This window comes from Oncorhynchus keta, chromosome 31 (assembly GCF_023373465.1).
Source record: "Oncorhynchus keta strain PuntledgeMale-10-30-2019 chromosome 31, Oket_V2, whole genome shotgun sequence".
Classification (NCBI taxonomy): domain Eukaryota; kingdom Metazoa; phylum Chordata; class Actinopteri; order Salmoniformes; family Salmonidae; genus Oncorhynchus; species Oncorhynchus keta.
Genome location: NC_068451.1, coordinates 14,289,396 through 14,360,476, shown reverse-complemented (window position 1 = coordinate 14,360,476; position 71,081 = coordinate 14,289,396). Strand labels below are relative to the sequence as shown.

Sequence of the window (71,081 nt, the reverse complement as noted above, 5' to 3'; positions counted from 1 at the left end):
TAAATTTGAAATGTATAATATCTGAAAATGTATCTAACAAGACTTTCTTACCCGTATACATGGATGAACGCTTCTCCCTCTCTGTCACCATTGCCATGGTTGCCCTTAGTTTGAAAATGTAATCCGGAGACATGTGTTTTATACAACAGCTTTCTGTGTTCTCTTTTCAACTCCCGCTGCATATTTGCAATCAAACGCTAGAATTTTCTCCTTCTCCATAGCAATCATACTCTGCCACCACCGGGCATTCAACGTCTTCCGTGACAACAACATTGTTGATCGCTGTTTCTGAAGACTCTACAATGTCTGGTTCAATTAAAATGTTTTTATCTAAATCAGGGATTTCCTCATTGTCTGATTCATAGAGTCTGAGTCAGAGAGAGTCAGCATGGCACGATCGTCCTCCAGACAGTGGAGAGCAGTAGCAATACTTCTGCAGTTCTTTATGATGTCTTTCAAAAAAGCTGTGGTAGAAATGATTACCTACACATACTGAGCAGCTCATGTTATAGATAGAAGCATGCTACATGGCAGACCAATCCGAACTCATCTCTCTATAAGAGCTCAGGGCCAGACCCAGATGCAGACACGGGAGGCAGATGGTTTGAGTGTTTGATATTTATTAGTTCCAAAAAGGGTAGGCAAGAGAATAGTTATGGACAGGCAAAGGGTCAAAACCAGATCAGAGTCCAGAAGGTACAGGGTGGCAGGCAGGCTCGAGATCAGGGCAGGCAGACTGGTCAGGCAGGCGGGTATAGAGTCCAGAAAACAGGCAAGGGCCAAAACCAGGTGGACTAGCAAAAGAGAGAATAGCAAAAGCAGGAGCATGGGAAAAACACGCTGGTTGACTTGAAACAGACAAGATGAACTGGCACAGAGAGACAGGAAACACAGGGATAAATACACTGGGGAAAATAATCTACACCTAGAGGGGGTGGAGACAATCACAAGGACAGGTGTAACAGATCAGGGCGCCACACTCTTGGCATGTCCTGCCCATCCATTATCTCAGCCAATCATGGCTAGCGGGAAGGTTCCTGTCTTTTCCCATGTCTAAACCAACTAGGCTCGTAATTTATTCATATTTACAGATGGCAAACAAGTTTGTTATTAAGGCACATGAAAGTTCATTGTTCCAGAAGGCATTTCTGCCCAAAAACACATTTTGATAAAAAATTCAAATGATCATGTTCAAATGCCTCTACTGTGAAGTAGTGACATGCGACATACTCCTAGTTTCCTGAAACTAGTCACATTTGTGCTCCCATACACTTTTGGTCATAAGCACGCTTATTTGCACATAAACACAGATGTATTATAATAGAAAGAGAGAATACCATTGCTGCTGAGTAAATTATACCCCAGATTGTGTCCAAGATAAACAGTGTCTGTATGTTTCTTCCATCAAAAGCATAACAAACAAACCTAACAAGCCTCCTTCTCGTCAAGGCTCTGTGGTCTTTGCTGACTGCATTATCGCCGAGTAGCGATAAGGCAGTTAGAGCAACTCAAAACAAAAGCTGTTATTCTGTACATTGCACCCGCAAGTCTGTTTACTCAGGAAAAGCTCTGTTGAAAACACAAACCTATCAAAAAACACATAACAGCTCCAGTGACTCAACAAAGCTACAGTATGTCGATACATTTTACTCCACGTGAACTGTATTCTTTAAATTTCAAGGTTCCTCCTTGACTCTACTCAAATTCAACAAATGAAGTGTAGACCCCCAAATATTGACACAACCCAATGTTAATTTCAGAGCTACTGACCAATATGCCACGACGTTAAAATGGAGACATGGAACAGTTTTGCAATTGCAACCATTTGGCAACCTAAACTAGGGAAAGTTCATGAATTTGTCAAAAGTGACAGATTTTTTGCCTCCTTTTCTATTTTCTCACTTAGCCCCTCTTGCACCCCACTTACCCTGAAGAGCCTACTCTAATGATATGTAGGACGAGAGCAAATATGCCTCTCTTCTTTGTACTAAGGATAGTTAAGCCCACGCAAACACTTGTAGGGACAAACACACAGTCACATGCTTTAAATAACACAGAAACATATTATATTTGTTTACCTTCCACTGTACTGTTTTCTGTGTCTGGCTTAGAGTAAAGCAACACAATTTTAATAAAATATCAGATTGTAAGTACATAGCTGCAACCAATATATTTATTTTTCATTTGAGCAGGGGAGTGTGACTCTTTCGAACGTTTTTTTTTATTATCAGTCAAGATTTCAGATTAAATTGTAGTTAGTTTGGGAACAACAATCTGTCCTATCTTCCTTTTTAGAAAACTGAAAAAGAAAGAGATTGGATTTTGTTGCTATACAGATCAGCAATAACAGCTGTTGTTGTGTTCCAATTCAAGTCTCCGTCACAACGTGTTGAGGAGAAAACCTTTCTGTCACCCATGTCTGCCAACCACCACTGCTCAGTGAATTTTTTTTTTTTCAAAACCATAATTGCGCAAAGTTATAGAAAATTGAATGTGATTGTGGTCGATTGCAAGAGTGGTGTACTGAGAGAGAAGCAAGTGTTTGTATTTGCTCATCAGAGTGTAACACTTTGTACTGGTAGACAGCAGCTGTTGTGTGACAGAAAGACAATGAACTGACTTAGAACCAGAGCATGCCATTTATGCCACTGAAACCACTTTATGGTCTTAACTCAGTTAGGCTGCATGGACTGCTGTTGTGTGTGTGTGTGTGTGTGTGTGTGTGTGTGTGTGTGTGTGTGTGTGTGTGTGTGTGTGTGTGTGTGTGTGTGTGTGTGTGTGTGTGTGTGTGTGTGTGTGTGTGTGTGTGTGTGTGTGTGTGTGTGTGTGTTTCATTTTTTTTCTGAATGAGGGCAGAAATAGGGGAATAGGGTGAGAAATGATGAACGAGAGGATATAATAAATTGGGAGGGAAAGATAATGGAAAGATTGTGAAAGCATATGAACACAATGGAAAGGAAACTGGAATAGAATGTCTGAAAAGATGAAAGCAGAAGGAATGACACTAGATAGAAATATTACATTTCACCATCTATAGGAATGCGTTATACACTGAGTGTAGAAAACATTAAGAATACCTTCCTAATATTGAGTTGCACCCCCCACACACACTTTTCCCCTCAGAACTGCCTCAATATGTTGGGGCATGGACTCTAAAAGGTGTCGAAAACATTCCACAGGGATGCTGGCCCATGTTGACTCCAATGCTTCCCACAGTTGTATCAAGTTGAGGTTGACCGATTAATTATTATTATTTCAAGTTTTCATAACAATCGGTAATCAGCATTTTTGGACGCCGATTACATTGCACTCCACGAGGAGACTGCGTGGCAGGCTGACCACCTGTTACGCGAGTGCAGCAAGGAGCCAAGGTAAGTTGCTAGCTAGCATGAAACGTATCTTATAAAAAACAATCAATTTGAACATAATCACTAGTTAACTACACATGGTTGATGATATTACTAGTTTAACTAGCTTGTCCTGCGTGGCAAATAATCAATGTAGTGCCTGTACATTTATCATCGAATCACAGACTACTTCGCCAAACGGGTGATGATTTAACAAGCGCATTGGCAAAAAAAGCACTGTTGTTGCACCAATGGAGACATACCTATAAACATCAATGCCTTTCTTAAAATCATTACACATCTATATATTTTTTTTAACCTGCATATTTAGTTCAAAGAAATTAATGTTAGCAGGCAATATTAGCTAGGGAAATTGTGTCACTTCTCTTGCACTCTGTGCAACAGAGTCAGGGTATATGTAGCAGTTTGGGCTGCCTGGCTCGTTGCGAACTGTGTGAAGACCATTTCTTCCTAACAAAGACCGTAATTAATTTGCCAGAATTTTAAATAATTATGACAACATTGAAGGTTGTGCAATGTAGCAGCAATATTTAGACTTATGGATGCCACCCGTTCAATAAAATGCGGAACGGTTCCCTATTTCACTGAATTAATAAACGTTTTGTTTTCGAAATTATAGTTTCCAGATTTGACCATATTAATGACCTAAGGCTCGTATTCCTGTGTGTTTATTATATTATAATTAAGTCAATGATTTGATATTTGATAGAGCAGTCTGACTGAGCGGTGGTAGGCAGCAGCAGGCTCTTAAGCATTCATTCAAACAGCACTTTCCTGCGTTTGCCAGCAGCTCTTCGCAATGCTTGAAGCACCGCTCTGTTTACGACGTCAAGCCTATCAACTCCCGAGATTAGACTGGCAAAACTATAGTGCCTATAAGAACATCCAATGGTTAAATGTATATGAAATACAAATGGTATAGAGAGAAATAGTCCTATAATTCCTATAATAACTACAACCTTAAACTTAACTGGGAATATTGAAGACATGTTAAAAGGAACCACCAGCTTTCATATGTTCTCATGTTCTGAGCAAGGAACTTAAAAGTTAGCTTTTTTACATGGCACATATTTTACTTTTACTTTCTTCTCCAACACTGTGTTTTTGCGTTATTTAAACCAAATTGAACATGTTTCATTATTTATTTGAGACTAAATAGATTTTTATTTATGTATTATATTAAGTTAAAATAAGTGTTCATTCAGTATTGTTGAAATTGTCATTATTACAAATATAGATATAAAAATCGTCAGATTAATCGGTATCGGCTTTTTTGGTCTTCCAATAATCGGTATCGGCATTGAAAAATCATAAGTGGTTGACCTCTAGTGTCAAGTTGGCTGGATGTCTTTTGGGTGGTGGACCATTCTTGATACACATGGAAAACTGTTGAACATGAAAAACCCAGCAGTGTTGCAGTTCTTGACAAACCGGTGCTCCTAGCAACTACTACCATACCCCTTTCAAAGGCACTTAAATATTTTGTCTTGCCCATTCCCCCTCTTAATAGCACACATACACAATCCATGTCTCAATTGTTTCAAGTCTTAAAAATATAAATATTTTTTTACCTGTCTCCTCCTCTTCATCTACACTGATTGAAGTGGATTCAACTAGTGACATCAATAAGGGATTCACCTGGTCAGTCTATGTCATGGAAAGAGCGTAATGTTTTGTACACTCCCCCTTCCTCTAGAAATCATGGACCGGGTGGCTCTGGGTGAGTGGCCGTGCCTGCGGCCTGCTGTCAACCCTCAGATCCACAGCCAGGAACTGGGCCAACTCATGCAGCGCTGCTGGGCAGAGGAGCCCACCGAGAGGCCCGAGTTCAACCACATCAAACTGCTGCTACGCAAACAGAACAGGTGGGTGTAGGGGGGTGGAAGTGGGGAGAGTGTGTTGCATGATTCCATTAATGTCTGTGCGTCTCCACTCCAAAAAAAAGAGTATGACTACAGTACCAGTCAAAAGTTTGGACACCTACTCATTCAAGGGTTTTTCTTTATTTTTACTATTTTCTATATTGTAGAAAAATAGCGAAGACATCAAAACTGTGAAATAACATATGGAATCATGTAGTAAAAATATAGTGTTAAACAAATCAGAATATATTTTATATTCTTCAAAGTATGCACCCTTTCCCTTGATGACAGCTTTGCACACTTTGGCATTCTCTCAACTAGCTTAATGAAAAATGCTTTTCCAACAGTCTTGAAGGAGTTCCCACATATGCTGAGCACTTGTTGGCTGCTTTTCCTTCACTCTGCGGTCCAACTCATCCCAAACCATCTCAATTGGGTTGAGGTCAGGTAATTGTGGTGGCCAGGTCATCTGATGCAGCACTCATCACTCTCCTTCTTGGTCAAATAGCCCTTACACAGCCTGGAGGTGTTGGGTCATTGTACTGTTGAAAAACAAATGATAGTCCCACAAAGCGCAAACCAGATGGGATGGCGTATCGCTGCAGAATGCTGTGATAACCATGCTGGTTAAGTGTGCCTTGAATTCTAAATAAATCACTTACACTGTCACCAGCAAAGCACCCCCACACCATTACACCTCCTCCTCCATGTTTCACGGTGGGAACCACACATGCGGAGATCATCCGTTCACCTACTCTGCATCTCACAAAGAAACTGCGGTTGGAACCAAAAATCTCAAATTTGGACTCATCAGACCAAAGGAAAGATTTCCACCCGTCTACTGTCCATTGCTCGTGTTTCTTGGCCCAAGTAAGTCTCTTCTTATTATTGGTGTACTTTAGTAGTGGTTTCTTTGCAGCAATTCTACCATGAAGGCCTGATTCACGCAGTCTCCTCTGAATAGTTGATGTTGTGATGTGTCTGTTACGTGAACTCTGACGCATTTATTTGGGAAGCAATATCTGAGGTGCAGTTAACTCTAATGAACTTATCCTCTGCAGCAGAGGATAACTCTGGGTCTTCTTTTCCTGTGGCGGTCCTCATGAGAGTCAGTTTCAGTAATAGTGCTTGATGGTTTTTGCGACTGCACTTCAAGAAACTTTAAAAGTTCTTAACATTTTCCTGATTGACTGACCTTCATGTCTTAAAGTAATGATGGACTGTTGTTTCTCTTTGCTTATTTGAGCTGTTCTTGCCATAATATGGACTTGGTCTTTTACCAAATAGGGCTATCTTCTGTATACCACCCCTACCTTGTCACAACATAACTGATTGGCTCAATTGCATTAAGAAGGAAAGAAATTCCACAAATTCCCAAACTTTTAACAAGGCACACCTGTTACTTGAAATGCATTCCAGGTGACTACATCATGAAGCTGGTTGAGAGAATGCAGAGAGTGTGCAAAGCTGTCATTGAGGCAAAGGGTGGCTACTTTGAAGAATCTCAAATCTCAAATATATTTTGATATGTTTAACACCTTTTTGGTTACTAGATGATTCCATATGTGTTATTTCATAGTTTTGATGCCTTCGCTATTATTCTACAATGTAGACAATAGTAAAAATAAAGAAAAACCCTTGAATGAGTAGGTGTGTCCAAACTTTTGACTGGTATTGTATATATGTCTGTGTGTGCGTGTGTGTAGGGAGTGCAGCACTAACATCCTGGATAACCTGCTGTCCCGTATGGAGCAGTATGCTAACAACCTGGAGGAGCTGGTGGAGGAGAGAACCCAGGCCTACCATGAAGAGAAACGCAAGGCTGAGGCCCTGCTCTACCAGATACTACCACAGTGAGTCTCTGCTATACACACACACACACACACACACACACACACAAACACACACACAGTGAGGCAATGCGATACACACACACAGTGCGTAATGTTACTGTCTGTACCTGCAGTTCAGTGGCTGAGCAGCTAAAGAGAGGGGAGACGGTACAAGCTGAGGCCTTTGATTCAGTCACCATCTACTTCAGTGACATTGTAGGCTTCACAGCCATATCAGCTGAGAGCACACCTATGCAGGTGAGAGAGCACGATCACATTGTGACACTACTCCCACAGGTGTGACAAGTTACAAAGATAGACTTTACAAGGGAGGCCATAGTCAAACCAAACAATTCCTATTCTGCTCTAAAAAATGTTTGCCTCTTTAGGTTGTGACCCTGCTCAATGACCTCTACACCTGTTTTGATGCCATCATTGACAACTTTGATGTTTACAAGGTAACATTATATTTCTCATCAATGTGCAGATGAAGGAAAGGAAAAGAGGAGGTGATGCCTCTATGAGATCCGCCATTAGGACACACTGACCTCCCTGCCCCTGCTGTTTCTGTGGCGCCCCCAGGTGGAGACCATTGGTGATGCCTACATGGTGGTGTCCGGCCTGCCGGTGAGGAACGGGAAGCTACACGGCCGAGAGATTGCCCGCATGGCCCTGGCTCTGCTCAACGCCGTACGCACCTTCAAAATCCAACACCGGCCTGACCAGCAGCTCAAACTACGCATTGGCATCCACAGCGGTGAGCGGCACGCGATGGTCACATACTAGCAGACTCAGTGATGATATACCAATTTCAGTTGTGTGATTGACCAATTCACTCCACTCTATATTCAGGCCCTGTGTGTGCAGGAGTGGTGGGGCTGAAGATGCCACGGTACTGTCTGTTTGGAGACACAGTCAACACCTCTTCACGACTGGAGTCCAATGGTGAAGGTAAGCCACAGAGTAGTCATACAACATGTGGGTTTTAAATCAGTTCCACAGATCTGCTGGTCTTCATATCTCTGTGGTAGTTAATTGACTAATTAATGATTGCCCTCCTCACCTTCTCCCTCACAGCGCTGAAGATCCATGTGTCTGCGGCCACACGTGACGTCCTGCAGGAGTTCAACTGCTTCCAGCTGGAGCTGAGAGGAGACGTGGAGATGAAGGGGAAGGGGAAAATGACCACCTACTGGCTACTGGGAGAGAGCAAGAACAACGAGTCAACGAGCTAAGGGGACGAGCCAAGGGAAGGAGGGAGGAAGGTCATGAATGAAGAAGTGGTGGAGGCAAACTTGAGCAAATAATGGGAACCACTAATTTGACGTGCTGGAGCAAGTAATCAAATGAAGAGGCCTGGTGAATGAATGAGGTGGGGGGGTAGATGAGGAAGAGGACAAGGAAGGAGGATGTGGAGAACTTTCTTCACTTCAGCCCTCCTGCACTCGAACATCTAGATTTTAAGGACATATAGAAAACTACATGTTCTGAGAGTGTATGTGTGTGTGTGTGTGTGTGATGTTCTGTGTATACGTTTTTCCAGTTTTATTTCCGTGTTGGAGGTTTTGGATGCAACACTGATGGTATTTTAGATTGGTTCAAAAATTGGTTCACAAACAAACCTTTACAGGAGGTTGTGGATATTCCCACCTGGTGGTCACATTATGTAACTGTTTTTTGAATTCATATCTTTTATGAGTACACAGTATCCCACTGGGCACAGACGTCAGCTCAACATCTAGTTGTGATCTAAATTTGGTTGAGTTGTCAACTAATGTGAATTCAATGTGAAATAAACAATAAATATCACTATGTCATTGGATTTAGGTTAAGAGTTGGGTGAAAAAAATACAAAATGCCCTTACGTTGATTACTTTTTTACAAATCCAATCAGTTTTCCATGTTTCCAACATCATCACATATATTTTCGGGGTTGAAATGACATAGAAATTACGTTCAAACTTCTTTTACCCAGTGGGATTTATAATTAGATTAATTTCCACTGTAGCCTTTGTGATTATGTATCGCCAAACCCCAACCACAATAACTGAGCCTACTCTGGAGTTAAAATGACTTGTTTGATATGTGTGTGTGCGTGTGTCTAATGTCTCATCAGTGTATATGATTTGTCAGTTTACAGTCATATTACGGTCTTATTATTTTGTATAATACAGATGTTGTTTATTTCTCAATAGATTACTTTTCTATTGCCTAAAGGGCAATTCACAGAAATGCACTTAAGATAAAGTCAAGCATTCCACTTCTTCGGCACCATAGACAGTTTCATTATTTTCACTGAAGTGTACGATTGCCTATGAATCTGTCTAATAAGATTCAATTTAATGCATTATTGTTGCCAGCAGCATACCATCCTGCATCCCACTGCTGGCTTACTTCTGATTCTAAGCAGGGTTGGTCCTGGTCAGTTCCTGGATGGATGCTGCTGGAAGTGGTGTTGGATGCTGCTGGAAGTGGTGTTGGAGGGCCAGTAGGAGGCACTCTATCCTCTGGTCTAAAAAAATATCCCAATGCCCCAGGGCAGTGATTGGGGACACTAGCCTGTGTTGGGTGCCGTCTTTTGGCTGGGATGTTAAACAGGTGTCCTGACTCTCTGAGGTCATTAAAGATCCATTGGCACTTATTGTAAGAGTAGGGTGTTAACCCCGGTGTCCTGGCTAGATTCCCAATCTGGCCCTCAAACCATCACGGTCACCTAATAATCCCCAGTTTACAATTGGCTCAATAATCCCCCTCCTCTGCCATGTAACTTGTCTCCAGGTCGTTGCTGCAAATGAGAACATGTTCTCAGTCAACTTACCTGGTAAAATAATGGATAAATAGTGAAAACATACAGCTGAGCTTACATCATACACATATGCCATGGCTGTCTCAGTCACCAGATCTCGACCCAATTTAATACTTATTGGATATTCTGGTGCGTTTTCCACCACCATCAACAAAATACCAAATGATGGAATTTCTCGTGGAAGAATGGTGCCGCACTTGTAGAATTTATGCTACTTTATGCTAAGGTAAATTGAAGCTGTTCTGGCTCAAAGCCCTATTAAGCAACTTTATGTTGGTGTTTCCTTTGTTTTGTTAGTTACCTGTATTCAACAATAATTGAAGACAGGTAACCATTTTCTGCTGGAAAGACAGACTCTTGACAGAGGATAGTTTTATGAAAATTGTGGATGGACAGCTGGACACACACTGGCTCTTGATTTCTGAATGGATTTGTCTGAACTGCTACTCTGAAAACACCCTGAAATAAAAATTAAGAGGTCACCAGGGAACTTTTAGAAAGGGTTCACACTGAGATCCTCTATAACTTTGCAATAACTAACCGCGTCAAAAGGACTAAATGAATTCTGGGGTAGATATGTTTAAAGGACTAAATTAATTCTGGGGTAGATATGTATAAAGGACTAAATGAATTCTGGGGTTGATGTGTATAAAGGACTAAATGAATTCTGGGGTAGATATGTTTAAAGGACTAAATGAATTCTGGTGTTGATGTGTATAAAGGACTAAATTAATTCTGGGGTTGATGTGTATAAAGGACTAAATTAATTCTGATGTAGTTGTGTATAAAGGACTAAATTAATTCTGAGGTAGATGTGTATAAAGGACCAAATTAATTCTGGGGTAGATATGTATAAAGGACTAAATGAATTATGGGGTAGATATGTATAAAGGACTAAATTAATTCTGGGGTTGATGTGTATAAAAGGACTAAATTAATTCTGAGGTAGATAATAATAATAATAATAATAATAAATAATAATATATGCCATTTAGCTGACGCTTTTATCCAAAGCGACTTACAGTCATGTGTGCATACATTCTACGTATCTAAGATGTGTATGAAGTTCCATATTTTGGTTTGGTGTTCACGGTAACCTTTTGAGTTTGAGAGTCATGGAGAATGGTATTGTTTTTTGCATCTCAAGCCAACAGTGTTCATCATCTGTTGAGAAGTGTTGAACAGATCAATACTGTCTGTAAGACCTCATAAATCAGCCTGTCGACATGTATTTTTATCTCGCGTTTTTGGTTTGAATCAGTAAATATGGTATAAGTGTATTAGTGGCTGTTTTAGTTCTGTGTGTCCCTATCAGTGGTGGGGTGTATGTACAGTGGGGCAAAAAAGTATTTAGTCAGCCACCAATTGTGCAAGTTCTCCCACTTAAAAAGATGAGAGAGGCCTGTCATTTTCATCATAGGTACACTTCAACTATGACAGACAAAATGAGAGAAAAAAATCACATTGTAAGATTTTTAATGAATTTATTTGCAAATTATGGTGGAAAATAAGTATTTGGTCACCTACAAACAAGCAAGATTTCTGGCTCTCACAGACCTGTAACTTCCTCCACTCGTTACCTGTATTAATGGCACCTGTTTGACCTTGTTATCAGTATAAAAGACACCTGTCCACAACCTCAAACAGTCACACTCCAAACTCCACTATGGCCAAGACCAAAGAGCTGTCAAAGGCTGGGAAGACTGAATCTGCAATAGTAATTTGCATAATTTGCAGCTTGGATTGAAGAAATCAACTGTGGGAGCAATTATTCGGAAATGGAAGACATACAAGACCACTGATAATCTCCCTTGGTCTGGGGCTCCATGCAAGATCTCACACCGTGGGATCAAAATGATCACAAGAATGGTGAGCAAAAATCCCAGAACCACACGGGGGGACCTAGTCAATGACCTGCAGAGAGCTGGGACCAAAGTAACAAAGCCTACCATCAGTAACACACTACACCGCCAGGGACTCATCCTGCAGTGCCAGACGTGTCCCCCTGCTTAAGCCAGTACATGTCCAGGCCCGTCTGAAGTTTGCTAGAGAGCATTTGGATGATCCAGAAGAAGATTGGGAGAATGTCATATGATCAGATGAAACCAAAATATAACTTTTTTGGTAAAAACTCAACTCGTTGTGTTTGGAGGACAAAGAATGCTGAGTTGCATCCAAAGAACACCATACCTACTGTGAAGCATGGGGGTGGAAACATCATGCTTTCAGGCTGTTTTTCTGCAAAGGGACCAGGACGACTGATCCGTGTAAAGATTTTGAGTGAAAACCTCCTTCCATCAGCAAGGGCATTGAAGATGAAACGTGGCTGGGTCTTTCAGCATGACAATGATCCCAAACACACCGCCCGGGCAACGAAGGACTGGCTTCGTAAGAAGCATTTCAAGGTCCTGGAGTGGCCTAGCCAGTCTCCAGATCTCAACCCCATAGAAAGTCTTTGGAGGGAGTTGAAAGTCTGTGTTGCCCAACAACAGCCCCAAAGCATCACTGCTCTAGAGGAGATCTGCATTGAGGAATGGGCCAAAATACCAGCAACAGTGTGTGAAAACCTTGTGAAGACTTACAAAAAACATTTGACCTCTGTCATTGCCAACAAAGGGTATATAACAAAGTATTGAGATAAACTTTTGTTGTTGACCAAATACTTATTTTCCACCATAATTTGCAAATAAATTCATTAAAAATCCTTCAATGTGATTTTCTGGATTTTTTTTCTCATTTTGTCTGTCATAGTTGAAGTGTACCCATGATGAAAATTACAGGCCTCTCTCATCTTTTTAAGTGGGAGAACTTGCACAATTGGTGGCTGACTAAATACTTTTTTGCCCCACTGTATATCTGATCCCCCACTATTATCACTATTATCAAATATCTTTAGATTACTTCATTAAACCCTCCTCTAATCCAAGGCAGCCTAGACAAAATGAGCAATACTGTAGTTTAGAGTTCTTTCTCCCTGTCCCTGTCCTTCTTTTCTCTTTCTCAGTCAATCATCTCTGACTAATCTCTCTCCCCAAGGATCAAATGTAACCCTTTCCCTTAGATCAGAGCCCACGGGTGGGTATAAGAATAAGCCTTAAACTGTATGTAACCTGTCATCCATCATAAGGTAATGTAGTCATTATCTAATGTGTCTTGAAGCCTGTGATCTCTGTAACATCAAGTGCTTGAGTGAAGTAGACAATATATATAACTGTTTCTATTGTAGCTTTGAAATGTGGTACTAAACTTTATTTTACTCCATTTCCTTTATCTTGCTTGTTGGTTGATTCAATTCAACTGTCATATTTATTGTGGTAAAAACATGTTTTATTTTTTATTTTTAATGCATTCATTTCTTCAAGTCAAGGGCATGGATAAGTTTGCACAGAAGGAAAATAGGCCATATAGTAGGACAGTATACTGAACATTGTGTTCAAATGCTTGTGAAATTTATATGGGAAACCTAGACAATATTGTGGATTGAAAGATCAGCATTGTTATTTAATTTGACCGTAATATCTCATATGGCACATCAAGGGAGACTTTAAAACTAATTTCCTGCAATTCTACAAAGTTTGACTACTTATTACACCTCTCTTGAGAGGTATTTTGGGGGATATATGGGTGTATTTTGAAAACACAGTGTAAGTGGAAGCCGCCACCCCAAAAAATGTTGGGGAAAACGACTTTTTCACCTGGATTTCAACACATTTTGCCATGGGGCAGAGAGAAAAATATGCAGTTTTATCATGCTACTCTATATGTTTTGTCATGTGTCTGAGAGAAAATGTTGCAGTTTTAAAGCAAATGTTCAACTATTTACACATTTTGCCATGGAGCAGAGAAAACGATTCGCTGTTTTACAACTAATCTCGTGCAATTCTTCACATTTTGCCACGAAGACGAATCGACATGTACTGAATATTGGGGGCATCCCCCGTGCCAATTTGGCCAAGTGGCACATCAAGAGTCTGATGCCTGGATGGATCCCTGTTCCCAAAATGTTGTTGCTCTGCACAAATGGAGCGTCTCTTTTCGCTGACCGGTACATTGCCCGAACTGAAGCCAGGTGCTTATCGAATATTCGCTTTATTTGTCCATTCCCCGGGGAACACAGTGGCAGAGGTCTGGGATGATCAGTGTCCAGACAGAGATGCTCAGAATGTCGATAGTTTTCTGACTGACGTGAGGCGCAACTGTGAGTTGACGCAGCGTTGTACGAAAAGGAGTGCGCTATCCTCTTAGAGCCAGGGATCGTTTAAAAATCTGACAAGAGGTTGTCTGATCTTTAATCGACGAGGGTGTGCTGGCCCGTTGTGTCCCGTTGATCATGCAAGACTGTCAAGTCATCTTTAAAAAATAATGACTCCCTCCTTCGGACGAAGGGGCTTTCCCCCAGGGTGAGGAAGCCATATGGCGTTGTGATTTTGGGTATATGCGGAAGAGGCAATGCCGCCCGTGTCGTTGGATCCACCAAATCTTCTCTTGCCATGTATTGATGCTCCGGGAGAGGACGGTCGTGATTCAGTGCTCGACAGAAAACAGATGTGAGCGCAGCAACAGTGGAATTGTATAGCGACGTCGGTGGACCAGCGAGCATCCTTCCCGGTCCCTTGGAGTTTGCAGACATCGTGCGTGGCGCGCCTGTCCGGGGGGTGGAATGGTAAACTCTCGGATGCGGTCATATGTTTTTGTCTTTAAAGCCGTCTAGGTCGGTTGGAGTTGCAGTTGCGTTGACATTTTCGATTTTTCGGAATGGGATCAGATTACTTTTACGCAAATCAACTTTTACGCACATCCACTTTTACGCACATCCACTTTTACGCACATCTAGACGGCATTAACGAAGCTAATCTTTTGCTGTTGATTTAGTGTAAAACTTTAGGACCATATTCGACTGCAGACTAGATATGGAATGAAGGAGTGTCCAATTTCTCGGAGACATGCTTCTGAAGTGACAGATAAAGCTGTGCCCATATATTTAAATTACAGGTATATCACATGCCTCATTGGTTCTCAGGTACTATCACCTACTTATTGACGTCAATAAGCGGTGTCTTTTTCAGTCAACAGCTGAACTGAACTCCTCCCACGGGGTTGGCTAACAGATGCCCTTGCCATACTGAAGTTAACTTGATAAGCACCTCTGTGCATTCAAATCATCAATGACACTGTCATAAACCATTATTTTACAAGTGCTAAAAGCAGTGGCTGTCAGTGTCGTTTAAGATGAGGAGGAGGATTCTTTTTTTCATGAGCATGGCCTTATTTCTATTACAACATTTTGGATGACTCTCATTCACATTTCATTCACCCAGTTCAATGTAAGAGTGATAGGTTTAGCCTACTACATGATACTCGAATTTTCACTATACCCATCATGACGTTGCTACAACCTAGCTTATGACTGAAGTTTACAATGTAGGTGCACACAGGTCGAGAGACAAATTTGAGGTAACAGACAGTGACATTCAATACCGCCTTGCACATTCTTGCCTGATATAGGGTGTAATCATTAGTCCAACAGCCGCAAACAATGTTTATGTTTATCCCTGTTTTGTTTCCATTTGCTTCCGCTTAAACGTTTTTCAACAGAATCGGCAGAATGAACACACCCCTGATCACGTGTAAACACAGTTCACTCTCATAACAGCCATGTTGTATTCCTTCTCTTCCCTTCACTTGTGGACTTCAACACACAACACATCAGTTGTATGTGCCCGGGTGAAAAAAACTTTCCCAACGACAACCGCTACACAAAGCCTACATCATTGTCACAATATTAGCTATGCTAAATTCATAGTCAGCATAGCTAATAGAACTAACGCGTTAGTAAACCCGCTACAATCATGCAGTAACATTAGTGTACAGTCAGTAAGCAGTTACACCAGTAGGCCCTAGTGGCAATAAACTTGTAATGCCAAAAGCTTACCTTGACTTGGAAGAGTTCCAGTGTTGTGTTGGAAAGTCATAGCCAGCTAGCTACCATACCATCCCTCTGTTTGAGCAGGGTGTTTCCGTAGGCTAAACTAGCTTGCTGCATTTGCTAGCTAAGTCAGTTAAACTGAAAGGGGGAGAAAAAAATGACTCTATTTCTCTCTTGCTTCTCCTTCACTTAGGAAGAAATTAATTCAACTGTTCAACTATAGTCTTTCTCTGTCTTTGAGTCAACTACTCACCACATTTTATACACTGCAGTGCTAGCTAGCTTTAGTTTATGCTTTCAGTACTAGATTAATTCTCTGATCTTTTGATTGGGTGGACAACATGTCAGTTCATGCTGCAAGATCTCTGATAGGCTGGAGGATGTCCTCCGGATGTTGTCATAATTGTGTAAGTCTATGGAACAGGGAGAGAACCATGAGCCTTATAGGTTTTGTATTGAAGTCAATGTACCCAGAGGAGGATGGAAGCTGCCTGTCCTCCAGCTACACCATGGTGCTACCCTCAGAGTGCTGTTGAGGCTACTATAGACCTTCTTTGCAAAATAGTATGTTTTAATCAGTTATTTGGTGACATGATTATATTTAGTATAGTCTTATCTAAAAAGGATAACTTTTTAAATGTTTTACAATTTAAATTTTTATGAAGTTCACTCAGGAGGACGGTCCTCCCCTTCCTCCTCCTCTGAGCCTCCACTGGCTAAAAGATTACCAAAACGTTCAACCATTAATCATGTTGATTAATGGTTTATAGAGCACAAAAACAACTAGGTTATATCTATTTTGTAGTCTCGGAAATCCCAGACCTAGCTAGGGCACCAGCACTGTGCTGGAACATTGTAAGATTATGGGAAGCAACCCATCTGTCTAGAGACTCTAGTGAGACTAGCTCCAGTATTTAGTGGCTGGGGAGAAATACTTTTTCCTCCTAATATATAGTAGTAGAAATGTAAATATGTGGCTGCAAGTTCTCATGTATATAGTATTAAGAAATTATACATATATATATATATTTTAAGCTTTCAGTCACATCAAGCGTTGAAGATTTTATCAGCAGTACAGCTCTAGGATGGTTACATTACTACATAACATGTCCATTGGGCAGCTCTCTCTGGCTGTTGTTGCTAAGAATAATGATTCTAAACACACTGACTGATGACTGTTATGTGAAATTTTTTTTACCAACTTTATATTGTTGCAATCTTTAAGTTAAGAACTATTCTTGCGTGCATATGTGTGATCGGCAATGTGGCTGGGTGCAAATACATATGAGTAAATATCAATGACTCTCAACTTCTTCTGGCTGGGAGGTATATTGAAGAAGCGTTTGGATGACTTGAGTTCTACTTGTTCCATCTGGCTGGCTGCTCTTTTCCGTCCCCTTCCAGATGCCTCTAAGGTACAGCTGCTTTCTCCTTCCATCTGGCTGGCTGTTCTCTTTTGCCCCTTGTTGCTAGCCGCCTTATCTGATGTACGGGCAGAGCCCCCTTCACTCTGGCTGGCTGTTGTCTTCAGTCCACTCCTGCCATGGACAGGTTTTGTCCCCTGCCGCAGCTTGATGAGCTTGAGGATCCATTTAGGCCTCTGCAGCTGGCTCCATTTATTTTCCAGCTCCTTTCTTTTAATTTCTTTCTTTTTGATATCGTCCAATCTTTTAATTTCTTTCTTTTTTATGTTGTTCAGCTGCTTTTCTGTCAGGGGGAAGCCAATCGTCCTCAGGATCATCCTGATTTCATTGGGGTTGATGGGGTCAACAAGCAGGATGGACTCATATAGGACTTTAGCCTTTTGGGGCTTTGGGAGGTGGTACAGGTCAGCAGTAGCCCTGTGAGGAGCTTTCCCCACTGAGCCAAAATGTGGAGGTGTTGCTTCGCTGTTACCCATGGACACCAGAGACTTGACCTCTAGGCCTCTGTCACTTTGGAGCCTGGACTTGTATGCTATGGATATCTGTAAATTGGAGAGAGAGAATATTCTGAGTTTACAAACAAGTTTAATTTACACTAAATACATGAATATCTTGATTTGGAAGGCTGAGGGTGAACTTTGACCAGTTCTGAACATTTTAAAGCACATTTTTAGAATGGCTTTAACAGGCAAAACCAGTCCACGTTGACAACAATTTGAGGATAAATATTCTTAAACTTGTTTATTGTAAAGAATGCAAATAATAATAATACTCACAGTTTCCATTTCAGGCATTCATATGTAGAAGATTTTATTTTTAAAATTACTTTCAATGGAAGTTTGTTTATAAAACAGTATTTTAGTTTTGATCCATAGCTATGTTAATTATTGATTCATATTCTGTGTTGGTGCTTTTCCAAATATTCTGGAACGATGCATCATAATGGAGGTGCGTATATATAATAGTCTTTAGGAGCGTCCATTCCTAGTAGCTCGCAGCTTTGATGTCATATGGTTTGTTTCAGGTATGAAGGTGCAAGACTATCCAGATCCCTCCAAATAAATAATACAAATAGAGTCATTTTTGGGGTGTTCTTTTTAATTATTTTTTTACAAAAACAACCACGAGAAATAATCGAATAAATAATCTAAGTGCGTGTGTGCATGTGCAATTGTCAACGTTTCCTCCATTCATTAAAACCACTGTAAGCTAAGTAGTAACATTAACATGATGCCTTCTAATTGCAGTCGCTGTACTCTTAATATACAGGAGAACGATCGCCTTACGGCGAGGATAGCTGTGCTGCAAGCCCAGCTTCAGACGCAATCGTTTGGCAAGGGTAATTTCAGTGTAGGAAAGGATGAAACAGCGTCTGTGCCACCAGTAAGTACAGATAGTAACGTTAGTATAAATCCCCTCGCACGGTCCCCGCAGCCGGACAACTTTCTCATGTTTTCTGGAGGGAAATACTGTAGGAATGCTCAACCGGTGTCGCTCATTCTGCCGACAGAAACTTTCAACCGGTTTTCCCCATTAAGCAGCGAGTCGGAGTCTGAGGCCGAGCCTTCTCTTGTCTCTACACCTCCCGTTACGGGGTCTGAGACACCGAAGCTTCCCACAATTAGCTCTGACAAATTGAAACCCCCTAGTCATTGGCGACTCCATTACCCACAGTTTGGTGTGTGTTAGAGTTGCGTAAATTCGAATCTGGTATCAGGATAAATATAACAATGAGTCGCCGATTTTATACTATGTATTTTTTATTAGCTAAGCAATAAATGGCAAATGCAACTTTCGTATATACGGGCTCACTGTAATACCACGCAGGGCAGAACAGGGAACTGACAAGATGACAATTGTCAAGTAGACAATGGACCTGATCGGACAGCTCAGAGCCTCTGCTCTTTTCTGTCCATAGGAAACAATTGGATTAGTGGAAGAGGCAGGGCAGGCCAGGAACAAGGAAGAAGGGTGTGGTCAGCAGGGCATCCCCCGAGGCTGAATGCCCTAAGGTTTTTATCAGAACGGTTAGTTTCGCCTTTTTGCTTTTCCCGACATGAGTTCGTGGTGTTTTGTTTTGTATGTAAACAGTATTCTTTATACTGTGATAGACAGTTCCAACCCGTATGTTGGCCTATCACAGTAGAGACTGGGCGTGGTTTAAACTTGCCCAGCCTATCGCAGGCGCTCAGGCGGGTCCCCGCCTCTTGGAGCTTCTTGGAGTCCTCCCTCCGTCGATTTAAAGATCCGTACTGTTCTGGTATCGCAACCTAGTTATAACAGTTGCTCAGTTCCTGCTATTGTGTTGTTCAGTATTTTTCCATCTCAGTTAACCCTCGTGATGACCACCCCTCCCTATCACAAGATTCAGCAAGTCACACCATGTGCTCAATATTGTTGCATACAAACACAAGGACAACGCATCTGCTGGGCTGTTATCTACAGTTTTGCAACATGCAGGTCACACCATGTTACTCAGTTCTTGTCACACACAAACAGGCAACTAGCAGTTGTTTAATCTCATAATGATGCTCCAGTGCACAAATGCAGACACCTCACACAACCAACATCAGATAATATTTAATCAGTTATATCTAATGGCTATAATGTAAAACAGGATCCAACATGTGGCGCCATTTCTGTTCCAATTTTCTGGAAGCTTGTTTCAGAGCTCGGGTATTTTCTGTGTACCAGGGAGCTAGTTTCTTATGAGAAATGTTTTTAGTTTTTAGGGGTGCAACTGCATCTAGGGTATTGCGCAAGGTTAAATTGAGTTCCTCAGTTAGGTGGTTAACTGATTTTTGTCCTCTGACGTCCTCGGGTAGGCAGAGGGAGTCTGGAAGGGCATCAAGGCATTTTTGTGTTGTCTGTGAATTTATAGCACAACTTTTGATGCTCCTTGGTTGGGGTCTGAGCAGATTATTCGTTGCAATTGCAAACAAAATAAAATGGTGGTCCGATAGTCCAGGATTATGAGGAAAAAATTAAGATCCACAAAATTTATTCCATGGGACAAAACTAGGTCCAGAGTATGACTGTGACAGTGAGTAGGTCCAGAGGCATGTTGGACAAAACCCACTGAGACGATGATGGCTCCGAAAGCCTTTTGGAGTGGGTCTGTGGACTTTTCCATGTGAATATTAAAGTCACCAAAAATTAGAAAATTATCTGCTATGACTACTAGGTCCGATAGGAATTCAGGGAACCCAATGAGGAACGCTGTATATGGCCCAGGAGGCCTGTAAACAGTAGCTATAAAAAGTGATTGAGTAGGCTGCATAGATTTCATGAATAGAAGCTCAAAAGACGAAAACGTCATTTTCTTTTCTTCTGTAAATTGAAATTTGCTATCGTAAATGTTAGCAACACCTCCACCTCTACAGGATGCACGGGGGATATGGTCACTAGTGTAACCAGGAGGTGAGGCAGCATTCCCCAAGTGAGGATGGCTTTCACTTCAGCAGTAATACATTTACAAACTTCTTTGGGGAAAAGATCATGATTATTGGAAAGCAAATTACGGACTCCTCTTTAAATCTGCGTATTCCTTCAAAGCACAGTTGTCCTGAGTCTGCTCATCTCTGCCGGGACCTAGGATCAAGAGAGACACTCAAGTGTTTTAGTACTGTATCTCTTGACACAATGATGAAAATAATCATGGCCTCTAAACCTTCAAGATGCATACTGGACCCTATTCCAACTAAACTACTGAAAGAGCTGCTTCCTGTGCTTGGCCCTCCTATGTTGAACATAATAAATGGCTCTCTATCTCTCTTTTGACGAACATATCAAGACTGTTTCAAGGACAGCTTTGTTTCATCTACATAACATTGCAAAAATCAAAAACTTTCTGTCCAAAAATGATGCAGGAAAATTAATCCATGCTTTTGTTACTTCTAGGTTAGACTACTGCAATGCTCTACTTTCCGGCTACTCAGATAAAGCACTAAATAAACTTCAGTTAGTGCTAAATACGGCTGCTAGAATCCTGACTAGAACCAAGAGATTTGATCATATTACTCCAGTGCTAGCCTCCATACACTGGCTTCCTGTCAAGGCAAGGGCTGATTTCAAGGTTTTACTGCTAACCTACAAAGCATTACATGGGCTTGCTCCTACCTATCTCTCTGATTTGGTCCTGCAGTACATACCTACACGTACGCTATGGTCACAAGACGCAGGCCTCCTAATTGTCCCTAGAATTTCTAAACAAACAGCTGGAGGCAGGGCTTTCTCCTATAGAGCCTACCCATGTGAGAGACGCAGACTCGGTCTCAACCTTTAAGTCTTTACTGAAGACTCATCTCTTCAGTGGGTCATATGATTGAGTGTAGTCTGGCCCAGGAGTGTGAAGGTGAACGGAAAGGCTCTGGAGCAATGAACCGCCCTTGCTGTCTCTGCCTGGCCGGTTCCCCTCTTTCCCCTGGGATTCTCTGCCTCTAACCCTATTACAGGGGCTGAGTCACTAGGCTTACTGGTGCTCTTTCATGCCGTCCCTAGGAGGGGTGCGTCACTTGAGTGGGTTGAGTCACTGATGGGATCTTCCTGTCTGGGTCGGCACCCCCCTTGGGTTGTGTCGTGGCAGAGATCTTTGTGGTCTATACTCGGCCTTGTCTCAGGATGGTAAATTGGTGGTTGAAGATATCCCTCTAGCGGTGTGGGGGCTGTGCTTTGGCAAAGTGTGTGGGGTTACATCCTTCCTGTTTGGCCCTGTCCGGGGGTTTCATCGGATGGGGCCACAGTGTCTCCTGACCCCTCCTGTCTCAGCCTTCAGTATTTATGCTGCAGTAGTTTATGTGTCAAGGGGCTAGGGTCAGTTTGTTATATCTGGAGTACTTCTCCTGTCTTATCCGGTGTCCTGTGTGAATTTAAGTATGCTCTCTCTAATTCTCTCTTTCTTCCTCTCTCTCGGAGGACCTAAGCCCTCAGGGCTACCTGGCATGATGACTCCTTGCTGTCCCCAGTCCACATGGCCGTGCTGCTGCTCCAGTTTCAACTGTTCTGCCTGCGGCTATGTAATCCAGACCTGTTCACCAGACGTGCTACCTGTCCCAGACCTGCTGTTTTCAACTCTCTAGAGACTCTTAATGATCGGCTATGAAAAGCCTACTGACATTTACTCCTGAGGTGCTGACTTGCTGCACCCTCAACAACTACTATGACTATTATTATTGAACCATGCTGGTCATTTATGAGCATTTGAACATCTTGGCCATGGTCTGTTATCTCCACCCGGCACAGCCAGAAGAGGACTGGCCACCCCTCATAGCCTGGTTCCTCTCTAGGTATCTTCCTCGGTTATGGCCTTTCTAGGGAGTTTTTCCTAGCCACCGTGCTTCTACACCTGCATTGCTTGCTGTTTGGGGTTTTTGGCTGGGTTTCTGTACAGCACTTTGAGATATCAGCTGATGTACGAAGTGCTATATAAATACGTTTGATTTGATTTGTAAGAAAACATAACCTGGTGAATCAACTTGAAAGATTATGTGTGGTTAATAACACAAACATTTACTGTGGGCTGCTGAAACCACGTCGATTGAATAGTCTAACCCTTCACTGTACTTGAGGTAGGATCTCTAATGCTATGGGGAAATTAAGTGGGGATGGATTTATCTGTGACACGCGGGAAAGGGCGCTGTAAATTATTTTGAGATTTGCTTAGTTCGTTATTTTCTCATGGCACCAAATGCCTATTTCCGGGTAAGTGACACCAAGAAAGTTACTAAATTTGAAAGGTCAATGTACTGTCAACCTAGAAAAGTCGGGCGTCTCGTTCCGAGACACACAAACACACAAGGTTAGTTGTTGACAAATATACGTCGTTAGCCAGCAAGCTAATAACAACAACACAAGCTAGCTAACTAGCTAACTACCCAAACAACTACTTCAGGATCATTAGCGTGAGTAGCGTGACTTGTGTCATGCGATTATTTTAGCTAGTAAGAAATGTTTTATATAGCTGTGATGACTTGGTTGTGCTTTTTGTACTGCAACTGAGAAAGCGGCAACACTAGGCTGCTAACTTGGCTAGATAATAACAGCTAGCTAGATAGTAGCTTGGATTGCACACATGGGACACATTCGTGAGCTGTATTACTCGGCTATGTACATTTTGTCTAGCTAGTAACAACTGCAAATATTTCATCATATTGACATTCTATTCTATATTTTACTGTCTGCTAACGTTAGCCCCCTCATGTAACTGTAACGTTAAACTGTTGTGTTCTTTCAGGCCTCGAAGCATGAAAGCCCAGAAACGCAAATCGAGCACCCAAGAACCACTGCCCATGCGTTCTAAAGCCTTGAAGAGGGATGAGACAACCTGTGCCCCTCAGATCTCCAATGGTGGTCCACTCTGCACTCTCTCTGTTAACAGACATCTCTCCATTTCCACTCCGGCTAAGGGAAAGGGCTCTGGGATGACGGTCACAGGTGGGCTGTCACCAATGAGACACTCTCCCAGGTTCAAGCAGAGGACAATTTCTTCAGGTACGAGGGATGTCGCTCTGGATAAGAGCGTCTGCTAAATGACTTAAATGTAAATGAGAAAAGGAAGGGGGAATGGAGAACTAGAGAGAGGGATGACAAGTAACGCATAGTGTGTTGCTGAGATATGAAGGGATGTTGGAGTTTATGTGCAAGGGAATTTCATTGGTTTTTACATATATTGGTTTTACATGCTTCAGTGGTGGGAATGTGATCAACTCCTATCTCATTGTGAAATCTTTGTTTTGTATCTGCTGCAGGCCAGCTTAAGAATGGGGAAGATTGTCAGCTATCTCCCAGCCCCTCCGAGGCAGAGGAGGACGACACAGAACTGGGCCTGGTAATTACCTTAGGTGAGCTTCTCAACTCTGCTTCTTGTGACACGCCGATTTAAACCATTTCCAACCCCCCCCAGATATCATATTCATAACTGGAATAATTTCTCTTCACCTTATGGCGAAATTAGTATAATTGCAAGAAATTAGCTGTAAAGCTGAATTTATTTTCTCTGCCCCGTGGCAATTTTTTTAAAGATTAGCATGAAATGAGTTTTTAAATTGCTACATATTCTCTCTTCCCAATGACAAAATATGTAGAATTGCAGCAAACTTGCTTTCCAAACTTCTTGGCAAAATGCTTTCACACCCCTTGGCAAAATGTGTGGAATTTAGGGAAATTAGCTCTCCACTGTCAAGAGGGGGAGCTGCGAAAATGTTTTGCTCCCAAGAATTTCACTTAGGGCCCCCAAAAGTCTAGGGCTTGCTCTGACTACATGTGTGGTTATGGATGTTGGTATGCAGACCCGCGAGCCACTGCAGCCCCTCATGATGAGTTCAGATTTATTCTGGCCCCCACCCCCATCAAAGTTGCTTATCCCTTCTCTGTGGACATACCCACCATTTTGGAAACACTGAATCAGATTTCTAGTGTATGAGAATTGGGTTTCTGTTTTGATGCGCACAAATTCATTACTTCTGTCTGAAGATGGAGAGGATTGTGGGGGCCAGAGGCTGTCAACGAGGAAGCACGGCTCGAAAATGAAGAGCGCTTTAGACAATGGGCAGGAAGAGGGACATTCCGTGGCTGGAAAAAGGTTGTCGGAAGATTCATCCAGTGACAGTGAGGAAGATGAGTTTGAGCAGCTGGATATGGATCTGGAGAGAAAGTCACAGCAACACAACTTGACTTCCGTCAACGTACGGACCATCCTCCATGTGAGTTACCTGGAGTCTCAATCTGGGAAAAAGAGGGGTTAATGCTAACTGCTAAGTACTAATGTTAGTGTTGAACATTTTTGACTGACACCTGTGAATGTTGCCCTCAGGAGGTGATAACCAACGAGCACGTAGTGGCCATGATGAAAGCAGCCATCCAGGAGACGCAGGACCTACCCCTATTTGTGAGCGTCAACATACAGCAAGTTATACTGACAGTACAACTCAGAAATTGGTTGCTGATATCACTTGCAAGTTTTGAAAATAATTTATCTCTCCTCTGCCTGAATTCAATGTTTTTATCTTCTATTTGCATCCCTCAGGAGCCCAAGATGACCCGCTCCAGACTGAAGGAGGTGGTAGAAAGGGGGGTGGTGGGTTTCCAGTAACACAACTTGTAACTAGCTACCGTTTAATATTCTGTCCTGGATTCATCTCAATAGTCTAAAGTGGCTTCCTCTTCTCTTGCAGGGGATCCCCACCTGGAATATTTCTCCTATCAAAAGGGTCCTTGAAGTGAAGGTATGTCCCTGTCACACATAGTGCTAGTGTCATGTCAAATACTTTATTACACCTCACTGTTGTTTCATCTCTGTTGCTTTCTCCCTCTATTTCACTCTTTCCATCTCATCTCGCTTCTTCTCCTCAGCCTCCCCAGTTTGTTGACATCCCTCTGGAGGAGGAGGAGGACTCCTCTGATGAAGAGTACTGCCCCGATGAGGATGAGGAGGATGAGACTACAGAGGAGGTGAGGATGAGCATTTTCAATCAGTCAAGAGTGTGTGCTATGTGACTATGATGTCATGCCTGTGAAATTGTCGTTTCAGACGTTTTGGAGTGATGTGGACAGCACAGCCTCGTCCCCACGGTGTGCCCGAGGGGCGAGGCCCAGGACCCCTGGACACTCTGAGTGTGAAGAAGACAGATTTGACAGTCCCAGACAGGTAACACACCACACCTCTGCATTTGGCCTTTGATTGAAAGTTATTTAAATAATTGGGGGGGAAAGAATGCAATTATTATTTTATCATTTTTTTGTCACAAGTACAGTGAAATGCATTTCTTGACACCTCTAAACCTAACAATGCAGTAATCAATGCAAATGTAATACTAAAGATAACATAAGATAGAACAACAACAAACGAGAAATAGAAATAAGAATACAAGAAATGAAGTTTAACATACTATATACAGTGTCAGAGTTAACTGACTGAGTTAATATTTACAATGTGCACTGGGTGAGTATGAGTGTACTGTAATGTTGGTCTTGGTTTATGTTTAGAAGTCAAGGCAGCCCAGACATCTGAGGGTGGAGACTGTTCCTATGGGGCCCCCTCCGCCCCCATCCTCCACTGGCCCCTCCCGGCCGCTCAGGCCCCAAGACTGCACCTTCCTGGAGAAGCTTCACGCAGTGGAGGAAGAGCTGGAACTCAGCCCCATCTGCACCGAATCCTTCCAGGTACTGAAACTGTTAAACTATTAATGGGTTGCACTTCTGTCACTTAGTCACATCGTTGCCATTGTTATGAACTTTATACAGACACCACAGCCATATTGGTCCCTGACTGATGCCAAGTCATTTTGGACAGGGGCTAATGCCTATTTATTCTAAATTACACTACAGTGGCATGGAAATAGGATGACAGTGCTAAAGTAGGAAATAATTAGTCAAAAACAACTTTTCCATCATTATGTCGTCAAACTTACTTTAGAGAGAGGGCAATGTTTCCATTAGCTAGCAAAGTTTGTCAAAAATAGCTAGCTAGCTAAAATTCAGTGCTGTCCCCTCAATCTCGGATAGTTAGCTAAAGGTATACTGCATCTAAAGTCAATCTGGGGACATCACAATTATGACAAAAAGGTTTTCTTACTAATTACTTGCCTCCTTTTGAAATGTCATAGGGTTTTCAAGCAACTGTAATGCTCTTTTGATGAAGTCTTCATCACCACCATTGGCAATGCATTGAGTAGAACGTTAATTCGGTCACCAGTCCTCAAGAGAATGTTCAAAACAATACTGTGACAAAACGTGCAACCCATGAATACTAGCAGACTATTCAGCTATACCAGGAAATCACCTGACTCTTATCAGGACACTATTCAGCCATATCAAGACAAATGTGAATCTCTTTCTTCATTGGTTCCATCTCTCTGTTTCCAGCCTCTGACTGGAGGTGCAGGGTCTAGCCTGGTGGCGTGTCGTACCCGCTCCAAACGGACCCTGAGGAACGTGCCCCTGGGCAAGCTGGAGGCGGAGCTACATGCCCCTGACATCACTCCTGACATGTACGACTACAGCTTGGCCCTGGAGGACCGTGACTGGAGCGAGTGGCTGCAGGGCCTCATGACATCCGACATGGAGAATGAAGGTTAGGATTCAAATAAAGGGATGATGAGGGAGGATTCAAGGATGGGCGGTGTACTATTGAAATTGAATGGTCCAACCATGTAGAAACCAATGCAACAAGATTTTACATCATTCTCAAAAATGTGTCATGAATTCAGTTTTTCCTGGAGCAAATACTTAATTAGTGAAATACACAAAAAGTTGGCACTCCTCCAAACACTGAAAAGTGTGAAGCAGGTAGACTTGAGACAGATGGAGCTGCATTTAACCTGTGTGTGTGTACACATTTTACGGGAGATGTGTGTGTTGTTGGTTTAATTGTTCTCTGTTTGCTCTGTCATGTTTTGCTTATTTTGACTTTGCCCCCCACTGCTCTGCTCCTGTTTGTCTCCCCCACTCTGCCTCATCTTTCCCGTTTCGTCTTCACTGGTTATGGTTGTGTGTGTTGACAGCCATTTTACCCTTAGGCCATATACCTTTCTTCACTTTTAAACAGTTTAAAATATCAGTTTTTCTGTCTCTCTCGCGACCTCCGCCTTCTCTTTTCTCTCTCAGAAGAGGGTGATGATGATGATGACCCAGAGTATAATTTCCTGGAGGATCTGGATGAGCCTGACCGAGAGGACTACAGGAATGACCGGGCTGTACGCATCACCAGTGAGTCTGTAATAATGTTTCCATACATATATATAAAAATTACATTTTGCTCAAGGGGAAAAATCAACCAAACTATTTTCTTTCTCCCTCTCTTTCAGAAAAGGAAGTGAACGAGCTATTGGAGGAGCTTTTTGAGACGGTGAGGATTATGGGATCATATCTGCAAGTCTCTCTTAAAAATATATATATTTTCTGAATCTCACTCTTTTTACCCCTTCAGTTCCAGGATGATGAGCTAATAGTGAATGGGCAGGATGACGATGGGCATGAAGAAGATGAAGAGAGGGAGGAGGCTGTTCCACCCCTGAGTGCTCCGCAATTCAACGTTCCACAAGCCATTCGGTATGATTCCACCCTGACCCTCTCCCTATTTCTCTCTGAAAAGAAAGGGCTTTGAACAGCTTGTAGGAGCAGATCTCCTGTTTCTGTAGCATGAGGCAGCTTAATGTACAAGTAGACCCCCTGGACAGGACGCTAGTCTATCGCAGGGCCTCACCCCCAATCTATCTCCTTAATGCTGAGTGCCAAGCAGAGGCGCATTGGTTCCCATTTTTACAGTCTTGACTCGGCCGGGGATCGAACACCCAACATTCCGATCTCAGAGTGGACACTAACCACAAGGTCACTGAGTTGGTCCACCAACCCAGTACCTCATATTAATAATGATATAGAGCTTTTAATGCGGTGCAAACAACCAGATGAAGCAACTAGACTTTTGAGATGCGCTTAAAATGACAACTGTTTCATAAAATAGCATTATGATGAGCCAAATAATCCATTGCTTCCTGGTCCTCCTTGAGTCAACAGTGCTATCTATCCCAGAACTGAATCAATGTGAATGTGTGACCGTTTAGCTCACCCTTGCTTTTTTCTACAAACACGGCCCTCCTCTTGTTGACTGTGCTGGTTGGTGAGCCAAATTGGCCATCTGTCGTATGTGTTATGAACAACTGCAGGATACGTGACTGCAGCCACTCATGCGTTTTAATTTTTAATTTTTAAAAATTTCACCTTTATTTAACCAGGTAGGCCAGTTGAGAAAAAGTTCTCATTTACAACTGCGACCTGGCCAAAATAAAGCAAAGCAGTGCGACAGAAACAGAGTTACACATGGGATAAACTAACATGCAGTCAATAACACAATAGAAAAATCTGTATACAGTGTGTGCAAATAAAGTAAGGAGGTAAGGCAATAAATAGACCAATAGTAGCAAAGTAATTTCAATTTAGGAATTTACACTGGAGTGATATACAGTTGAAGTTGGACGTTTACATACGCCTTAGCCAAATACATTTAAACTCAGTTTTTCACAATTCCTGACATTTAATCCTAGTAAAGAAAAATTCTCTGTTTTAGGTCCGTTAGGATCACCACTTTATTTTAAGAATATGAAATGTCAGAATTATAGAGAGAATTATTAATTTCAGCTTTTATTTCTTTCATTACATTCCCAGGGGGTCAGAAGTTTACATACTCAATTAGTATTTGATAGCATTGCCTTTAAATTGTTTAACTTGGGTCAAATGTTTTGGGTAGCCTTCCACAAGCTTCCCACAATAAGTTGGGTGAATTTTGGGCCAATTCTCCTGACAGTGCTGGTGTAACTGAGTTAGGTTTGTAGGCCTCCTTCCTCGCACATGCCTTTTCAGTTCTGCCCACACATTTTCTATAGAATTGAGGTCAGGGCTTTGTGATGGCTACTCCAATACCTTGACTTTGTTGTCCTTAAGCCATTTTGCCACAACTTTGGAAGTATGCTTGGGGTCATTGTCCATTTGGAAATTTGGAAGACCCATTTGTGACCAAGCTTTAACTTCCTGGCTGATGTCTTGATATGTTGCTTCAATATATCCACATAATTTTCCTACCTCATGATGCCATCTATTTTTTAAAGTGCACCAGTCCCTCCTGCAGCAAAGCACCCCCACAACATGATGCTGCCACCCCCATGCTTCACGGTTGGAATGGCTTCGGCTTGCAAGCCTTCCCCTTTTTCCTCGAAACATAACGATGGTCATTATGGCCTAACAGTTCTATTTTTGTTTCATCAGACCAGAGGACATTTCTCCAAAAAGTATGATCTTTGCACTTGTCACACCATCTCTAGGAGACAGAATGCGTCTCCTTCCTGAGTGGTATGACGGCTAAGTGGTCCCATGGTGTTTATACTTGCATACTACTGTTTGTATAGATGAACGTGGTACCTTCAGGCGTTTGGAAATTGCTCCCAAGAATGAACCAGACTTGTGGAGGTCTACAATTTGTTTTTTGAGGACTTTAATTTTAATTTTTTTAATTTTCCTATGATGTCAAGCAAAGGGGAACAGAGTTTGAAGGTAGGCCTTGAAATACATCCACAGGTACACTTCCAATTTACTCAAATGATGTCAATTAGCCTATCAGAAGCTTCTAAAGCCATGATATACTTTTCTGTAATTTTCCAAGCTAGTTGAAGGCACAGTCAACTTAGTGTATGTAAACATTTGACCCACCGGAATTGTGATACAGTGAAACAATCTGTCTGTAAACAATTGTTGGAAAACCTACTTGTGTCATGCACAAAGTAGATGTCTTAACAGACTTGCCAAAACTATAGTTTAGGTAGGTGCAGGTAGCGATCGGTTGAAGAGCATGCATTTAGTTTTTACTTGTATTTAAGAGCAATTGGAGGCCTCGGAAGGAGAGTTGTATGGCATTGAAGCTTGCCTGGAGGGTTGTTAACACAGTGTCCAAAGAAGGGCCAGAAGTATACAGAATGGTGTCGTCTGCATAGAGGTGGATCAGAGACTCACCAGCAGCAAGAGCGACCTCATTGATGTATACAGAGAAGAGAGTCGGTGCATGAATTGAACCCTGTGGCACCCCCATAGACTGCCAGAGGTCCGGACAGCAGACCCTCCGATTTGACACACTGAACTCTATCAGAGAAGTAGTTGGTATACCAGGCGAGGCAATAATTTGAGAAACCAAGGCTGTCGAGTCTGCCGATGAGGATGTGGTGATTGACAGAGTCGAAAGCCTTGGCCAGATCAATGAATACGGCTGCACAGTAATGTTTCTTATCGATGGCGGTTAAGATATCGTTTAGGACCTTGAGCGTGGCTGAGGTGCACCCATGACCAGCTCTGAAACCAGATTGCATAGCAGAGAAGGTATGGTGAGATTCGAAATGGTCGGTAATCTGTTTGTTGACCTGGCTTTCGAAGACCTTAGAAAGGCATGGTAGGATAGATATAGGTCTGTAGCAGTTTGGGTCAAGTGTGCCCCCCCCCCTTTGAAGAGGGGGATGACCGCAGCTGCTTTCCAATCTTTGGGAATCTCAGACGACACGAAAGAGAGGTTGAACAGGCTAGTAATAGGGGTGGCGATAATTTTAGAAAGAAAGGGTCCAGATTGTCTAGCCCGGCTGATTTGTAGGGGTCCAGATTTTGCAGCTCTTTCAGAACATCAGCTGAACGGATTTGGGAGAAGGAGAAATGGGGAAGGCTTGGGCGAGTTGCTGTTGGGGGTGCAGTGCTGTTGACCTGGGTTGGAGTAGCCAGGTGGAAAGCATGGCCAGCTGTAGAAAAATGCTTATTGAAATTCTCAATTATGGTGGATTTATCAGTGGTGACAGTGTTTCCTCCATGGACTTTACAGTGACTTTACAGTGTCCCAATTTTGGGAATTAGTGCTGCAGGATGCAAATTTCTGTTTGAAAAAGCTAGCCTTTGCTTTCCTAACTGACTGTGTGTATTCCCTGAAAAGTTGCATATCGCGGGGACTATTTGATGCTCGTGCAGTACGCCACAGGATGTTTTTGTGCTGGTCAAGGGAATTCAAGTCTGGAGTGAACCAAGGGCAATATCTGTTCTTAGTTTTTTTATTTTTATGAAACGGGCATGCTTATTTAAGAAGGTGAGGAAAGCACTTTTTAAAGAGCAAACGGGCATCCTCCACTGACGGGATGAGGTCAGTGTCCTTCCAGGATACCCCGGCCAGGTTGATTAGAAAGGCCTGCTCGCAGAAGTGTTTTAGGGAGTGTTTGAAGTGATGAGGGGTGGTCATTTGACCGCGGACCCATAATGGACTCAGGTAATGAGGCAGTGATCGCTGAGATCCTGGTTGAAAACAGCAGAGGTGTATTTGGAGGGCAGGTTGGTCAGGATGATATCTATGAGGGTGCCCATGTTTACAGATTTGGGGTTGTACCTAGTAGGTTCTTGGATAATTTGTGTGAGATTGAGGGCATCTAATTTAGATTGTAGGACGGCCGGGATGTTGAGTATATCGCAATTTAGGTCACCTAGCAGTACGAACTCTAACCATAGATGGGGGGCCATCAATTCCCATATGGTGTCCAGGGCACAGCTGGGAGCTGATGGGGGTCAATAACAAGAGGCAACAGTGAGGGACTTATTTCTGGAGAAGATGGATCTTTAAAAGTTGAAGCTTGAACTGTTTGGTCATAGACATGGATAGTATGACAGAACTCTGCAGGGTATCTCTGCACTAGATTGCAATTCCGACCCCAGCAGTTCTGTCTTGGAAGGAAATGTTGTAATTGGGGATGGAAATTTCAGACTTTTTGGTGGCCTTCCTAAGCCAGAATTTAGACAATTGTTAGGACATCAGGGTTTGGTCGGAGTGTGCTAAAGCAGTGAATAAAGCAAACTTAGGGAGGAGGCTTCTGATGTTAACATGCATGAAACCAAGGCTTTTACGGTTGCAAAGTCTGCTAATGAGACCACCTGGGTACACACAGTGCCTGGGTTAACCTCAACATCACCAGAGGAACAGAGGAGGAGTAGGATGAATGTACGGCTAAAGTCTAGTGCTTTGGGAACAGAGAATAAAAGGAGCAGATTTCTGGGTGTGGTAGGATAGATTCAGGGCATAGTGTACAGACAAGGGTATGGTATGGGAGGGTGCAAATGCAGTGGGGTTAAACCTAGGCATTGAGTGACGATAAGAGACATTGCATCTCTGGAGGCGCCAGTTAAGCTAGGCGCGGTCTCCGCATGTGTGTGGGGATGGGACAAGTGGGCTATCTGAGGCATGTTGAGCAGGACTAGTGGCTCTGCAGAAAAATAAAACAATGAGAGCTGCCCTAAACAACAGTATACAAGGCATATTGACATTAGAGAGCGGCATAAAGCAATCACAGGTGTTGATTGGGAGAGCTAGCTAAGACAACAGGTGAGACCACAACGGGTGAAAAGCTAAGACAACGACAACATGTAAATGGTGATAAATGGGCAGAGAGGGTCAGTTAGCTACACACAGGGCCTGAGTTCGAGGCTGGGGCTGACAGATAACCAAAATGAAGTACAGTGTTAATGAACAGTCCAGCAGGCATCAGCTGTGTAGCCGAGTAAGCCTATCCATCTATGCCATTCTAGGAATCACTTGAAGTGACGTACACACACACACACACCAATGCCTCCCTTCGGGACAGAGCAGCATAGGGGTGCTGTATCTGCTTGGGTAGGGAGGCAGAGAAATGCTCTGGTGTTTTCTCTTCCTCTGAAGTGTCAGGAGGTGGACAGAACTCACAGTAGAGCTACAATCCACACTAACACACATTTGAGCTACAGCTACTCATACTAACAAAAGACACACACACCACTAACAAACTCACTTTGTGTCTCACACACACATACACTCCCAGTGCGTCAGGTTTTCAGTAGCTGGTTTGCACATGTGCCTACTTTGATGTTTGAACTGTGACGTCTGTTGAGAGGTCTCTGTGTGCGACGTGCTGTTTTCAGGCAACTTCTCTGAGCTGATGAGAGCACTTCCTTCCAGCAACCCTCCACGCATGCACACGTTTGCGTCACTGTGTCCTGGTCCTGGTCCTGGCTGTAATGGATGTCTCTAAATGTTAACGAGGCAGTATGACGTGCGGAGAGACAGACAGGTTATTCCACACTGTGGAGTAATGGCTCTGTGACAGTGCTACCACTGATGACTCAGCAACATTAGGGAAAGTAGAGGAGGATAATAGAGGTGGGTAGAGAGGGTTAAGTCTCACCACTGTGATTTCAGTCTGCACAAGCGGAGCTACGCTTTCGTCACATTCCAAAAGTTCAGTGCACAAAAGTATGTAGAGCTATGCAAATTAACCTCCATCAGATCCCCTTCTGTAGACTAGAGCCTTTTAAGCAGAATATTGCATAATCCAAACATATACTGAACAAAAATAAAAATGCAATATGTAAAGTGTTGGTCCCATGTTTCATGAGCTGAAATAAAAGATCCCAGAAATTTTCCATATGCACAATTTATTTTTCTCCAAATTGTGTGCACAAATTTGTTTACATCCCTGTTAGTGAGCATTTCTCATTTGCCAAGGTAATCCATCCACCTGACCAGTGTGGCACATCAAGAAGCTGATTAAACAGTATGAACATTACACAGGTGCCCCTTGTGCTGGGGACAATAAAAGGTCACTCTAAAATGTGCAGTTTTGTGTCACAACACAATGCCACAGATGTCTCAGGTTTTGAGGGAGCATGCAATTTGCATGCTGTCTGCAGCAACATCCCCCGAAGCTGTTACCAGTGAATTGAATGTTCATTTCTCTACCATAAGCTGCCTCCAACGTTGTTTTAGAGAATTTGACAGTATGTCCAACTGGCCTCACAACCGCAGACCACGTGTAACCACGCCAGCTCAGGACCTTCAAATGCGGCTACTTCACCTGCAGGATCGTCTGAGACTAGCCACCCGGACAGCTGGTGAAACTGAGGAGTATTTCTGTCTGCAATAAAGCTCTTTTGTGGGGAAAAATGTATTCTGATTGGCTGGGCCTGGCTCCCCAGTGGGTGATGCCCACCCATGGCTGTGCCCCTGCCCAGTCATGTGAAATCCATAGATTAGGCCAGAATTAATTTATTTAAATTGACTGATTTCTTCTATGAACAGTCACTCAGTAAAATCTTTGAATTGTTGCATGTTGAGTTTTTATATTTTTGTTCAGTATAATTCCAGTCAAGGGTGTCTTCAGTCCCATCTCCCACATGGGCCACATGTACTGATATTTTTGGTGATAAAGCCTGCTAAATGACCATATTCAAATACCAGCCAGTGTTCAGAGGTTTGGGATGGAGAGAAGCCTGAAAGCAAGACTGCACAGCAGAGGTGTGCAGTGTCGGGAGTAGTCCTCCCTACGATCCTCAACAAGGCTACTCTTAAATTGTTATTGAAATGTGGTGTGGTTTCTGGCGCCACATGACTATCTTAGATTCACCCAATAGGTACTTAATTTTGGTAGTAGTGAAGGAGTAGCTAGCTAGCTACACCTAACGTTACTATGGAGTCCATAAACTGCAGTAGCTGAGCTCAAACGTCATCCGAGCCCTACTATGGAGAAGCCACACAGACGGGAGGGACAGTGAGACACCTTGATGACACAGTGCTGCCTGCCTGCCATCTTTGCTTGCTCTCCCCTTACGACCACCTTCCTCCGATGACCACTCAAACCATGAACTTTCCCCACCCTCTCAGGACCTTCCATCTCATGAATGATGTTTTTCTAAATTGCTTGTCTTTTTTAAATTCTTTAAAGCACACTGAGATGATTTATGCAATGAAGTGCTGTATTATGTCATCAATATGATTATTATTCCCTTTTCTGACCCCTGATCTCTGCAGGTTTCAGGAGCCACTGGCTAACATGCTAACAGAGAGGCGACGTACTGTGAGGGAGCAGATGGAGGCTCTGCAGCAGAGGAGAGCCCTCCAGGAGACCCCTGGCCGTTCCACCCCCATCGTCACGGTATCACCCCCCATGGTGCTGCTGCCACCTCTGCCCTGCCCCGTCCTCACGCTCGACCACATCCAGAAACTCCAGCTGCAGCAGCAAGTCCAACAGGTAGGTTGGCCTGCTCGTAAAACTTAACTGAGGATCTGAAGTTGGTGGTATATTAGATTTTGATTTTCATTTTCGATTTTATTAACACCAATAATTAATTATTTTCCAGTTGTTTAAATATTGACACATGACACTGGTAGACTCACTGACAACCCCCCTTGCCTGTTTTGTCTGTCTGTTCAGCACATACAGCTGCTGACCCAGGTGCACCTGCTGTGCAGCCCTGTGGAGGCCTTGCACCACAAGGCCCACACCACCAAACAGTACCTGGTAAGTAACTGAGTCTGTCTCTGCCTCTGTCTCTCTCTCTCTCTCTCTCTCTCTCTCTCTCTCTCTCTCTCTCTCTCTCTCTCTCTCTCTCTCTCTCTCTCTCTCTCTCTCTCTCTGTGTCTCTCTCTCTCTGTGTCTCTCTGTCTCTCTCTATCTGTGTCTCTCTCTCTCTGTGTCTCTCTGTCTCTCTCTATCTGTGTCTCTCTCTTTCTATCTATCTATCTCAAGTCCTAGTCTCTGTGTGCCTCCCACACAGGAGGAGCTCCAGACGTTTGCACAGCGTGAGGAGGCGATTAGGTCAGTCCGGGACCCAGGTTTCAGCAGCATCTTCAGGGCCTGTAACCTCCAGGGGGCGCTGTCTCTGGTCCAGGAGCAGGAGAGCTCTGTCTCGCCATCCGCTCCTTCTCCTCCAACCCCCCCTGCCAGGCCTCAAACACGCTCTAACAATGGTAATGAACAGGGAGGTCTGGTGTGTGTGGTTCATATGTAAAGATGTGAGAGTCTGAATTGTATGAACTAAAGATGGTATTGATAGCTTGTGTGTGTAGCTGTTTTGTGTTATCTATGTGTGTCAGAGGGTGGGTTTTGTGAATTGCATGTAAGTGTTTGGTTGTCCCTGCAGTGCGTACATACCCTCTGCTGCATGCTGAGACGGCCTGGCTGCTCGCCACCCGCTCAGTCTTCCTTTACCCAGAGCTCCTGCCTCACTGCAGCTTGGACCCCGCACTGCACCCCCCACGCACCAAGAACAACTTCTACACACGCGGAGAGGACAGGTACACATTTGCACACACACACACACGTTTACACATGCTGCACGTCCTGCGTGGGGACACAAACTCCACAGGAGCTCATGTTCACAAACAACAACAAACTTTTAAAAAACATTACTCATTTTACACACTGGTCAAAAATAGCCATGCCAAATGTGAGTAATTTGTCAGTGATTGCCTGCTCAGAATTGAGCTGAATATTAACACTTGAAGGTGTGTTACCCTTTGCTAAAAAGAGGGTCTCTCTCTAGCTATCTCCAAACCCATTCAATGACCATTCACTGACATAGTTGGAACTATGAGGGCCTATGTCATCTTTACTACTTACAACCAAGCATCAAATTTCTCCTCGCATGTTTGAATGTTAGACTTAAGACTAGATATTTACTCGCAATGTGGATTTTTGTTCCAGGCTCATTGTACTTGGGCTGAAGCACTTCAGCCAGACAGAGCTTCCCTACCAGCTCATGTGTCGCTACCTCATCCGTACCAAGAAGCAGGACCAGCTACGCTCCCGTGTCAAGGAGCTGTGTGGACACAAGGCATCTGACAACGCTATCAAGGTGTGGACCTCACAACTCATTGATGCTTATCACAGTCTTTCTCAATGTTTTGATCATGCCTTGATTATATCACCTATTTCCATGTTGGTCTTTCTGTTATTTTTGTTCTCTCTCAGTTGTACTGTCAGCACAACATAGTTCCTGCCATGCAGGAGACTTGTAGCAGGGTGATGCCAGGGGAGGAGCGCCCCCCAGTGGAGAGAGAGATGTCCGTCATGCCCAACTGGCTACGGGTACAAACTCACCTACCACCACTCTCATTATTTACTTATCAGAGAAAATGTGTCATTCTCCATTTTACTTCCCTATTACTACTAATAGGTACTAATTCCTATGTAAATGGTTTCTCCTCTACAGAAGAGTCTACCATTCATCCACAGGGCGGTGATGGAGTATAATAAACCACATGGGAAATCCCCATCCAGAATACCTCCACCTCCTCCAGCACCTCCTTACACTTTCGCCAATGGGACGCGATATCCCCCATCTCTCCCTAGAAATGTCATCCTACGCCTACACCCCTGCATGAACTACAAAGGCGAGCGCCCACCCATTGCCCCTAAACCTCGTCCCTTCTACGCTTTCACCCATTCTGCCCCGCTTACGCCCCTCGCCAAAGCCCTGCCAGATACACTCCGCTTTCTGGCCCATGTTCCTGGACCTATCCCCTCACAAGGGGTCATCCTATTGGCCAAGGCCCCGAGCACTCCAATCCGGAGGGCCCTGCCATTGTCCCAGGCTCCTGTCACTCCTGCCCATGGAGCAGTGCCATTGGTTCAGGTCTTACCCTCCATCCCGGTGGGAGCCCCCCTCTTTGTGATGCAAATGAGTCCCAATCAAACAGAGAAAAAAACACCCTACCGGGCACCGTTTCGTAAACTGCTGCCCATCCAACCAGCTACCCCAAAGCCATCACCCCCACCCCCCTTGTTTGCTCTTCCAGCAGAGAATGGTGGTACTCCCTCATTGGTCCCTAACTCAGCCCATCGTGCCTGTGCTGCTCCAAGATTGGCCAAGCGGCCCTCACACTCCACCCCTTCCCACCAGGACACTCAGGCTAAGACCAGAGCAGCTCTCGCCCGTACTCTGACCAGGCCCCTCCTGCCTGCCCCACCCAGCTTGGAAGTTTCCCTGAACTATCCCCCCACACCCCCTGATAGCAGCCTCCAGCTAAAGTCTAGCCCTGTGTTCTTCTCTCATACGCCCTCCCCTCCCCTTAGCATCAAAACCAGCCCTATGAACCTCTCCCTCGACAATCAGAACAGCACCTGGGGGCAACCAATTCACGCAGAGGTCAAAGATGAAGTTGGGTTTGACCCGTCCTTAACCTATTCCCAGAACCTTTCTGGATACACTCCGAACATTACTAATACAGATACTTTCACACTCCAGTCTAGCAGCTCCCGTGATATTATGTCTCCGTCAATCATCCAGAGCCTCTCAGCCCCTAAGAATGACCAGTATGTACTGGTACAAACTGCGACCCATGGTTCTATGCAAATGCTATGGGTGCCCAAAAACTGCCTGGTCTCAAACGGGTCCGTGTCATTCAATGCTTCAGAGAATGGGTTTCACCGGTCTGAAAGCCTCCCGTTTGGTCTGTCGCCTGCACTCCAACACAATATTACTGGGTTAACGAATGGCATACCTTCCTGCCTCTCGCCACTCACCACTTTACCTAATGGCACAATGGGCTACCAGCAGGCACTGAGTGTCCGGTTGCCCAACAGTGTTCTGACTAGCGGACATGCTTCCGGGTCGAGTTTAGAGGAGCAGCTGCACCGATTGGTGGAGGGATTACGGGAAGAGGGGGAGCTGGAAGAGAAGGAGGGATGGGGGGATGTGGAGGGTCCTCTCCTGACACTTTCTGAGTCACCCTCTGGAAGCCCCTGCTCCAGCCTGGAAAGCCATGCTGACGCCCTTGAGAGAATGGTGGTTGGTGAAATGGAGGGAGGGGAGGATGGGGTGGAGAATAACAAGATAGGGGGAGAAGAAGATAGGAGAGAGGTGGGGCTAGAGAGGTGGTGCATGGCAGCTACATCAACGCACATACCTGACATACCACCTGAGGGAAATGGTGGTGAAAAGGATGAGAGAAGGGAAGAAAAGGAGGGAGATTGTGGTGTGCATGGCATGGGCATGCTGAGTGGAAGGACTGTAGCACAGGAACAAACTGGAGGAGGAGGAGAGAAGAATGGTGGAGAAGAGGGTGACCAAAGAGAAGGAGACAGTGGAAGAAGGGGAGAGGAGGAGAGAAACGGAGAGCAGGGTGAAGATGGAAAGGGAAGTGGAGAGGGGGAAGAAGAGGGAGAAAGAGATGGAGGACCGAATGGAGGAGGAGAGAAGGATGGAGAGAAAGACGGGGATGGAGAGCAGGAGAGGCAAGGGGAGGAGGAGGAAGAGGAAGATTTTGATGACCTGACTCAGGATGAAGATGAAGAGGAAGTGATGTCATCAGCCTCAGAGGAGTCTGTTCTCTCAGTGCCCGAGCTGCAGGTACGTAACTTAAAAGTTTAAGTCAGAATTTTTTGGCATGAAAGTACCTGTTCAGACAGCTAGCAAATGTTTCTATTTTTACAAGATTCTACCTTAATATATCTAGAAAGTTAAGAATAGTCTCTTCATTAGTTCTCCTTAAGCCTGCTAACGGTCGCCCACCATCTATCCCACAGGAGACCATGAAGAAGCTGACATGGCTGGCCTCAGAGGGGAGGCTGTGTGACTCTGAGGAGGACAACTCTCCAAACTCCCCCACCTCACCCAACTCCCCCGTCTCCCAGAACTCCCAGGAGGAAAACTCTGAGGAGGAGGAGGGGCCCACCAAGGGGGAGGGTCTGGAGTCTGGAGACGGCGGGGTCAGTAAGGTCCCTGGAGAGGAGGACGTGCCTCCTGGGGAGGGAACCCCCAGAGCCAGTGGGAAGGGAGCTGGACGTGGCAGAGGTCAGTCTCAGGTTTAGGGGTGATGGAGACTCACTACAAAATGTTTTCATGTTCTCAGAAATGGTCTACTAAGTATTCACTTCCATATAAGTACTCATTTTAATCCTTGTTTTGTATCTTCTCTCTTTTCCTGTGGTTGGGTACCCTCAGGGCGAGGCAGGCCTCCTCGCAGTCTGAGGCGTAGTCGTCGTCCGGAGAGGGACAGTAAGGATACGTCCAAGCTGCTGCTGCTCTATGACGACCACATTCTAGACAACGACCCCCTCAGAGAGAGCAAGGACATCGCCTTTGCACAGGCCTACCTCAACAGGGTAAGGAACAAAAGTGTTTTTTTGTAAAGTGGATTTTGGATCTCGGGTAGCATACTCTAAATGACATACTTCAAAACAAGTTGCAAAGCATTAGTAGCAGTTATCCAATAAAAAGAAAAGGTTAACTTTAACTCTCGAACCCGTCTTCCTCCCTCAGGTGCGGGAAGCCCTTCAGGGCGTACCTGGTAAAGTGGAGGAGTTCTTGGGTCTGCTATATGAGTTTGAGCAGGAGGGTGAGGGGCGCAGCGCAGTGGAGCTCTTCTCCCAGCTCCGTCCTGTTCTGGGGGAATGGCCAGACCTCCTCAGAGACTTTGCGGCCTTCCTCCTCCCGGAGCAGGCTTTGGAGTGTGGTCTGGTAAGGATGACATCACAGCCATTTTCATATATGCTTATTAAGGATCAGGCCCAATGTAACAGAGTGTTCATTAGAGGTCGGCCAATGATGATTTTTCAACGCCTATAGTGATTATTGGAGGACCAAAATGAGCCGATACTGATTAATCGGACCATTTTTATATATTTTTGTAATAATGACAATTACAACAATACTGAATGAACAATGAACACTTATTTTAACTTAATATAATACATAAATAAAATATATTTAGTCTCAAATAAATAATGAAGCATGCTCAATTTGATTTAAGTAATGCAAAAACACAGTGTTGGAGAAGAAAGTAAAAGTGCAATATGTGCCATGTAAAAAAGCTCAAGTTTAAGTTCCTAGCTCAGAACATATGAAAGCTGGTGGTTCAATATTCCCAGTTCTTCAAAATTTCCAGTTAAGAAGTTTTAGGTTGTAGTTATTATAGGAATTATAACGCGGCAACTATGTCTCTCTATACCATTTTGTATTTCATATACCTTTGACTATTGGATGTTCTAATTGGCACTTTATTATTGGCAGCCTAATCTCAGTAGTTGATAGGCTTGAAGTCATAAACAGCGGTGTGAATCAAGCATTGCGAATAGCTGCTGGCAAACACAGTAAAGTTTGAATAAATTCTTATGAGCCTGCTGCCGCCTTACCACTGCTCAGACAGACTGCTCTATCAAATATCAAATCATAGCCTTAATTATAATGTAATAAACACAGAAATACGAGCCGTTAGTCATTAATATGGTAAAATCCGAAACTATAATTTCAAAAACTAAACGTTTATTCTTTAAGTGAAATACGGAACCGTTCTGTATTTTATCGAACGAGTGGCAACCCTAAGTCTAAATATTGCTGTTACATTGCACAACCTTCAATGTTGTCATAATTGTGTAAAATTCTGGCAAATTAGTTTGCATGAGCCAACTAACAGGCGGCCCAAACGGTTGCATATACCCTGACTCTGTGTGCAATGAACGCAAGAGAAGTGAAACAGTTTCCTAGTTAATATTGCCTGCTAACATGAATTTTTTAAAACTAAATATGCAAGTTTAAAAATATATACTTCTGTGTATTGATTTTAAGAAAGGCATTGATGTTTATGGTTAGGTACAGTCGTGCAACGATTGTGCTTTTTTCGCAAATGCGCATTTGTTAAATCATCCCCCGTTTGGCGAAGTAAACTGTGATTCGATGATAAATTAACCAGCACCGCATTGATTATATGCAACGCCAATTGTTATGAAAACTTGAAATTGGCCCCAATTAATCGGCCATGCCGATTGATCGGTCGACCTCTAGTGTTGATATATAAATATAATTATGTTCAACAAAATTATTATTTGTCTTGTAGCCAAACACATTGTAGTGAATCTGCAAAGTTCTCACTGCTGAAAAAGCCATTAATACTCTTCGACTATGATGTTTTATGTCCTGTCCAGTTTGAGGAGCAGCAGGCATTTGAGCGGAGTCGACGCTTCCTGAGGCAGCTGGAGATTAGTTTTGGGGAAAACCTTTCTCACTACCAGAAAATCGTACGTGCTCTGCAGGGGGGACCTGGCCTCAGTCCTGCCAGCATTGAGGAGGTATGGCAGCATTCTACACCATTCACATTAGTTGTCAGCACAGTAAACCAATGTAAAATCACCAGTGTAATCCACCTCTGTTTTCTACAGCTTAAAGCACAGATGTCCTCCCTCCTGAAAGGCCACACCCACTTGCAAGGGGAATTCTGGGTGTTCTTTGACGAGCTCCGCCCACCCTCAGCCCGTCCAGGGCAGTTTGAAGAGGCTTGTTGGCCAGAGGAGGTAGGGGGCGGAATAGACGGAGGCGAGGGTGTTGGCTTGGGGTCAGGGGGAGGGGCAAGTGGTGGTTTTGAAGAAGTGACCCTCCCTGATCTAGAGGAAGAAGAGATTCCACCAATGACAGGTCGCAGCCGGAGGAGAAAGATGGGTTCTCATGGCATCTACAAGGTTTGAGGAAATGTGGATTGTGTCGTTTATTGATTTCTAATTGCATTTGCAATTATGATTCTGATTTGGCTGGTTGTCTTCCTTCACAGGAGTGTGATTGGCCAGAAAAGGACTGCTTCTGCCTCTGTCATGGTGCCAGCCATGATGCCAAGCTTCGCAGACACAAGAGGAAAGGATGCTCTCGCTGCCATGGCAACAAGGTAGCCTCGTAGTCTAGTGTTTTGTTGTTCTAAACTGTCTGTGTGAGTAAAATGAGTTATGGAGATGACAGAATGTTACATGCGGTCTTCGCTCAGGCTTCCGATGGCATCCCCAGGGCGATGAAGAGCCTTGACCCCTTGTACCCCACGGCAACCAGCCCCACAGCCAACCTCCACACTGAGACAGGCGGTGAGGAGAGGGAGGAAGAGAGGGAAGAGGAGAGGGAGGAAGATAAAGAGGAAGAGCAAGAGGTGGACGCTGAAGTAAAAGATGAAGCCAACAGTCCACATCCTGGTAAGAAATGCACTACCTATGCTGTATGAAATAAGGTTGTTGTCATTATTTGGTCAAAAGCAACTAAAGTAAAACGGCTGAAAATACATTTTAGGTTACCTATAGAATGAAAAACTTTAAAGTGCGACTGCCCCTAAAAAGCAATTTCTCGTTTTGAAAACAGCATTGTGGCATCGATAAGAGTCATAAAGTCAGTCTTGTCCAAAACTGAGATTTGCGAGATGATAGGAAAAAATGGTATGTCACGGAATGAAGGGTACTGTTTTCTTTTTGGGTTTATTTAAATCCTGCCCACAGCTGTCAGCACCCAAGTAATCATCAATTCGGAGCGCAGCTGCATGCGACCTGATTTTAATGCCTATGGTCAATTTGGTTTGACTTTCAATATCCCTATCGGGCTAGTTGGGGACCATCAGTAGATGACAATGTACATGGACAAAATGTTTGTCAATGCTGCCAAGTGTCTATGACTTAAATGTCAAACCAACTATACATTTTAGAATTGCATATACAAATATTGGAAGCATTTAATGAGACAACTAAAAGATGTGCAACGTAAGTAATTGTCCCATTTCCATTGTGTAATTCATTGACTGTCCCTAACTAGCTCCAGAGTGGCTATTCAATGTCAAACCAATTTTGCCACGGTCGCGAAATAAGTAGGCCAGCACTATCTAGCCTAGACGACTTCAAGACCTGGTCAAGTTATCTATACTGAACCAAAATATGAACGCAACATGCAACAATTTCAAAGATTTTACTGAGTTACATTTCATATTTTGAAATCAGTCAATTGAAATAAATGAATTAGGCCCTAATCTATGGATTTCACATGACTGGGAATACAGATATGCATCTGGTGGTCACAGATACCTTAAAAAAAAAAAGTAAGTGCGTGGATCAGAAAATCAGTCAGTATCTGGTGTGACCAACATTTGCCTCATGCAGCGCCACACATCTCCTTCACATAGTTGATCAGGCTGTTGATTGTGGCCTGTGGAATGTTGTCCCACTCTTCAATGGCTGTGTGAAGTGGCTGGATATTAGTGGGAACTGAACATGCTGTTGTACACATCGATCCAGAGCATCCCAAATATGCTCAATGGGTGACATGTCTGGTGAGTATGCAGGCCATGGAAGAACTGGGACATTTTAAGCTGACAGGAATTGTGTACAGATCCTTAAAACATGGGACTGTGCATTATCATGCTGAAACATGAGGTGATTGGGGCGGATGAATAACACGACAATGGGCCTCAGGATCTCGTCACGGTATCTCTGCATTCAAATTGCCATTGATAAAATGCAATCGTTGTCTGTAGCTTATGCCTGCCAATACCATAAACCACAGCCACCGTGGAACACTCTGTTCACAACGTTGACATCAGTAAACCGCTCGCCCACACAATACCATACACGTGGTCTGTGGTGGTGAAGGCCAGTTGGACAACTCTTGTTTGGCTTCAGTCATGATTGCTGCATTTCTGAACGAGACAAAACACTAGAGTCAAATCAGGAAGTTCAGCACCCCTTTAAACTCTTTCACACATTGCAGATAAACAACCATTATGCTTTTCAGAAAAGCAAGGAGCCCCTTCATGGGAGGGTCCTGAGGAAGGCTCACTCCCCCTCACTGAGAAGGAGGATGATGAGGAAGAGTGGAAGGATGGGGAGAGAGAAAACAGCCCCTTGCCAAAGAGGAGTAAGGGGGATGGAGAAGGCTCGGGGGTGTCTGATTGCCCCCAAACAGCCTTTAGCGGGGAGATGGAGAACCCCTCTTCCGATCCCCCGGTGTGTGCCAAAAACATCTCCCTCACTGCCAGTGGGGAGAAGGTCATACTCTGGACAAGGTGAGAAAGACGAGCCTGAAAATGCTTGGTATTTGTTTAATGTTTTAAAATGTTTTTTTTAAAGAGTGATAATCCTCTTTGGGTTACAGGGAGGCTGACCGTGTCATTCTAACCACCTGTCAGCAGCAAGGTGCCAATCAGAGTACTTTCCAGGCAATTTCCACCCAACTTGGCAATAAGACACTCAATGAGGTGAAGGTTGTTTTTTTGTAACCGAACTATAAAAAAATCCAACAGTAATACACTTGTTGAAAAGTCTTGGCTTGTGAAATTAACCCTCATCCACTGACTCTTTTATCTCTCTCTTGTCCAGGTGTCTCGGCGGTTTCGGGACTTGATGCGCCTGTTCCACACCGCTGCCCGCCAGGTCAACTTAGAGGACGAAGATGTGACCACTGAACAGCAGACAGTCACAGATGAGGAGCAGGACTGAACATGACAGAACCAACCCAAAAAGGACAGAACTAAATTCAGATACTTCAAAGGAGAGAAGCAGAGAAGATACTTGACTGCAGTATATTCATACTAACCAGTTCAAGGCTGGTGAAATCTGGAAGCAACATTGAGGGCATATGAATGCTTTTAATAAACTCATATCAGAATCATCTGAGCTGAAGCAACACCAGCAGCTTGAAAGATGGCAGCTTTTCAATTTTTACCAGAACCAATTTTGACAGTGAGAACTGTGTAACTGTACATCACTAATTTATTGAAAGAAATGCACCCTTTGTCTAAAAGTTATCACTCAAATGCACTACTGAGGGACGAGGGAACATAGTCTCTTAGTGTGGCAAAAGTTGAATAAATACTATAAATAGACATGGTGTTTAGTCCAATAATGTACATGTTTTTTTTTAAATACTTTTTTCAATTCCCTGAGTTGTGCATGTATATGCACGGTAATACTACCTGTACAAGAGTTATATATTTTATACAAAATAAACGTAATTTATCCGTTTGCCTTTTTTGATTAATTCCTTTCGTTGATGACTGAGATGTTATAAGAGTGAAATCTCCAAGGCGCACATCTAGACGTCTACTAGACCCACACAGATGTGCCTGGTAACGGCTCTACTACACTCACGCCCAACCCGGCAGTGAACGAATGCAGAGCAGTGAGCGGTAGTGAAAAGGATATCAGCTACAGTATATCGCTATTGGGAGCAATTAATTCTGCTGCGATGGGTACCGTGGGTCCATTTAGCCTGTTCTTGCTTTTTGCGTTGTCTCAGCAGAACGTCTTTGTAGCCGCCAGCGACGCGCTCGGGAATTCTGATTTCGATTACACGGTAGAAGAGTACGAGACTGTTGGTGGAGTTCTTCGCTAATGAATTAGCACGCACGAACGACAGCCATCTAAACATGTTTAGTAAATACAAATTCATTCCTGATTTTAAAATCGATTATACCGCACAATGTAGATAGCTGCACAGTTCTAACTGTAAATAGTTAAACTAACGTTAGCCGATAAAACTGTCTTAATCTAGATCGCTTTATTGACTCAATGTGTCTGCTCAATGCAAACTAACAGTGTTACATTATTTGTGCATTCTACGCTGACATATTCGAGTAGTGGATTATGACTAGTCTAGGTCTCTCTTTAACACTTTTCTAAGTCACCTGATATCTCAGCTGTCACACTTGCCTCTAGTATTTGTGACATTTTATCATTAGCTTCCTTTGTATGGCGCCTCCCTTCATCCCATCTCTCTTTCAGGTGTGGTCACCGCCAGCAACTAGCCCCAGAATATGAAACTGCAGCAACAAAACGAAAAGGGACAGTGTCTTTAGCTAAAGTGAGTATACTAGTTTCTCCAAACATGACACCCCAGGGGATGCATTTTATTTCCTTGCATCCAGATTTGTTACAATCTATTTTTGTTCCACAGGATGGGTATTGCTTTAAAATGTGGGGGTCAACTTTCCATGATAGCTCTGTTGCTTCTCTGTGATCTTTATTAGTGAATTGAGATCAGTTCCCACAGTAGCTTTAACATCAGGGCTGCTTATACATACCGCCACTCTGAATGCACTGCTATTAAACAGGTTTCTGTCATTTTCCCCAGGTAGACTGCACAGTGAACTCTGAGATGTGTGGACGTTTTGGCGTCAATGGGTACCCCACACTCAAAATGTTCCGCAATGGAGAGGACTTTGCTGCTTATGATGGACCCAGGAGTGCAGGTGGCTACTTTAAAATCATTGCTGCTCTGGTTTGTGTATGTATGACTCATCTAATGTTGTCCCATGTTCCCATATATGGCATTGTGAGCTTCGTGAAAAAACAGGCAGGTCCCAGTTCCATTCCTCTGCACAATGAGAGAGACCTGGATGCATTCATCAACAATTCTGAAGCCAGTGTGGTTGGTGAGTTCACTTTATTAATCACAGCAAAGTAGAGATCCTTTAGTCTATTGAAATAAAACAATTTCATGTATATTTTTAGTGAACTATATGAGGGACTTATATTCTCCCTCCCTGCTGTCAGGTTTTTTCTCAGGTGCTGACAGCTCTCAGATGGCTCAGTTTCTGAAGGCGTCTAGTGCAATGAGAGACAGTCACCGCTTTGCCCACACTGCAGACCTGAGCCTAGGCCTCAAACACGGCGTGGAATCAGAGTATGTGCTGTAGTTCCCCTGACATATAATCCCACCTGGGTTCTGAACATTCAGACCTCTGGTCACTAGACTATGAGGGCACATTAGTTGGATATGACATCATAGATTATTGCCAAGTACCTTATGATGATGTCACTCTCCTCTTGTGTCTCTCTTAACCAGAACGGTGGTGCTCTTCCGGCCCCCACGACTCAACAGCAAGTTTGAGGACAGCGTGATGATGGCATGGGGCAAAAACACTTAGTCCCTATAAACCTGATGGCCAGCTGGTGAGGGCCACAGCACAGGGAAAGAAACTGCTCTTACCTGATATCCACCTCTCTCTTTTTCTCTCTCCATCACTTTCACTACCCCTTCTCTCTCCCTAGGGTGATGAAAGTGACCACTCAGTTCCAGTCTCAGGGGCTGAGTTACGCTGTGGCCAACAGAGCAGAGTTCCAGGATGAGCTGGAGGAGGAGTTTGGCCCGGGGCCGTCCGACGGGGGAGAGCTACCTCTCATCACCATCAGGAACAGGGAGGGCCACAAGTACAGCATGCAAGAGGAGTTCACGTGAGTTACACGTGACCATCACAGACCCTTCCTTATGCAGTCTGGCCAGCTGTCACACTGCTAATCTGTCCATCCATTGCAGACGGGACGGGAAATCCCTGGAGAGGTTCTTGGAGGCCTACTTGGCTGGTAAACTGAAGAGACCGGTCTGCTATTTTAATCTCATCTGTTGTTGTCCTTCTTCCCAGTTTCCCCGCTATTTTCTTCGTCTCAGCAGGACAGAAGGACCAACCTCGGAAATACAAGGTTAGGCTACAACACCACTTTTCCTCCTCCAAAGGACATGGATTAAATAACACTTAATGCTCTGTAATCAATATTCTGATACTTTCCTTCAGTTTTAACCGTCCGTATCTGTCAATAGGGTGGCCGTGAGGTGAATGATTTCCTCAAATACAGTGCCTTGCGAAAGTATTCGGCCCCCTTGAACTTTGTGACCTTTTGCCACATTTCAGGCTTCAAACATAAAGATATAAAACTATTTTTTTTGTATTTTTTTTTTGTGAAGAATCAACAACAAGTGGGACACAATCATGAAGTGGAACGACATTTATTGGATACTTCAAACTTTTTTAACAAATCAAAAACTGAAAAATTGGGCGTGCAAAATTATTCAGCCCCCTTAAGTTAATACTTTGTAGTGCCACCTTATGCTGCGATTACAGCTGTAAGTCGCTTGGGGTATGTCTCTATCAGTTTTGCACATCGAGAGACTGAAATGTTTTCCCATCCCTCCTTGCAAAACAGCTCGAGCTCAGTGAGGTTGGATGGAGAGCATTTGTGAACAGCAGTTTTCAGTTCTTTCCACAGATTCTCGATTGGATTCAGGTCTGGACTTTGACTTGGCCATTCTAACATCTGGATATGTTTATTTTTGAACCATTCCATCGTAGATTTTGCTTTGTGTTTTGGATAATTGTCTTGTTGGAAGACAAATCTCCGTCCCAGTCTCAGGTCTTTTGCAGACTCCATCAGGTTTTCTTCCAGAATGGTCCTGTATTTGGCTCCATCCATCTTCCCATCAATTTTAACCATCTTCCCTGTCCCTGCTGAAGAAAAGCAGGCCCAAACCATGATGCTGCCACCACCATGTTTGACAGTGGGGATGATGTGTTCAGGGTGATGAGCTGTGTTGCTTTTACGCCAAACATAACATTTTGCATTGTTGCCAAAAAGTTCAATTTTGGTTTCATCTGACCAGAGCACCTTCTTCCACATGTTTGGTGTGTCTCCCAGGTGGCTTGTGGCAAACTTTAAACAACACTTTTTATGGATATCTTTAAGAAATGGCTTTCTTCTTGCCACAATCCATTAAGGCCAGATTTGTGCAATATACGACTGATTGTTGTCCTATGGACAGAGTCTCCCACCTCAGCTGTAGATCTCTGCAGTTCATCCAGAGTGATCATGGGCCTCTTGGCTGCATCTCTGATCAGTCTTCTCCTTGTATGAGCTGAATGTTTAGAGGGACGGCCAGGTCTTGGTAGATTTGCAGTGGTCTGATACTCCTTCAATATCCTTGGGATGTTTAAAGCTTGGGAAATCTTTTTGTATCCAAATCCGGCTTTAAACTTCTTCACAACAGTATCTCGGACCTGCCTGGTGTGTTCCTTGTTCTTCATGATGCTCTTTGCACTTTTAACGGACCTCTGAGACTATCACAGTGCAGGTGCATTTATACGGAGACTTGATTACACACAGGTGGATTGTATTTATCATCATTAGTCATTTAGGTCAACATTGGATCATTCAGAGATCCTCACTGAACTTCTGGAGAGAGTTTGCTGCACTGAAAGTAAAGGGGCTGAATAATTTTGTGCGCCCAATTTTTCAGTTTTTGATTTGTTAACAAAGTTTGAAATATCCAATAAATGTCGTTCCACTTCATGATTGTGTCCCACTTGTTGTTGATTCTTCACAAAAAAATACAGTTTTATATCTTTATGTTTGAAGCCTGAAATGTGGCAAAAGGTCGCAAAGTTCAAGGGGGCCGAATACTTTCGCAAGGCACTGTATCTGAAGGAGGCCACACATCCCCTTGGCCTGGGCACTGCCAGAGAAGACTTGTGAGAGCGCAATGAAGAGAGAGAAGAAAAAACAAGGGATGAGTGGGTGGACTGGCAAAGAAGCAGAAGACATGAACTATAAGGGGGGAAAAGGAGCCATCCATTGCCATACACAGTTTCCGACCAGAAGATCTCCTTTGGGTTTCTGTGCCTTACCAGCAACACTGAATACTCATAACAACATAGAGGACTTCTACATTTAAAAATCTGCAGTAATGTTCTCAATGTGAGAGGATGGAGCATCTGCAAGTACAGTAATAGGCAACACGTGCAGATTGGTTTTGCAGTTAAACTGGTGACTTGGTGGTTGCTATTAATATTCCCAAGAAAGGCATACTTGTGTTGCGTCCTTGACTCTGAGTAATGTACCACAGTCAGACTATAGATAAATGTAGAAAAGGAAAAATTATGTGCAACAGTTTTTGCAAAGTTGCTTACGGGTACAAATAAAAAAGTGCCTGCTAAGCAAATAGATAAAAATAGAATCAAATGTCTGATACAGGGGCCTCCCGAGTGGTGCAGCGGTCTAAGGCACTGAGGTGTCACTACAGACCCGGGTTTGATCCCGGGCTGTATCACAACCGGTCGTTATTGGGAGTCTCATAGGGCGGTGCACAATTGTCCCAGCGTTGTCCGGGTAAGGGGAGGGTTTGGCCGGGGGGCTTTACTTGGCTCATCACGCTCTAGCGACTCCTTGTGGCTGGCCGGGTGCCTGCAGGCTGACTTCTGTTGTCAGTTGGGTTTCCTCCGGTGTTTCACAAGGTTGTTTCCTCTGACACATTGGTGCCACTGGCTTCCGGGTTAAGTGGATGGGTTTTAAGAAGCAAGGTTGGTGGGTCATGTTTCGGAGGATGACTCGACCTTTGCCCCCCGAGCCCTTTGGGGAGTTGCAGCGATGAGGGAGAAAAAAGGGGGTAAAAACACACAAAAAAAAAAGTCACAAAATATCTGATACAAAAAGATTTAGACAAGAAAATACATTTGACATTACATTTTGGTCATTTAGCATGTGGTCTCCCGAACTCGGTCCGTGGGCCCCCCTGCGTGCAGATGTAGTTTTCCCCCCCCTAGCACGACAGTTTTCTCAAATAGTCGAAGCTTGATGATGAGTTGGTTATTTGAATCAGCTGTGTAGTGCTAGGGCAAAAAACAAAATGTGCACCTGTGTCTTAGCAGACACTCTTATCCAATTTTGTGTGAAAATAGGGTGAAGACTACTGAAGCACTATGGACAGGCTTAGATTTCAGTTGGACTTTTATGCCAAACATCTCATCTGGGTATGTCTTTCTTTTTTATATACATTTGCGCCTCTTCCATAAATGCTCTTGAGGAGAGGAAACCTAGTTGGGCCAGTAACCGAAAGGTTGCTGGATTGAATCCCCGACCTGATAAGGTACAAATCTGACGTTCTGCCCCTGAACAAGGCAGTTAACCCACTGTGCCCCGGTAGGCCATCATTGTAAATAAGAATTTGTTCTTATTAACTGACTTGTCAAGTTAAATTTAAAAAATAAAGTTTGAAATGCCTCATTGTCCCGAATTTATCAAATTGAACTCGATTTGATTTTTACATACTTAAAGACACAAAATCACTATTTTGTTTCGTGTTATATACACAATTTCGCACATAATCCACATATTAGTCATTTTTGTTAGAGAGATATGTTTATTTGTCATTGGAAATTACAGTGATATTTATTGGAATTATTTATTTTCCTAGAATGTATAGTTACATCAGCTAGCCCCTCTTATGCGATTTATGTTTTACGTGACATGTGACTTACGTCTCGTTGAGCTTTTATTTGCATTTGAGTAACTACTGAAATAATTTGATGTTTCTTTCATGAAAAGTGAGTTATCAAGGTCGGGCAATGTCCAATGCATGGGTATTATTTGATACGTTACAGAATGGTCTTGTTTCTTTCTGGACTACATATCCCTAAATGCAATACCTGTGCGTGATGAAGGTTGTACGTACAGTGCACCAAATGGTAAGCCTAGTAAATGTAGCTAAACGTTTGAAGATACAGGTAGTTTTATGCCGTCATGCACATAATTGATACAACGGAGCTGGTCATTTATTGGGTTTCTATATAATGTCCAATCTACTGCGACATAGGATTTCATTTGCTTGGGTAATCACGCGAGGAAACAATATAAACTTGAAGATAGCGCCCACTGGCGACTTCCTCTTTCTTAGTCACGCAGATTGGATTGTACGGCTGTTCATCAAAATTCCCTCGTCCTTAATTGGTCATTTTTTTCCCAACCCGCCCAGCCACAAACAAATTATCCTTTCCTGTGCTGCGTTTGAGAACTTGGTAGCCGGTTGATCTACGCACGCTGCCAAAATGATGGGAAGACCAATCGTCGTGTTGAGTGAGTGATAAAGTTACAACATTTATCAATGAATTAAATACATTAGTGTTTTAAGTGTATTTTATATCTTGCTATATTTGTGAGCTTTTTCATTCACGCGAGGTGATGCCCGGCGTTCGGGCCTAGCTAGCCAGTGATGTCTCGAGTTATGACAGTCATGCTGCGCTGTTAGCGGAACAATCGGCTATAAACTTATCAAATTTGGGGAATAAACAGGGATACTGTTCTGCTAGCGTTCTATTTGGTATAGCTATGCACGCCATCAAACGTAGTTAGACAAACCCTTCGGGTAAGATTAATGGATGATAATTTGCTAGCTGCCTTACTAGCTAAATTACATTTTTACGGTGAGTTATTTCCCTGGTGTCCCGTTTTTGGGGTTGGTCTCAGTATCTGGTTCGAGCAGTGGCAACACGGTAGTTGACGATGGTGCAGACAATCTTGCAAATGTAATTTCAGAAATTAAATGTACTTATAACTACACACTTGTTGGCCTACCATGTTGTCCATCAAGTTGCTAAATACACTGAACAAACTGCAGCATCATGGTCAGTCATTTTGAGTATAGGCCTAGTTAAGAGACTGCCCCTCTCTGTCGCCACCTCAATGATCTTCTCTCTTTAGGCCAGAATATGAAAAGAGAGTCTGGACGCAAGGTTCAGAAAGGGAACATCAGTGCAGCAAAGGTAAAGATGACACCACTCGGACTTCCCCTTCCCATTACCCAATAATTTTACTTCTGACTGAGGTTTAATTGCGATAATGAAACATGAGAAATTCCTGCAGCCTTACGAAGTCTACTTTTACAGGCAATAGCAGATGTCATCAGAACATGCCTGGGACCAAGAGCCATGATGAAGGTTTGTACCAAGACACAATTCCTGGCCCTTAGATACTTAAAACCCAAAGTGACACCAAAATACAACTGTCTTAACCTTTCCCTATCTATTAACAGATGCTGCTAGACCCCATGGGTGGCATTGTCATGACCAATGATGGCAATGCCATCCTCCGAGAGGTGAGGTTTCTGCACTACATTTCCCATAAGCACCCTTACACTGTATTTGGAAGATGGTAAATGTAAACAAATTCAGGTCTGTTAAAGTTACCTTTCCTGTAAACAAACACAGATCCAAGTGCAGCACCCGGCAGCCAAATCCATGATTGAGATCAGCCGCACCCAGGATGAGGAGGTGGGAGACGGCACCACGTCAGTCATCATCCTTGGTAAGTGGCCTGGTAGTGGAAGTATTTCATCTCACTCCATTGACATGGAATTGCCTGAGTTCCAGTCAACATAGTCAATGTACCCTTTTGAGCTTCAGGCTATTTAGGACTGGATGTTGTGGCACTCCGACTCCGAGAGGGCCACGTTGATGATGCGTAAGAATCAATCGTCCTCTAAGCCATCGTACTGAGTGTGCACATTTTTAAAACAGCTCTTGGTTAACATATTTTTTTCAATATTTTGTCGGTCTCTAGCTGGGGAGATGCTGTCTGTAGCAGAGCAGTTCCTGGAGCAGCAGATGCACCCCACAGTCATCATCAGTGCCTACAGACACGCCCTGGACGACATGCTCGACATGCTCAAAGACATCAGGTATAGATTGCATACACTTACACACTTACTGATGAACACTCAATTGCACTCACTTACACACACAATCCTCCCTCGCACACTTTTACACTCCATTCTATTGACCTATTGACCGACTGTCTCTGTTCCCTCCCAGCACCCCGGTGGATGTGAATGACAGGGCGCAGATGCTGAAGATCATCAACTCTGCCATCTGCACCAAGGCCTTGAGCCGTTGGTCTACCATGGCATGTAATATTGCCCTGGATGCCGTGCGCACTGTGGAGTTGGAGGAGCACGGACGCAAGGAGATCAACATTAAGCTGTACGCCAAAGTGGAGAAGGTAAGCGTTGAAGGTCTTGCGGTTACAAGATTGACATCAATAAGTATGACAAGGGTGTGGTCATTGGGAAAATGACACCAGGTCGGTTGATTCCTCCTTGTTTTACTATGTTTATAGGTGCCTGGTGGCTTCATTGAGGACTCATGTGTGCTAAAAGGCGTGATGGTCAACAAGGACGTCACTCACCCCCGCATGCGCAGAATGATCAAGAACCCCCGCATCATCCTGCTGGACTGCTCCCTGGAGTACAAGAAGGGCGAGAGCCAGGTACTGAAAACACATGTACACAGTGTCATTCATACATCCACACAAATGCATTACCAGCACACACATACAGTATAAAAATAACAGTAGTAGGTACTAGCCAATAAATGTTGTGTTCCTATGCAGACTGACATTGAGATCACACGTGAGGAAGATTTTTCTAGAATCCTTCAGATGGAGGAAGAGTACATCCAGACGATCTGTGAAGACATCATCCGCCTCAAGCCAGACCTCATCTTCACTGAGAAGGGCATCTCAGGTACTTCACATACAAAATCTGTATGTACAATTTTAGCAACCGCTCTTAATCCACCAAAGCTCCCCTGCACTGACCAGAGAAACTCACTTCTCCACTCATCTCCCCAGACCTGGCACAACACTATCTGATGAAGGCCAACATCACAGCCATCCGCCGTGTCAGAAAGACTGACAACAACCGCATTTCAAGGTAAGGTCAATTCCACACAGTATAGTATTCTGAAGATGTGCGAACTATTAATCCTTTTAAATTGTTAATTGACTATTAACGCTGATATCATATTCTCAGGGCATGTGGGGCTCGCATCGCCAGCCGTACAGATGAGCTGCGTGAGGAGGACGTGGGAACTGGCGCCGGCCTGTTTGAGATCAAGAAGATTGGAGACGAGTACTTCACCTTCGTCACAGAGTGCAAAGACCCCAAAGCCTGCACCATCCTGCTTAGAGGAGCCAGCAAAGAGATCCTGGCTGTACGTATCAAGTTACCCCTCATGCGCAAGAATATGTTAAGACGTCTCCGTTGCGGCAGAAGCAGCTCATTTTCAGGCATACCATAACAAGACAGGATGATTTGATCCTCATGGTATCCTATTATGCTCAATGCTTCATTGTGGAACCAAACAGTGTTGATGGTGTGTGTCTCTCTGTTCCTCAGGAGGTGGAACGTAACCTGCAGGATGCAATGCAGGTGTGTCGTAACGTGCTACTGGACCCATCTCTACTCCCTGGAGGTGGGGCGGTGGAAATGGCTGTGTCCAAGAGGCTGATGGAGCGTTCCAAGACCCTGACTGGGGTGGAGCAGTGGCCCTACCGTGCCGTGGCCCAGGCCCTGGAGGTTATCCCCCGTACACTCATCCAAAACTGTGGAGCCTCCACCATCCGCGTGCTCACCTCTCTCAGGGTACGTGTGGTTTTGCTCTAAAATATGCACCTTTATCATTTTGTTGGGTACAGCTATGTTTTATTTCTTACCCCCCTCTGTAGGCCAAGCACACCATGGAGGCCTGTGCATCATGGGGTGTGAACGGAGAGACTGGCACCTTGGCAGACATGATGGAGCTTGGCATCTGTGAGCCGCTGGCTGTCAAGGCCCAGACTTACAAGACTGCTGTGGAGGTAAGAGGGGCTAATAGGCTGCTGTTGAAAGTGAGATTCATCTCGAATGTATCTGCAGCAAATGCTTGAGACTTACTGTTTTTAAAACGTATTGTACAAGGCATGGACGAATTCTGTTTTACTTTGTCAGTAGTGAATGCAGTCAGACACCATGCAAAAACATTTTCACTCCTACTACTCTAAAGGATGAGTGCTTTCCAGTGCCTTATCTCCTTCACATCAAAGTGAATACAATGAAACTCAGGGCACCTTTAGTGTCTCTTGTCGTTTTATGACTTTAAACAGTCACTGGTTTCAGTGAACCCCACTAATGTAATTTTGATCTCTTCTTGCCTTTCAGACGGCCATCTTGCTGCTCCGCATTGATGACATTGTGTCTGGAATTAAGAAGAAAGGTGATGACCAGGCTGGAGGAGGACAGGGAGCAGAGTGAAGATAAATGAGGAAAGAAATGGGTTGGTAGACCAGTGGGCAAACAGACCGCTAGTGTACATAGTACAGCCTACTGTTCTCTTTTGGGATGCTATTTTGCAAAAATACTAAATGTTTGGCCTGGATTGTCTGTTCTCAACCAAGTATGTGTCGATAATCAAGCATCACAGTAGCCATGTATGTTTGATTTGCTATAAAATTCAAGTCGAATACGGTCTGACTCACAGTTCATTGTATATCTTTAGTTGTGGCAGATTAAATAAGCAGTATCTTCCATGAGTTTTGTTTATAGCACTGTAGTACCCAGTTAAAGTGGAAACAGGTTATACTGTTTTAGCCTTTTTAAGGATAAGTTTCTCTCAGCAACAGACATAACTATTATCTTCAGCTTTATTAAAGTTAAATGCATGGAGAGAAAATGCAATTCACCACAGCATATTGAAATAAACCAGATCTGAGTACACAACAGATAATAAAATATTACTTCCGGTTACATCAAGGTTCTATTTTATCTGGGCCATAACATCCTTGAATGTGTTGAATAGGCCTATTAGGAAGTCATAAAACCATGCAATAGGTCATGGTTAACTTTTCTTTTTTTTGACTCCGTATGTTTGCAACTTTACACATGTACAGTACCAGTCTGGAGTAGAGGTCGACCGATTAATCGGAATGGGCAATTAATTAGGGCCCATTTTAAAGTTTTCATAACAATCGGTAATCGTCATTTTTGGACACTGATTATGGCCGATTACATTGCCCTCCACGAGACTGCGTGGCATGCTGACATGCGAGTACAGCAAGTAGCCACGGTGCTCGCTAGCATTAAACTTGTATTTTATAAAAAATACTATCTTAACATATTCACTAGTTAACTACACATGGTTGCTATTACTAGTTTATCTAGCTTGTCCTGCGTTGCATATAATCGATGCGGTGCCTGTTAATTTATCATTGAATCACAGCCTACTTCGCCAAATGGGTGATTTTAACAAGCGCATTCATGAAAAAAGTACAGTCTAAGCACCAATGTGTACCTAACCATAAACATCAATGCCTTAAAATCAATACACAAGTATATATTTTTAGACTTGTATATTTAGTTAATATTGCTTGCTAACATGAATTTCTTAACAAGGGAAATTGTGTCACTTCTCTGGCGTTTCTGTGCAAGCAGAGTCCGGGTATATGCAGCAGTTTGGGCTGCCTGGCTCGTTGCGAAGTGTGTGAAGACCGTAATTAATTTGCCAGACTTGTACATAATTATGACATAACATTGAAGGTTGTGCAATGTAACTGCAATATTTAGACTTATGGATGCCACCCGTTAGATAAAATACGGAAAGGTTCCGTATTTCAAAGAATAAGTGTTTGTTTTCAAAATTATAGTTTCCGGATTTGGCCATATTAATGACCTACGGCTCATATTTCTGTGTCATTATAATTAAGACTCAGACTTGATAGAGCAGTCTGACTGAGCAGTGGTAGGCAGCAGCAGGCTCATAAGCATTCATTCAAACAGCACTTTCCTGCATTTGCCAGCAGCTCTTTGCTGTGCTTCAAGCATTGCGCTTTTTATGACTTCAAGCCTATCAACTTCCGAGATTAGGTTGGCAATACTGAAGTACATATTAGAACATCCAATAGTCAAAGGTATATGAAATACAAATGGTATAGAGAAATAGTCCTAACAATAACTACAACCTAAAACTTCTTACCTGGGAATATTGAAGAACCATGTTAAAAGGAACCACCAGCTTTCATATGTTCTGAGCAAGGAACTTAAACATTAGCTTTTTTACATGGCACATATTACACTTTTACTTAGTTTTTGCATTATTTACACCAAATTGAACATGTTTCATAATTTGAGGATAAATTGATTTTATTGATGTATTATATTAAGTAAAAAAGTGTTCATTCAGTATTGTAATTGTCATTATTACATATATATAAAATCGTCAGATTAATTGGTATCTGCTTTTTTTTGGTCCTCCAATAATCAGTATCAGCATTAAAATCATAATCGGTCGACCTCTAGTGGACACACCTACTCATTCCAGGGTTTTTCATTTCATGGTAGAATAATAGTGAAGACTATGACGTGACACATGGAATCATGTAGTAACCGAAAAAGTGTATAACAAATCAAAATATTGTCGGCCTTTGCCTTGACAGATTTGCGCACTTGGCATTCTCTCAACCAGCTTCATGAGGTAGTCCCCTGGAATGAATTTCAATTAACAGGTTTGCCTTAAGTACATTTTTATGGAATTTCTTTAAATGCGTTTGAGCCAGTCACTTGCGTTGTAACAAGGTAGCCCTATTTGGTAAAATACCTTATGGCAATAAAAGTTCAAATAAGCAAAGAGAAAGGAGAGTCCATTATTTTAAGACATGAGTCAGTCAATCTGGAAAATGTCAATAATTTTAACGTTTCTAGAAGTGCAGTAGCAAAAACCATCAAGCGCTATGAAACTGGCTCTCATGAGGACCGCCACAGAAAATGAAGACCCAGAGTTACCTCTAATGCAGAGGATAAGTTCATTAGTTACGAGCCTCAAATTGCAGCCCACACAAATGCTACACAGAGTTCAAGTAACAAACACATCTCAAAATCAACTGTTCAGAGGAGACTGTGTGAATCAGGCCTTCATGGTTGAATTGCTACAAAGAAACCACCACTAAAGGTCAATCAGACTTGTGCCAAAAAAACACGAGCAATGGACATTAGACCGGTGGAAATCTGTCCTTAGGGTTGAGACCAAATATGAGATTTTTGGTTAGAACCACCGTGTCTTTCTGAGACAGTGTAGGTGAACGGATGAGCTCTGCATGTGTGGTTCCAACGGTGAAGCATGTGTGTTGGAGGTGTGATGGTTTGGGGGTGCTTTGCTCGTGACAATTTCAGTGACTTATTTAGAATTCAAGGCAAACTTAACCAGCATGGCTTCTGCAGCGATATGCCATCCCATCAGGTTTGCGCTTAGTGGGACTATCATTTGTTTTTCAACAGGACATTGACCCAACACATCTCCAGGCTATGTCAAGGCTATTTGACCAAGGAGAGTGATGGAGTGCTGCATCAGATTCTGGCCACCACAATCGCCCAACTCAACCCACTTGAGATTGTTAGGGAAGAGTTAGACCGCAGAGTGAAGAAAAAGCAGCCAACAAGTGCTAAGCATATGTAGGAACTCCTTCCAGACTATTGGAAAAGCATTCCACGTGAAGCTGGTTCAGAGTGCCAAGCGTGTGCAAAGCTGTCAAGGCAAAGGGTGGCTACTCTGAAGAATCTGAAATATATTGTGATTTGTTTCACACTTTTTTTGCTTACTACATGATTCCATGTGTTATTTCATATTTTTGATGTCTTCACTATTATTCTACAATGGAAAAACACTTGAATGAGTAGGTGTGTCCTAACCTTTAACTGGTACTGTACATGTTAACAGACTGTGCAAGTACATGGATTCCTGGGCTTTATCTCTATACTCTGACCTGAGAAGACCATTCAAAGCAATATGAAGGGAGTCTTCTTTGTTGACTCATCTGGACAGTGGCTCAGAATATGAGAAAAGGGAGCAATGAAATGCCATAAAAGTATTTAAAGGTTTGCTTTTCCCTGCCCTGTACAGAAGCAGATGGCAGTGTACCAAAAGCCTCCATACACCCTAATAAAAAAAAAAAATATTCCTTGATGGATACTTTTAAATGCTTGTTCACCTACCAATGTAAAGGGGATGAGAAAAGTATTTCACAACATTGAGAGAGTCTGTACAGCCACGTTCCAAACCACTTGACCTGTTCTAGACATTAATTATATCTGACCCAGATCTCCAGGATCAGGTCAGGTAGAAACAGCGGAAGAGTGGTGTTGTCATCTCTGGGCTTTCTCTCCAGTCTCTGGGTCGACACCGCTATCCAGACCTGGAGAGGAAATCGGCACGTTAGTCATCGTTACAAAGCAATGAAGGTATTAGCATCTGAGTTTTTCCAAACTCTTCAACAGTGCGAGTATTTATCCTTTGATTGATATTTTTGAGCATATGACTTTAAAAAAAACTACACACCTGTGTCTGACACTTAAGTGAGAAAAAACTTAACAGATGGCACCCGCTGATAAGTGTGACTCACCCATGCTGGCCTCACTGGGTGCTGTGGAGGGGAGGCGTCTGTGCTGGCAGGTAGGCTGAAGGTTGGGAACCAGAGGCCCTGGAGCCAGTACAGAGGATGGGGGGAGACTCATGACCCCCGTAATAGGAGCTTGGGGTCGGACCACCTCCATATCCACGCCTGCTCTCAGCGGAGGGCCGGAAAAAAAGGGAAGTGATCAGTGAGGAGTACGAAGTATAAACTGAGCATACCAAACATTAGAAACACCTTCCTTGGACTCTATAAGGTGTCAAGCGTTCCGCAGGGATACTGGCCCATGCTCGCTCCAATGTTTCCAAAAGCTGTCAAGTTGGCTGGATGTCCTTTGGGTACTGGACTATTCTTGATACACATGGGAAACTTGAGCGTGAAAAACCCAGCAGCGTTGCAGTTCTTGACACAAACCGGTGCGCCTGGTAATACTACAATACCCCATTCAAAGACACTTAAATCTGTTGTCCTGCCCATTCACCCTCTGAAAAGCACACATACACAATCCATGTCTCAAGGCTTAAAAATAATCATCCCCGTCATCTACACTGAAGTGGATTTAAGGGATCATAGATCTCACATGGATTCACCTGGGGTCTCATAACCACTTGTGTAAATGTCACACTAAAAATCTGTGTGCGGTATTTCTGAGAAGACTGAGCACATACAAAAATAGAGATTTATAAACTTGGTGCAAGTTTCCATTATAAATCAGACCCGTTCTGAAACTGCACGCATGAACAAGCATTACAATTCTGCCTGAAAGGCCTCCCGCGTGATGCAGTGGTCTAGGGCACTGCTTCGCAGTGCTTGAGGCGTCACTATAGACCTGGGTTCGATCCCAGGCTGTTTCACAGCAGGCCGTGACCGAGAGACCCATGAGGCGGCGCAGCGTTGTCCGGGTTAGGGTAGGGTTTGGCCGGCCGTGATTTCCTTGTTCCTAACTTCTTGTTCCTAACTTCTATTGCCAACTATGTAAAAATAGACTACATAAAGCCAACAAAAAACACTGCACCCTGCAATTAGAAAATATCCTGATAAAAATAAAAATCCTATAAATCACATTGGCTACGTACAGTTGAAGTCTGAAGTTTACATACACTTAGGTTGGAGTCATTAAAACTCGTTTTTCAACCACTCCACAAATTTCGTGTTAACAAACTATAGTTTGGCAAGTCGGTTAGGACATCTACTTTGTGCATGACACGTAATTTTTCCAACAATTGTTTAGAGACAGATTATTTCACTTAATTCACTGTATCACAATTCCAGTGGGTCAGAAATGTACATACACTAAGTTGACTGTGCCTTTAAACAGCTTGGAAAATTCCAGAAAATTATGTCATGGCTTTAGAAGCTTCTGATAGACTAATTGACATCATTTGAGTCAATTGGAGGTGTACCTGTGGATGTATTTCAAGGCCTACCTTCAAACGCAGTGCCTCTTTGCTTGACATCTTGGGAAAATCAAAAGAGATCAGCCAAGACCTCAGAAAAAAAACTGTACACCTCCACAAATCTGGTTCATCCTTGGGAGCAATTTCCAAACGCCTGAAGGTACCACGTTCATCTGTACAAACAATAGTACGAACAATAGTACGCAAGTATAAACACCATGGGACCACGCAGCCGTCATACCACTCAGGAAGGAGATGCGGTCTGTCTCCTAGAGATTAACATACTTTAGTGTGAAAAGTGCAAATCAATCCCAGAACAACAGCAACGGACCTTGTCAAGATGCTGGAAGAAACGGGTACAAAAGTATCTATATCCACAGTACAACGAGTCCTACATCGACATAACCTGAAAGGCCGCTCAGCAAGGAAGAAGCCACTGCTCCAAAACCACCATAAAAAAGCTAGACTACAGTTTGCAACTGCACATGGGGACAAAGATGGAACTTTTTGGAGAAATGTCCTCTGGTCTGATGAAACAAAATAGAACTGTTTGGCCATAATGACCATTGTTATGTTTGGAGGAAGGGGGATGCTTGCAAGCCCGAAGAACATCATCCCAAACGTGAAGCACGGGGGTGGCAGCATCATGTTGTGAGGGTGCTTTGCTGCAGGCGGGACTGGTGCACTTCACAAAATAAATGGCTTCATGAGGAAAGGAAAATTATATGGATATATTGAAGCAACATCTCAAGACATAAGTCAGGAAGTTAAAGCTTGGTCGCAAATGGGTGTTCCATATGGACAATGACCCCAAGCATACTTCCTAAAGTTGTGGCAGTGGGCATCACAAAGCCCAGACCTCAATCCTATAGAACATTTGTGGGCAGAACTGAGAAAGCGTGTGCAAGCAAGGAAGCCTACAAACCTGACTCAGTTACACCAGCTCTCTCAGGGGGGAATGGGCCAAAATTCACCCAACTTATTGTGGGAAGCTTGTGGAAGGCTACCCAAAACGTTTGACCCAAGTTACACAATTTAAAGGCAAAGCTACTAATTGAGTGTATGTAAACTTCTGACCCACTGGGAATGTGATGAAAAAAATAAAATAATTATCTCTACTATTATTCTGACATTTCACATTCTTAAAAAAATGGTGATCCTAACTGGCCTAAGACAGGGAATTTTTACTAGAATTAAATGTCAGGAATTTTGAAAAACTGAGTTTAATTGTATTTGGCTAAGGTATATGTAGGTATATATTATAGCCAGCAGCATACCACCCTGCATCCCAATGTTGGCTTGCTTCTGAAGCTAAGCAGGGTTGGTCCTGGTTGGTCCCTGGATGGAATACCAGGTGCTGCTGGAAGTGGTGTTAGACGGCCAATAGCAGGCACTCTTTCCTCTGGTCTAAAAAAATATTCCAATGCCCCCAGTGATTGGGCTTAAATGACTTAAATGATTGGAGACACTGCTCTGTGTAGGGTGCCGTCTTTCGGATGGGACGTTAAACGGGTGTCCTGACTCTGAGGTCATTAAAGATCCCATGGCACTTATCGTAAGAGTAGGGGTGTTAACCCCGGTGTCCTGGCTAAATTTCCAAGCGATCACCTAATCATCCCCATCTTACAAATTGGCTCATTCATCCCCCTCCTCTCCCCTGTAACTATTCCCCAGGTCGTTGCTGTAAATGAGAATGTGTTCTCAGTCAACTTACCTGGTAAAATAACGGTATAAAAAAAATATGTAAACTTCAACTGTATGGCCTCACTTCGCTGTGCGCCTGTCAAATTTTGTAACAATGCATAGGGCTCCATAAAGCTCCACGTTGACGATAGGTGGGGACAGTACGTCCTGTATAAACACAAACTCACTTCCTTCACAATAGCTCTGCTCCGCTAAGCCCTGATGTCTGCAGAAGCTGCATCACAGTAAATGCTGTAAGGCTACTTAAGATGTCAGATTGACCATGCAAAGCCTTTGAGTCTCTGCCTCCGCAGTGGATTGGTTCACTGAGATGGGAGTGAATAAGTGTGCCATAAAAATATATACACTGCTCAAAAAAATAAAGGGAACACTTAAACAACACAATGTAACTCCAAGTCAATCACACTTCTGTGAAATCAAACTGTCCACTTAGGAAGCAACACTGATTGACAATAAATTTCACATGCTGTTGTGCAAATGGAATAGACAACAGGTGGAAATTATAGGCAATTAGCAAGACACCCCCAATAAAGGAGTGGTTCTGCAGGTGGGGACCACAGACCACTTCTCAGTTCCTATGCTTCCTGGCTGATGTTTTGGTCATTTTTAATGCTGGCGGTGCTTTCACTCTAGTGGTAGCATGAGACGGAGTCTACAACCCACACAAGTGGCTCAGGTAGTGCAGCTCATCCAGGATGGAACATCAATGCGAGCTGTGGCAAGAAGGTTTGCTTTGTCTGTCAGCGTAGTGTCCAGAGCATGGAGGCGCTACCAGGAGACAGGCCAGTACATCAGGAGACGTAGAGGATGCGAGTAATTTACTCAGAAGCAGAGGGTGGTGTGTGCGCTCCTGAGTCGGACTAGAAGTTCACTCCGAGTAACTCTTCTCCCCTGGCAATGTTTTGGACCAGCTTCTGGAATCAGTTCCAATTGCCGTGGGGGGTACGAACAAAGGATCCGATTCAGGAAAGTCGTAATGCTGGTGAGTTACCGCCGCTCTGATATCCAAAAGTTCTTCCCAGCTATATGTAATAATACAAAAAATGTTCTGGCCTAATAATGTAAAAAATAACACATACAAAAAAGGAACTACTGCAAAGTTGCCTAGGGGCTAGAAGCACGGCTGCCCTCTCTAATCAGCGCAATTCTATATATTTGTTACGACTCGACTAACAAAACAACAACAATTGACCAGTCAACTAATTGGGGTCAGCCCTATAGGAATCACAGTAGCAAGCACCCCTGGTGCCCTGTCAAATGATTTATCCATTTAAAAATGTTTTTGTAAAGCCCTCTATGGCTTTGATGCGTTTCAAACGTGAGCTTGTCCAAGGTGTTGGACTCGACAACAATTGCTATCCATTGGGAGCACTGCAATTGGTTGCCCAAAATTTTGGGGCGGGACATAGTGAAGGGTCTGCGCATGGTAATTTGTTGTAGGCTATGGCTACTTCGGGAATATGAACCCATCATGGCCAGAAAAAGTGACACACTTATTCTGCAATGGTTATGAAAATATGGATTGTGTATAAATGCAATATTGTCTCCTCGAGAAATGTGAAAGTACAGTATTTAGACGTAAGCTACAAAAGTAACCTACAACCAACCGCCTGTTCCACCGTTAATAAACTTAGCTTCGGATCAGATGGCATAGAGCAAAATACTTGAAATGGCTTATCTATTTACTACTATGAAGTGGATGCAATTAAACCAGAGATGGGACAAATGGTATCCTTGTTGTTGGCCTACGCTACCCTGTGAGTATGAAAACATCACAGAGAAGGTGAGGAATTTATTATGAAATAATCATGGAAATTAAATAAATAATAGGCTAGGAAATAAATGCCTATTTCTAATTATTTTCAAATGCAAAGACAAACTAAATATATTCTCTCTTCTCACTAATGGCAAATTATTGCATCTTGTTATTATTATTATTATTTCCACTGGGATTCTCTGCCTCTAACCCTGTTACGGGGGCTGAGTCACTGGCTTGCTGGGGCTCTCTCGTGCCGTCCCTGGGGGGGGTGCGTCACCTGGGTGGGTTGATTCACTGTTGTGGTCGGCCTGTCTGGTTGCCCCCCCCTTGGGTTGTACCGTGGCGGAGATCTTTGTGGGCTATACTCGGCCTTGTCTCAGGACGGTAAGTTGGTGGTTGAAGATATCCCTCTAGTGGTGTGGGGGATGTGCTTTGGCAAAGTGGGTGGGGTTATATCCTTCCTGTTTGGCCCTGTCCGGGGGTGTCCTCGGATGGGGCCACAGTGTCTCCTGACCCCTCCTGTCTCAGCCTCCAGTATTTATGCTGCAGTAGTTTATGTGTCGGGGGGCTAGGGTCAGTTTGTTATATCTGGAGTACTTCTCCTGTCCTATTCGGTGTCCTGTGTGAATCTAAGTGTGCGTTCTCTAATTATCTCCTTCTCTCTTTCTTTCTCTCTCTCGGAGGACCTGAGCCCTAGGACCATGTCCCAGGACTACCTGACATGAGGACTCCTTGCTGTCCCCAGTCCACCTGGACATGCTCCTGCTCCAGTTTCAACTGACCTGAGCCCTAGGACCGTGCCCCAGGACTACCTGACATGAAGGCTCCTTGCTGTCCCCAGTCCACCTGACTGTGCTGCTGCTCCAGTTTCAACTGTTCTGCCTTATTATTATTCGACCATGCTGGTCATTTATGAACATTTGAACATCTTGGTCATGTTCTGTTATAATCTCTACCCGGCACAGCCAGAAGAGGACTGGCCACCCCACATAGCCCGGTTCCTCTCTAGGTTTCTTCCTAGGTTTTGGCCTTTCTAGGGAGTTTTTCCTAGCCACCGTGCTTTTACACCTGCATTGTTTGCTGTTTGGGGTTTTAGGCTGGGTTTCTGTACAGCACTTTGAGATATCAGCTGATGTACGAAGGGCTATATAAATAAATTTGATTTGATTTGATTTGATTTATTAACCTGTTTAACCTGTTCTTTTCCTCCATTTGCAGAAAATACTAATCTACTTGCCTGCTTGCAATGCAGTACTTCAACCACTAGAAACTGTGCTTATAGGCATGGTCTCAGGTTTGTGGGAAGGTGAGCACATTTTCATGTCAAGTTCAGTTTTTATAAATGCCAACTTTTATGTGAAACCTGGCACACACATGTTTAATTTCCATGATCATTGCATGATACATTCCTCCCCTTCTCTCTGATGGTTTCATACTCATGAGGTAACATTGGCCTTTTATTTAGTTGAGTAAATACTTAACACTTTTTGTTCTCAAAACTGCATTGTTGATTAAGGGCTTGTAAAGTAAGCATTTCACTGTTGTATTCGGCGCACGTGACAAATCAAATTTTATTTTGATTTGGGGTCTATTTTGTACGTACGCACGGTTTATAAAACGAGGCCCCTGGTCAGCCTGTCATGAAAAGAGCAGTTGTTCTTAATGTTTTGTATACACAGTGTATGACTCTGTGAAGCACTTCCCAATAACGTACATTCTTCCTTACTTCAAAAAAACAATCCCAGATGTGACAAGCTAAATAGGTGAGCGCAATGTTCCCAAAATATTGTTCCCATTTATAATAGGATTATCAGAGAGATTGAGGTAACTTATAATACTAATAAAAACCAGTAACTACCATATCAAGGTTCCTGATAAAGGAGGTCAGTTAACTATTAGCCTTTGGAGACCATTCACCAAGACATTTGGAAAGAAGGCCATGCGAGTGTTTTAATGGTCTTACCAATGGGGTCCTGTGATTGATAGGGATGGTAAATAGACTGATAGGAGGGAGGGAGGGGCTCTACATAGATGGTGCTGATAGGTCTGGTTTTGGATGCAGAAATGGGGTGCTTCCTGAAGTCTCCCCAACACATCCCACCACCAGCCGAAAGATACATCTGCCAAAGGGATTTTTAACAATTAGGCTTAAGTATCAATACTCTGAAGTGATTTCCTCTCCTTATCTAATTTCCTTAATCTGCACTGATGTGAAATAATTTGACTGGTGAAAGCAATTTTCAGTCGTTAGCTTAAACGATTTTACTTAAAATTATGGTCAGATCAATCCAGCTGAAGGAGAGGAGACCATGCAGGAAGCATTTTTACACTGCTGACATGCACCCACCCTGGGCACCCAGCTCTTGACAGCAAGTGCAACTGAAGTACTTGACAGGAGGTGTAGGCGTAGACTAGTGCGTGTACTTTTGGACAGGTATGCCAGTCTTAAGTCTTAAGCAACCACATGATATTTTGGGACTAAATGTTGCCTTGCTACTTTAGCCCCCAACTTCCTCAAAACTGTTGCAAATAATGGCGGAGGAGCATCAGCATTGGCAGTTAACAACACTGACTACTTATTTTAAAGCCACAGTCAGACTTCTGGTCATTTCAACTAATGCAATATAGCCTACCCCTTAATTTGGAATAATATGACTTATTCTTCATAATTTTATAAGTACAGTAGTCTTATCATTATATTAGGATATATTACTCCATTGTTGATGTTTATGTTGACAAAATGTATACAGGTGTATACAGATACACATGATGTAATGTTTATCTTCTAGAATGTTATTCCTTCAGCACTATAAAATATATATATACCTTTATATATAAAGGTGTTTGCATGTGGAAAAGTTGTGCATTTGCTCCCTTGATATACACATGTTATAGTGTGCCTTTATAGTAAATAAAACTTTAAAATGTAAGATTATTATTTATAATGTATTATCAGGCTATTGCATTGAGGCCTATAGAGCCTACCAAACAAATTCAATAGACGTTTTACTGTCAAATTTATACAGTGCAAGGCCGACAGGGAGCTATGAAGTGTCAACTTCAAACTAACTTCCTGGGTAGTATAATTCGTCTGTAGGTTAATTTTATGCATTCTTATAGGCTATATGTTGTTATCCATCAATTCTTGAAAACAATCATGTTCTTACCGTAACACCTGTTTTTCTTAAATTTTCGCAACGGACAATTTTCTTTGATTCGAAGCAGACACGCTCCGTGTTTTCTTCGAGCTGGGGCAGCTGCCATATTCTCCAGACCAATAAATAAAATAAAAGTTTGGTTAGACGTGAACAATATTTGACCACCGACAAAAATAGCCCGTTAGTCGAAAGGTGTAGTCGTACGTCATAGGCTTGATGTTATGACGCCTTCAAAACAACTGGGAAAAACGAGCTCCGAATGGGGAAAAATTATTTGAACGGTCATCCAACTCGGAAACTAGAGTCTCTTTAGAGCTCCCGACTTTCTGACCTGAAGTCATGATTAAACCTCATATTTTTCCGAGTTCCCAGTTATTTTGAACACGGCAATATGCTACGTTCATAACCAAGTGGGAAGGTGGTAATATTGTAAATACCAGTTGGATGCATTCACATGCCTTGAACTCGTTGACAGACGCCGGATAGCCAACAAGCTGCGTCAACTCTAACTAAAAGTACAGCTATCACGCATGTAAACAAAATATAGTTTTCAAAAAACACATTAATAGATTGCTTTTTTATAAACAATGTTTTATTACATTTAACTGCCGAAAATCCTGTTATCATGGTCATTTCCTTAGGTCAGGTCAGCATGTGGGAGAAGTCTGCGATCAGGGGTGACGAGTTTCCCACATAGAGATTGAGTCCTCTAGTGCCCAAAAGCAAGTTTTAGCATGGGCAGCACCATTAGGATTTTCACAATTTTGAAGTAGTCAACTGGGTGGGACTTCCTACTGGTTCAGGAAAGATTATATATTTCCATCCAGGTCATCAGGAGGGATCAGCCAATTAATTACACTTGTGAGCAAACATTCCATAACTGCAGGTGGCAGTAAATCCCCCACCTTGGCTTTATACCTGTTCAAACAACACACTCCAAGTGGCATGTATGCACCCTTTCAGTTTGTTTACCAACTCGTAGTAGAAGAAAATGTACTTCTTCAAAATGGAGATGGCCTCAATGGCACAGGGCATGCTCTCACAAAGCCAAAATCTGACCGATACAATGTTGCGTCCTCTAACGATCTCTATGTAATTACGAGTTGGAGGGGTGTTAAAGTGGTTTTCTCCCAGTCGTTTGTGATAAATACCACCTTCCACTTGGTTACGAACACAGCAATAACAGTCTGAAAACAGGTGCCCATTTCAAACAACTACCTTAAATGCTTGTTAATTTTTATTGGTCACTAAAAGGCTTTCAAACCAATAAATGTCAGCTTCACAAATGAAAGGCCAATAAAAACATCACTTGTTCAGTATAATTGATCATTGAGTCATAAATTATTTAAAAATATGATAGACATTAAATAGACTCTACACTTTGTTTCAGACCGTAAATGTACCTTGAAATGTAGAAAGAAATCAGCGTAGTTATACATTTTATAAAGTAGATGCCTGAACTGTACAAATCAGATTTCATACATAACATTTTAAAATACAGTAACAACTCCATTCACAATCACCCTTACAGGGCTGTGCTGTATTGTGAAAGGATTAGTTCAGAGACAAAGGCACTTGTTGGACTGGTTGCTTTCTATAAGGTCACTGCCATTTTGGGGGAGGCACAAAATGTCATGCAATCCACATTCTCCAATTGTGAAATGGTTCTCAATGTCAAAATCTTTATACTAAATCAATTATTTTTCAATGATTTGTGAGCTGTTATGACATTGCTTATGTGGGGACGTCCTTCATACAGTCATGAAGATGAGACAAAATGTCCACTCAGTAGTCGATTACTTTTTCACAGAACATGATTTTATGATTGGTTATATTGAACATTTTCAAGAGGAAATTGACTAAGAGGTCTAGAGCAAGTCTCAGTTTCTCTATAAACGCCCCAAATGTAAATGCAATTGTTATTAGCTTGAAATACCAGATTCATAACCAAATGCAATACAGTAGATTACAGGATGCCTCAAG

The 71,081-nt window shown here is 43.2% G+C and overlaps 4 protein-coding genes, 1 non-coding gene and 1 pseudogene across 10 annotated transcripts in view; 5 read left to right on the top strand and 1 right to left on the bottom strand.

The window, feature by feature from the left end:
- Positions 1 to 8,437, top strand: part of LOC118364517 (atrial natriuretic peptide receptor 1) — a 58,769-nt gene extending 50,332 nt beyond the window's left edge. For both annotated transcript variants that reach the window (XM_035746118.2, XM_035746117.2), the window contains exons 16-22: positions 5,065 to 5,233; positions 6,937 to 7,083; positions 7,197 to 7,320; positions 7,452 to 7,520; positions 7,645 to 7,819; positions 7,915 to 8,013; positions 8,140 to 8,437. In XM_035746118.2, coding sequence (XP_035602011.1) covers positions 5,065 to 5,233; positions 6,937 to 7,083; positions 7,197 to 7,320; positions 7,452 to 7,520; positions 7,645 to 7,819; positions 7,915 to 8,013; positions 8,140 to 8,297 — 941 coding nt within the window. In that variant the 3' untranslated portion in view covers positions 8,298 to 8,437. The remainder of the gene's footprint in view (positions 1 to 5,064; positions 5,234 to 6,936; positions 7,084 to 7,196; positions 7,321 to 7,451; positions 7,521 to 7,644; positions 7,820 to 7,914; positions 8,014 to 8,139) is intronic.
- Positions 8,438 to 22,805: 14,368 nt separating this feature from the next.
- Positions 22,806 to 46,287, top strand: gon4lb (gon-4 like b). 4 transcript variants are annotated; one of them, XM_052489644.1, is made up of 31 exons: positions 22,806 to 22,918; positions 23,451 to 23,707; positions 23,965 to 24,057; positions 24,689 to 24,918; positions 25,029 to 25,103; positions 25,242 to 25,274; positions 25,390 to 25,440; positions 25,568 to 25,666; positions 25,746 to 25,862; positions 26,201 to 26,377; positions 27,080 to 27,287; positions 27,821 to 27,922; positions 28,021 to 28,061; positions 28,143 to 28,264; positions 35,559 to 35,778; positions 35,962 to 36,048; positions 36,305 to 36,497; positions 36,671 to 36,824; positions 37,234 to 37,384; positions 37,501 to 37,617; positions 37,742 to 39,880; positions 40,057 to 40,324; positions 40,475 to 40,635; positions 40,793 to 40,990; positions 42,454 to 42,597; positions 42,688 to 42,984; positions 43,074 to 43,184; positions 43,281 to 43,479; positions 45,059 to 45,329; positions 45,419 to 45,521; positions 45,643 to 46,287. In XM_052489644.1, the coding sequence occupies exons 1-31, from the start codon at positions 22,905 to 22,907 to the stop codon at positions 45,760 to 45,762; spliced, it is 6,552 nt and encodes a 2,183-aa protein (XP_052345604.1). In that variant the 5' UTR covers positions 22,806 to 22,904; the 3' UTR covers positions 45,763 to 46,287. The 4 variants fall into 4 exon arrangements, with proteins under 4 accessions (XP_052345604.1, XP_052345603.1, XP_035602008.1 ...); XM_052489643.1 differs by having other exon boundaries at positions 25,242 to 25,292; positions 27,824 to 27,922; XM_035746115.1 differs by having other exon boundaries at positions 25,242 to 25,292.
- Positions 46,288 to 46,407: 120 nt separating this feature from the next.
- On the top strand, positions 46,408 to 50,385 carry LOC118364516 (protein disulfide-isomerase A3-like; annotated as a pseudogene).
- A 2,437-nt stretch (positions 50,386 to 52,822) lies between these two features.
- LOC118364514 (T-complex protein 1 subunit gamma-like) lies at positions 52,823 to 57,148 on the top strand. The gene is made up of 14 exons (XM_035746110.2): positions 52,823 to 52,944; positions 53,569 to 53,630; positions 53,754 to 53,804; positions 53,900 to 53,962; positions 54,075 to 54,171; positions 54,427 to 54,544; positions 54,678 to 54,864; positions 54,982 to 55,131; positions 55,255 to 55,387; positions 55,495 to 55,576; positions 55,676 to 55,856; positions 56,042 to 56,287; positions 56,371 to 56,502; positions 56,843 to 57,148. Exons 1-14 carry the CDS (start codon positions 52,917 to 52,919, stop codon positions 56,933 to 56,935), a joined length of 1,623 nt encoding a protein of 540 aa, XP_035602003.1. The 5' UTR covers positions 52,823 to 52,916; the 3' UTR covers positions 56,936 to 57,148.
- Positions 56,603 to 56,738, top strand: LOC118364638 (small nucleolar RNA SNORA15). The gene has a single exon (XR_004821630.1). It is a non-coding gene; the product is annotated as a small nucleolar RNA SNORA15 (small nucleolar RNA).
- A 13,150-nt stretch (positions 57,149 to 70,298) lies between the features above and the next one.
- LOC118364511 (transmembrane protein 79-like) overlaps positions 70,299 to 71,081 on the bottom strand; it is a 25,074-nt gene continuing 24,291 nt past the window's right edge. For both annotated transcript variants that reach the window (XM_035746106.2, XM_035746105.2), the window contains exon 5: positions 70,299 to 71,081. This exon is cut by the window's right edge and continues 701 nt beyond it. The gene's annotated coding sequence lies outside the window, so the exon portion shown is untranslated.

Excerpts from the sequence above, each read along its gene's own strand:
- gon4lb (XM_035746115.1), top strand. Across the intron at positions 28,062-28,142 it reads TGGAGGAGCTTTTTGAGACG|TTCCAGGATGATGAGCTAAT; the intron begins GTGAGGATTATG and ends TTACCCCTTCAG. Across the intron at positions 42,598-42,687 it reads GTCCTGCCAGCATTGAGGAG|CTTAAAGCACAGATGTCCTC; the intron begins GTATGGCAGCAT and ends TGTTTTCTACAG.
- LOC118364514 (XM_035746110.2), top strand. The coding sequence starts at position 52,917 with ATGATGGGAAGACCAATCGTCGTGTTGA. Across the intron at positions 53,631-53,753 it reads GGAACATCAGTGCAGCAAAG|GCAATAGCAGATGTCATCAG; the intron begins GTAAAGATGACA and ends CTACTTTTACAG. Across the intron at positions 55,388-55,494 it reads CACTGAGAAGGGCATCTCAG|ACCTGGCACAACACTATCTG; the intron begins GTACTTCACATA and ends TCATCTCCCCAG.